The sequence below is a fragment of the Haliotis rufescens genome, unplaced genomic scaffold (assembly GCF_023055435.1).
Source record: "Haliotis rufescens isolate VD_foot unplaced genomic scaffold, xgHalRufe1.0.p SCAF_2, whole genome shotgun sequence".
Classification (NCBI taxonomy): Eukaryota; Metazoa; Mollusca; class Gastropoda; order Lepetellida; family Haliotidae; genus Haliotis; species Haliotis rufescens.
This window is the reverse complement of record NW_025963890.1, coordinates 74,018,064-74,090,152: the sequence shown is the minus strand read 5'-3', so window position 1 is coordinate 74,090,152 and position 72,089 is coordinate 74,018,064. Positions and strand designations below refer to the sequence as shown.

Below are 72,089 nucleotides of genomic sequence, written 5' to 3'. Positions count from 1 at the left end.
ATGGGGAACACTAGATATCAAACAATAGTTATCATTGTGTATAAATCCAAGAATACTACCTCTATCAAATCATTATGTATAAATTTCTGTTTTGGCAATCATCACACTATGAAGTCTTAAGATTTTTCAACAGATGTCCTCTTCACTGCCATAATATATAATAGTCATGAGGTCACCCTTAGTTGCATCTAGGGGAGGAGAGGGTTTCCCTTAAGACTATTAGATATGTATTGCAGTGAAGAGGGCGTAAGATCGAAAGATTTTATTGTGTGACGACAGTCAAAACAGGAATGTATGGCTAATGATGTAATAGCGGTAAGATATTCCAAAAAATTATTGGCTTCACACATTGCACCTATATGGCCTTCGGTGTGATGAGCGAACACTTTAACTACTAGGCTACCCCAACACCCCTATTTATGTAAGGCCGCCTCCGTGGTCTTGTGGTAGAGCGACCGTCCAGGGAGTGGAATGTCCGGGGTTCGAATCTCGGCCGCGTCATACTAAAAGACTTTAAAGGTGGTACTTGCTGTTACCCTGTCTGGCGCTCGGCATTAAGGGGGCTAAAACAAGGACTGGTCTGCTCGGAATCAGTATACTGTGTCTGAGTGGGGTATTCATGTTAAACTGCTACATGGTATCTCAGTGAGCTAGCACCAGAAAACGGCATCAGTCCGGACTAGTAAAAGCAGCCACACACACATACACATGCATGCACGTCGCTATATAAGTGCAATAATCTTGGACGCGACATTAAACCATATTTCACCTCACCACCTCACCTATTTATGTAAAGGTCAACAGCAAGGACAGTGCGTGGGAGTACTCACGTCATCATGGTCTGGGGAATGTTGGTGCGGACAAACGGAATGGCTCCTTGAGACTTCAACACCTGCAGCAAACATTCAGACTGTAACACCTTACATCAACATAGCAACTTACCGGCCAAAACAAATAACCGTGACAACTTAATATCATCAGTACCCGTGCATGTTCTGTCCTTTCGCCCAACCAAATGATGAGAATGTCAGCTTTATCATCCTTTAAAGCAACAGCATGAGTAGAAAATATGATTTTAAGAAAATCAAAAGTAAAGTAAACTCAGGACGACACTCATATGAATGTAATAATTTTTCGTCCCACCTTCATAGAAATTGAGAATAAATGCAAATATTATAAATGTCAGTCCTTCGGGATACAAATATGTATGGCTGTTTGAATCACAAAATTATCCAAATTTTAGATGCCATGTTACATACAACCGACATTTCTATTCTTATAAGATATCCACCCACATTTCAGAATGCCAATGGTTAATTTTCTTCACGCTAACAATCAAATCCCAATCTGTTATAGCTTAAGGCTTCACGGCATGTGCAGTGATTTGACATCAGTAATGTTCTTGGACATCTAGTGATTTGTGCCACTGGTCTGGCACCACTATGTTCATGTTTCGGACAACCAAGATTACTACTGCCAGTCCCCCGGACTCGAAACGGACAGACCCAAGTATATCTCTGCGTCACAGCTGTGTGAAAAGTACAATGTCTGACCTGAACAAGGGGTGCATCATGGTCCATGGGCTTGTCTATGAAGTACGACATCCCTGCTGTACAGTCGTATCCCTGTAGAAATATACCATACAATCATACATATACAACATGCATGGAATACTCATATCCCCCGCCAATACCACCATTTTCAAAGGCAAAGTTGTTGCCATGGAAACTTGAAAAATATTTTTTTCAAATATCCCAAACTATCAAAAAGCACCAGTTCACAAAATTTAGTAAAGATATCTTTCATGGATTTTGTGTTCTGCTCCGGAAATGATAGGACGAGAAGAATGCACCCATTCCCATATTCCCCTTCCACTTCGTGGTGGAGGATAATAAACCCCTGTTAATCTGGACCCTGTACAATGACTTTAAAGTTATACCTTGTACACCAATATGCTCCCTCTCTGCATGAAGATCTGACAACACCTTCACGTCACGTCAGGTGACCCCAAGCGACCTCTGACTGCCCCAAAATTCTAAAGGATGTTTTTTAGCCAATCAGCTCTCAGCTTTCTAAAGTGATTTTGCTTCTTTACCACCTTAATTCGGAAATCTTGATTTCAACACAAAAACACACAGACCACAGATATTCCTTTAATGGAGCCTCTTGTGGGTGTACATGCCATGGCGCTCAGAAACACAAGGTGTATAAAACATCAACAACAATATAATGGTGCAGCCTATGTTATTTACATCAGTATGGCGAATAAAAATACTACTAGTTTCACTTTATTTTCCACGTATTGTGGTTTGGGCAGTTGCTCCCGTTGGTCAAATCCATAAACCGAAACCGAAAGCGCCGCCTTACCTTGATATAGTACGCCTCCTTGATGCTGATGGGGATGCCGTGCAGCGGTCCTTTCTTGCTCCTCTGGCGGTCCAGCTTGGCAGCCTGGTCCTGCAGACAAACCTCCCTTGTTACATATGTACCCACTCCTCCACATGTTAATACATGACTACTGGCAGACACAGAAGAGTGAGTGAGTGAATGAGTTGGGTTTAACACCGCTTTTAACAGTATTCCAGTTATATCGCGGCGTGTCAGCTTAATGTGGGAGGAAAGCCCAAAGTGATGCAGGTCTCCGACGATGGTGCTGACAAACCTAGGAAAATAATCAGGGCGAAACGGGATTCAAACCCACAATCATAGGTTTCTGGCATGCCCAAGGGACGCAACTCTGCACAGCGAATCACGGAGCCTTAGACGATTTGGCCACCCGTGCCCCCCAATAAAATAAGTGTCAACTGACTCGTGGTGCACTGATGCACGTTGTGTCACATGTATTTTCAGATCAACCCGTAACCTGAAAGAACTCCTGGGGACACTGCAATGCATTTTTCTGAGTCCAACAGTAACGGTGTCACGGCAGGGATATATCTAGACCTGCTCAGAGGCTGATATTCGGTCTGTAGCAAATGTCACTGATAATTCTTTAATGGGAATAAAAAAATCTGATTTCATGTTAATACATGTAAGTAATAACTAATTTCATGGCTTGTACAGGTACCTGTATTTCACTGATAACAGGACCAATACATAGAAGGAGGTTTGAATAAAATCTCAAATGACAAGAAATTTAAGAAAACATGCTAAAAAGATCTCAATTTGAAACAAAATAACAAGTTCCTTTTTTTCTAATTTTCCTGCCTGGTGCTAAGTTAAGTTTAGAATCCAGGGTATATCCCTGTCTGATTCACTCACTGCATGTAGGAGTTACTTCCCTTCCCTTACAGTTTCATAGCGTGGTTTGGCTTTATCATTGTATTAAGTGCTACATACTTGATTTTTGGGGTGTTTAATGCTGCAGACAGCAATATTTCAACAATATCATGGCAGCCTGTAAATATTCGTCATTTTCATTGTTTGTTGTTTAACACCACACTCAGCAATATTCCAGCAATACAATGGTGGTCTGTAAATAATTGAGTCTGGACCAGACAATCCAGTGATGGACATCATGGACATCAATGTCATTCATCAACCAAGTCAGCGAGTCTGACCACCCGATCAAGTCTGAACCAGGCATGCCAGAGACTGCAAGCACCAGCAACAATTGACAATCGGGGGTATGATGTCACGCAGTCAGCGAGCCGGACCACCTGATCCTGTTAGTTGCCTCAAGTCTGTACCAGGCAAGCCAGAGACTGCAAGCACCAGCAACAATTGACAGTCGGGGATATGGTGTCACGCAGTCAGTGAATCTGACCATGTGAGACTCACGTGTCACTTTGTTTACAAGCATGGGATACTGTGGACCTATACATATCTAATCAAGGGATTTCTCTAGACCTGCTCAGGGCCCGACATTCGGCCCTAGTCCTGCAGCATATGTCAGTACAAATGCCCCATTTGAATCTTATTATCTTGCAGTAGTTGTCAAGAACTTTGTACCACTTGAATGTGATCATGTGACATACCTCAGCTTCCATCAGCGGCTCAACCACACAGTTCAGTTTCTCGTTCATCTCCATCGCCTGGACAAACAGCAGAAAAAACATCATGGCATTATCTTCCTTGACCAATCACAAAAAAATCCAACCTAATTAAAATCAGATACCTCTTTGCAGATCTGACACAGCCCTCTAAATCAATTTGAGGGAGATAAACTTTCTAATCACCATAGAGGCTTCAAATGAACTCTCAAATTGAAATTTCAATATTTGCAAAAGAAAAATGCCACAGAACACACATGTACTATCCAATGCGTGTAAAGACAACAGAATGTATGAAATAACCACCACAATATAATCTAAGCATGACAACAGCACTGCTTTATGTGTTCATAATTTTATTCATTTACAAGATAAGAAATCACATGAATTACAAACAGATTGTACCTTTGACTGGTAAGCTCGTAACACTTCGATACACTTGAGCTGCCCTGTCTGGAGCTGTGCCTGTAGTTTGGTCAATGACAGACTCAGTATTCGCTCCCGGTGTGGCACACTCAGCTGATCAAAGGCAAAACAAACAAAACTAAAGAATTATTTATGTGTCTTGAAAAACATTGCAAATCTCACTTTCTGAACAAGCTGTCTACTTAAATGATAGGGACAAAGACATATACATGCCTTTCCAAAAAATAGTTAGTCAATTTTCTTTGAAACTCAAGTTGACGCACTATTGGTAAACTAACTTGTCCAAACTGTCCTGGATGCTACTATTGTCCTACACTATGTACACACTGACATCAGAATTGTGAACAGAAGCAAATAACTGACATTGAAGAAAGAAAGTTTGGTTGTTAAATTCAAATCCTCAAAATCTTACACAGTACGTTACACAGATCTCAGATTTCTGTTCTTGTTAAAAATACAAAGTAGGGTGTCTTGGTTGATTTTCTTCAAATGACATTCTAATCTCCGTCTATGACAGGCTTCTGGGCATGTGCAGTGTCATGACGTCAGTGAACGTCTCGGACATCAAGTGAACTGTGCCCCAGGTCACCAGTCTGGGATCCCCAGTTCATGTCTTGAAGCGTCAGAAATTGGCACTAGTCCCATAGTCCTTGCCATATTACCCAAAAGTCAAGGTACAATAAGGACTACTAGAAATTTGCCATTTTTAAGGGTTTTGCTACATGTTATCATCATAAGTACTAGGAGACTACATCAGTTAGTTTTTATCACTGTGTTGGGCCCAAAATTTTTTCTCTTGCTTAGTTACTGATATTGTTTGTTGTTTTATTGTTTAACACTTCACTCTGCAATATTCCAGCTAAGCATCAGCAGGCTGTAAATAAATGAGACCAGACGGTCAAGTGATTGATATCATGAGCAGCAATCCACACCGTCGAGGTACATTGACATGCAGTCAACCAAGTCACCCAGCCATTCACCCACCTCCATGACAAGCACAGGTTGCTGGGGATCTATTCTAACCCAGAATCCCAATGAGACAAGATACATATTGACTGCATCACTATGAAACTGGAATAAGTTTCCATGACATGCCACAATGGCGTCCGTGACTATGATAGAATAATTACTTCCAAGTTTGTTTTTCTCTAATCATTCAACCATTCAGTAAAGTGTGTAACATTACTGTTACATTTAATGAGCTAACATCCTTGCAATATGACTCAAATAATGCCAACGCAATGTTAAATTTTACCTCACTCATTGTTTAGGTAACAACACTGTCAATATCCTAAATCATTTTCTCTCTCTCACCCCTTCTGTTCTTAATCTTTCCACCAAGTCCTGACATGATTTCCTAACTTCCTCCTGTTTCTGTTGGATGCAGCTGTGTAGTTTCTTGTTCCTAATGACCCGGTGTAGAAAATACAAGCTGAGACAGAAACTGGTGGCAAAACCCGCTACCTTCTGCCAGAACAGCGAGTCCCACTCGTCCAGGAACCAGGGGAGCTGCATCTTCATCCATCGAGCCTGGCAACCAAACACACCATAGCAACATAAACTACCATATTTCCTCTATTAGATGCCTGTATGTCTATTAAGCTGTTGACCCATTGCCTATTAAGAGGCCCAGCACCTATTCAGTTTATTGCTGGCACAGTGGAACTCAGTACCTTACCAAATCCTAAATTCTTCAGTCATACAAAGGTCACATTTGAAGGAAATGGTTATTATTAAGTGAATGGAGTAATTTTTACATGCAGTAAGTTAATGTTTTGTGGATCATTAATTTCGTCAAATGATGGACCCGGCCTCTATTTTTTGCCAGCGTGTATTGGTGGTCTGGGGTCTAATTGAGGAAATACGGTATATATACAGCATCAGATGGTGTTTTGTTCCACTAAGGCCACAATAAATGAATTATTGGATTATCCAAGTGTGAGGGAGGAGGCATTCAATTAGTTAAATATTTATTAAACAGTTCAAGGCATCTGTGTCCATGGACTGTTAATTAAAGTAATTGACATAAAGCCTGGATGTAATTGTTCATAATTATTTATGGTGTATCTCATTAACAATGAAAAGATAACTTGTAGTGGTTTTCTGCCTGCAGGTACATCGGGACAACAAAAGTAATACAGAGAGTCAACAATTATCTTCAAACTTCTTTGGCAGACAAAATGGGTCAAAAGGCGACTAACGGGATCGGGTGGTCAGGCCAGCTGACTTGGTTGATGCATGTCATCGATCCCAATTGCGTGGATTGATGTTCATGATATTAATCACCGGATTGTCTGGTCCAGACTTGATTATTTACAGACTGCCGTCATATAGCTGGAATATTGCTGAGTGCAGCAATTGGGATCGATGATATGCATCAACCAAGTCAGCGAGTCTGACCACCCGATCCCTCTTAGTCGCCTCTTACGACAAGCACAGTCGCTTTTTACAGCAAGCATGGGTTGCTGAAGACCTATTCTACCCCGGATCTTCACCATGCAATTGGGATACAATAACATGCATCAACCAAGTCAGCGAGCCTGAGCACCCAATCCTGTTCGGCACCTCTTACTACAGGCATTGTCACCTTTTACGGGAGGCATGGGTTGCTGAAGACCTAGTCTACCCTGAATCTTCACGGGCAAGATGTAATATTGAGTTCTGCATGATTGAAATATTCAAGGACAAATAGTGGAGACATGTTATCTAATGTTATTAACCATGTTTTAAAAAATGTCTATTGTATTTGATGATGTGACGTAATTATCTGAGAATATCAAAATTGTCATTCACAACTGACCAAACATGACAATTCGTCTTTTTTAAGTACCATATCTTAAATCCGGATCGATATTCAAAAGTGTATTTAATCACAGAAGGCCTATAAGCGTAGTTGTGCCAATATATATATATATATATATATATATATATACTAGGAATACTTACATCAAGATGTGTACACACACACACACACACACGCGCGCGCTGTCGCTACGTATACACAAACATACACACACTTAAGCCACCCCCCCCCTCACCACCACACACACACACACACACACAATATATTGACCCACTGACTATTGTCGTAAGGTGCTTATGATGAATTTATGCAATCACATTGGAATAATTTGTCGACATGATTACGAATACCATTTCCTTGTTGATATTCTATTATTGATTGTGCAGCAGTCCGGGGCTGTATAATTTAGGCGGGCTTCACATATATAGCGAAAGTCCAAAGGGCGAGTCATTGTACGCGAGGGTAATTGATGTGTGGGTGGCTTTGAGGTCTCACCACGGCATGCATCATGCTATAACTTACTACGTCATCGGGTATCCACAACATTGTAATACACAGCAGCACCAAATTGACGACAGCTAGCTGTAACCTTTGACCCGGGCTCAACTGGTTTCACTTCAGCTAAGCGCAGGCAGCTCGATGCGATTTGGGTTGTCTTCGGGCGACAACGGATTTGTTCGTTGACGGCTCTAACAACGACAACGTTGCGAACCGTGTGCGACGTTCCTTGGCAATTTGAATTTTGACATTGAAATATTTACTTTCAGTATGAGTATTCAACCGTGTATTTATTTTGATATAGTACACTTATCGTTTGAGAAAGAAACATCGCAATAATGAATCTTCAAATTTGTGACTGACATACTCTCTTTTACTCTCTGTGTATCGGGGAAAAAGAGCTGGCATACATGTGGCATATTCAGCGAAACCATTAAATACATTGCTGTAAAATATTGAGCTTATTTTCTGACTCTGCACGTGCCGTACAAGTCTTACGAAACAAGTGTGAGCTATAGTGTATTTCGAGAAGGAAATATTTCTTCCACGAGTCATGAAATCTTTGAACCAGTTGAATACACACGCTAGTGTAATAATCTCCATTTTATCAACACTTTCAAATGAACTGTTATGAAGAGGTAGTGCCTTCTACAGTTAAAGTAAAAGGGGCAGCATGATGTCAGCATAATGTCAGAAACGATGGGCAATGGCGTCTTTACACAAATAAAGGTGTTTGCATCACGTCATCAATGTAATAAAGCAGATATGAAAACATTCAGGTAAAATGGATATAATTATTAATAATTTTTTAATTTGACGTTTACATTATATATGGCTTTTCCATTGTACGAGAGGTCGGTCACATGACCGTGAAATTGACGTTCATAAGTGTATGAACGACACAATTTGACGTTCATACGTTTTTCCAATGGAAAAGCCGTATATCGTGTAAACGTCAAATAAAAAAATTATAACACATTAACATGAAACTGTTTTTAGTGTGGGTTGAGGGGGTATCCGGAATACCACATGAGAGTGCACTTTCTGGACGCGTGATACCGAGCTCTGTATCCGACACTCTCATGTTTCTTCATAACACGCACATGGTTTGCATAATCTTTTATGAATAAGACAGACCCATGAGGTAAAACTGACCGGACAAATATTTATTACAGGGGTGGGTGGGTCAGAGGGAATCGGGGAGGGTCACAAAATATTATAACAGGCTCCACGGGAGGGTCGTAAAAAACATACCGTATTCGACGTAATAAGCGCCCAGGGCGCTCTCAAAATTAGAAATAGGGTGCTCTTATTAGAATATAATTTTGGTGAGATTAAAGACGAGGTTGAAAGATTGTAAATTTTGTGGTTTATGCTGACAGCCTGAAATGAAATAAAAGAAGAATCTGTGTGTATTATACACGATAGATATATTTTCGAGAATTTAATTGCCCATAATCAAGGGTGCATATAACAAACGTGTGCGTATTATACACGAATAAATAAGTCTTTTGTACGTTGATCAATCGGAAAGGGTGCTAACTGGGATTGTTCACTAGCCAATATATTAGCAAATAACGCCTTGGGCGCTTATTAGAGCGGAGCGCTTATTACGTCGAATACGGTAATACACATATTCGGGGAGGGTCATGGAGAGTTTATTATAAAACATAAAGTGCTTTTGCATTATGTCTTTCCAGGGAGGGTCATGAATTAAATACACAAGGACATGGGGTGGGTCATCCAAAATATGACAAGCATTAGGACAGGGTCATTATTTTTTGCACATAAGATCCGGGGTAGGATAGGTCTTCAGCAACCCATACTTGCTGTAAAATGCGACTATGCTTGTCGTAAGAGGCGACTAACGGGATCAGGTGGTCAGGCTCGCTGACTTGGTGGATGCATGTCATCGATCTCAATTGCGTGGATCGATGCCAATGTTGTCAATCACTGGATTGTCTGGTCCAGACTTGATTACCTACACAGCGCCGTCATATAGCTGGAATATTGCGGCGTTAAACAACAAACAAAAACAAGAAAACATCAATGCATCCCCCACCTGTAATATTTGACCGGTCCCTAACGTTCATAATTTTGTTCTGCAGTTTTAAAACATGTTGTTGATGCACCTAACAAAACACGCACACAGATTAGACTTGCCGCGCGAAATGGCGAGATAAACTAGAGATGAAAAAAAACTAAACTGGTTATTAGATCTCTGTCCCCGTGCGACTTTGCCCTCTCAGCGTTCAAAATAAGGGGCGTTTGAATTGGCAAACAGTACGTACAGCAGATTAAACAACGAATATAATTTAAAGGGGCACTGATCTAACGCAATTCCCCGGGACTGGTTGTTGCCTTTGTTATTGTTTTTTCCCAGTGAGTACCCGGATGTATAGCAGAAATCTAGACTAGTTCGCGACCTCTGCTGCGCCATTCGTAAGCGCATTAGTCGCTTTTATGGGTAGTAATAAGGGCGTATGGTCACATTGATGAACAAAATGAAATACAGTTTTCGAGATAATAAGGAAATGTAGGTATCTTTGTGGGTAGCATCGGTAATGGTGACGAAGTTTTGATAAGTCACTTGCTTGGTAATTTTTCGATTTTCGTTTACACTATTTTGACTTGCAACACAAAGTACATATTTCACCTGAGCATTGCTTTTTTTATAGTGTGTATTTTTTTTTACTGTCAAATGTGTAACAAATCTATTAAACGTCTAAATATTCTGTTATTTAACAAAGTGACTGAAAAACATTTCCATCTGTATTATTATGATAACGAATTCCAAACATTTTGATGTTTAATGTCATCACCAAGAGACTGAAAATGTTACATTGAGAAAAGTACATTTCTATGTTGTTTGGCTTCTAATCCTACATAATAATCTGTTGTGATGTTTGTAGGCCCTTTTGATCGTCTTAATCAATCTGGACAGATCTTTTAGTCAAAATGACTGAAATATTTACACATTTTATAAATTGCCTGAGAGAATCACATTTTACAAATTGACGGTAATACATACACGCTTACAAAGGAAAAGATCTGTGAAAACAACGTCTATCGCGCATTGAAGAATTTCCCAACCAAGACGTAGAGAAACAAGGACGAATCGGTTCAAATGAAGGAAAACAAAATGCAAATATCATAATTACAACCTACCAAATTTATGTGTATAAATTTTAGGCAGCGTCCTTGTTCGAGGAATGTATCCGTGAATATCCACACAAAGGAACAATATCCCACTCGTCTGCAGATGTACAAAGAAACTTATTCGATGTCACGTGTCTCAGTAACAATCAAATATTTTAAAAGATATATGTCGTTTCGGGATATTATAACCCGTGTTCCTTTCTCAACTGATCACTTGGATTGTTTCAGGTGTTTTACATAGGTGTCAAGTCTCAATGGTCGGCTGAGAAAGACCACGTGACAACTATTTTCATAACGTTCACGGTTCCTAAAAAATCCATTGAGTGATAGATAACAATGATCAATCAATCAACGTATTATAAGTTAACCCTTTGAACAAAGTATGTTGTTTTTACATCGGCACTTCACGCCATGGTATGAGTGTATTCCCTTTGTTTTAGTAAACCTAGACATGTAAACACTCACTCTTGACATATCCACTGTGCAAGATAACAGTGATTAATCAATCAACTTATTTCTGTTAATCCTTTGATGACTAGGAACGTTCCGTTGATTTACAAAAAAATAAATCAACTGATCATTCATCTCTTGCTGGGCTGCCACGTGCATGTTACATAACACACATTTCACCTCACTTCAAACCTGGATTTAGATTGAATAATTACCCCAGACACAATAAATGCCAAATGGGAACCTTTGTCAGGTAATCTAAGTGGTGCTACCACTAACTGTACCTGTAATAAATTCATTAACTGAGCATCAAGTGAATGACGACAAATACACAAGTGAAGGGTTATGCGAGAAAACGTGGATGTCAACAAGGGAGTAGTAATCGTATTATCGACGCAAGCCGAAATCCGAAAATGCTTTCACTGGATACTTTTTTTAGTATAAAACTATAACCATCTGGGGTATTTCCAAATGACGACATCCGATGAGCTCCGCCGTTCTTTTTGTCTGCTTGTTTAGGCTGAAGAAATTAATTAACATGCGCCCTTTGTCGAAATCTGTATAGATCACAGTTAACCAATCAGTGTTTATGCAAAAATGCGTAAAACAAATATTGCCTCCAGCCTCCAAGTTTATTTAGCTGTCCTTGTAGACGGTAGCCCGGTCTCTCGTCACGCTCAGTTGCGTTGCGTATCATCCGGGTACTCACGGGGGAAAAAACAATAACAAAGGCAACAACCAGTCCGGGGAATTGCGTTAGATCAGTGCCCCTTTAATTACAACTTTACATACTTCAAGTTAGTAAAAAATATTAGAAGTCTGAATGACATTGTCAAATAACATGGTTAAGATAAGATATATATATATAACTGACGTGGCTCTGCAAACAGCTGTAGTGATCGGTCACGTGATCAACTTTCCCGCCAACACCGACAGGCAACAGATTAAGACAAGACACTGGATAACAACACAAACCAATTCCACATCGATCAACCATCATCCGCTTTAGGTCCGTGTTACAAAAATCCGACAGGCGACAGATTGCGACTGGACACTGGACAGCAAACCAAAACCCAATCCACATCGATCCACCATAATCCGCTCACGTTGAAAGGTAAGCACCTTTCCCCTATCATAACAACGGCGCTTATGATAGCTGTAGCCAAGGTTCGGGTAAAACTGAAGTTTACCAGGTGCAACTTGTATTGTCAATCGGGCAGGCTTGCCTCTTGGGTTGGTTGTGTTAGGGTGAGGGTAGGTTACCACCACCACCCCACCACTCCACCATTGTGTCATGACCCAAATAATGTAAATGACAATAAGCTTAGAAATTTGAAAAAAAACACACAGTTGCTAATTTTGTGTAAATAAAAAGCTCAGCCTCCATCTGTTTAAAAAAAAAAATCAGCCTGAATAAAATGTCTCCACGCTATATGGCCATCCTCATCAATACAGAGTATTTCCTGAGCAAAGCTATACACGTTGACAGAGAGACATGACCCCGAGACACAGTATGCCTGTAACCCTTATTTATTAATAATCTTTTCCAATCTTCCATTTCAAGAGGACATATGATGCAAGTCACTGCTGTGTATCCTTGGACAAGGTTGTTGACTCCACTTGTTCTGTTGTGATATGACTGAAACAGTTGTTGACTGTGATGTGAAATTCCCATAGAGCATCATTTGCCCTTAGTGGATTGGACAAAAATACAACATAAACACATATATAAAGAAAATTAGTTTATTGCAATAACCTAAACTGTCCCAAGGAGGTGACTGGTTTGTCGCTAAGTTACATTTGCTTGGTTTTAGAGTCCTGCTTTTTTTTATATCTTTTGGAATACTGCCTTGAGGTGATTCAAATGTTAAGAAAAACGTTTTAGAAAATATTATGCTGTCATCTACATATATTGATATGTAATTCAAATTCATTTCTGTCAGTGCCTCTGAAATGGTTTGCTGAAACGCCATAGGAGCATTGTTGAGGCCAAAATGGGAGGCGATTGCATTAAAAAATACCTTCGGTTGTAATGAAGGCCGACTTTTGTATCTTGATTTAGTGGTATTTGCGAAAAGCCAATAGCACAATCAAGGACACTAAAATAACAATGGCATGGCTATCCCTAGGACATCAACGCCATTTTCAAAACATGGTAGGGTCACAAGGGGAACAATATTGGCTTAGTAACTGCATTGAGGCAACTGTAATCTACAGCAAATCGGTAAGAGCTCTCACACGTTTTAACCATGACAATAGGAGAGTGGCATTTAGAAGAACTGGGCTAACTGATATTGGCTTCTAACAATTCTTGCAGCTGTCTGGAAAATTCTTTCTCTATGGCTGCGTTTTGACGACACTCTGTAAATAGCCAAGTCTGGACCAGACAATCCAGTGATTGATATCATGATCGTCGATCAATGCATTGGGATCGATGACATGCATCAACCAAGTCAGCGAGCCTGACCACCCGATACTGTTAGTCCCCTCTTACAACAAGCATAGTCCCCTCTTACAACAAGCATAGTCACCTTTTGTGGCTAGCATGGGTTGCTGAAGACTTATTCTGTCCTGGATCTTCACGGCTCCTTTGTGATTAAAGAAATGCATTTTACTGTATACTTGTACTTTCAATATTGTCACTATTTTAAAAATGCTTTTGAGGACAAAAGCTCCACGATGTTCAGGTGTATTGGTATTGAGAAGGTTTTGACATGAGTGAGTGAGGTTTTACGATGCTTTTAACAATATTTCATCAATATCACAGCAGAGGGTTTCACACATTGTACCCATGTTAGGAATGGAACCCGGGTCTTCGGCGTGACGAGCGAATGCTTTAACCACCTGGATACCCAACCGCACCGTTTTGACATGTTCATTTGATTAGTAGGTGTTGGGCAATAAACATTTCTATGGCAAAATTTCTCAGCTAATGATGTCTCCTTCTCCTCCTGTTCTTGGCCTTTCTCCTCGTGGGTCAAGTTTAGGCCTTCATGCTCTACCCTTCAATGTTTACAGTCTGGAGTTTGCAAAGGTTACTCTTCTTTTGGTGATATTGGGCAATCCCTCTTGAAGTGACTTTGTTTGCCACAATTGTAGCACTCTCTAGGCATAACCAGGACCAGCATAATAAAAATCCCTTTATATGGCTGTAATCCTTGGTCATCCCTACCACAAGTTGGTCGCTCCAGATATTTCGGATATCTAGCACCATGTCTGAAAGGAATCTGATCACTAGCTTGGTACTGGAGGTAATCAGGATCATATCCAGAGACAGCTTGCTGAGGCATACATGAGGTGAACAGAGCTCCAGCTCAACCTCAGGACATTTCCTACGAGCGGCACATCCTGCTCGAGGTCGTCCCTACACCAGCACTCGGAATACCAAGCTGACTAATAGTGTAATGCTAGCACATATATAGAAACAAACAACAATGGACAGACAAAGAGACAATGACATTGTTCTGGACATTGGACATATGGGCGTGATGAACCGACACAGTTCAGTGGATGATCAATTAAGGCAATAAATGTCATACTATAAATAACAGTAATTAACGGGAAGTGATATGGTAGCCCAGGTTGGCTGACAGTCAATATACAATGAAATGTTGGTGAGGACTAACAACGGGGATTAGCGTCTTATAAAAAATGGCAAGTAAGTTATGGAGACATATATACTGAACCAAATTAAAAACTTCACAATCCTAAAATTTTAACATTTTGACCAGTTATCATTGTGGGCCCTTATTGTGTATTTAAACAGTAATGGCCACGTATGTCTTCAGATAACACCCGTTTTTGTGCAGGTGAATCGATCAATATCATGTGCACAGCACTATAGTGGCAAAAGTGGTTTTTCACGTGCAACTGGTCACGTGGCCATAATACCGCACGTGTTTTCAGCAATATTGTTAGCAGTCATTAACAAAAAAAGAAAAACACAAGAAAACAATAGTCTTTACGGCCATTTGTCATGCCACGCCTTTCAAATGTGCAACATGAACGTGCAATTAAGTTATGGAGACATATACATGTCATGGCTACAGAGTAATTAGCCTTTGGAATCAAGTGTTCTTCAGACAACGGTTGTCCTAAATCAGTCGCTATGACATATACATGTACCTCAGGTTAGGATCATGTTCCGTGTCTGGAGTCTTGAATACCTCTTCCTTCAGATATTCCATTCCAGACATCTGGACATCAACTTTGCTTTGTCCTGCTCCACGAACATCCTCTTTTGGAGGATGTAGATGCTTGCTGCCCAACTCCGATTGTTGCATTGTCATTGTGCTATATGCACTTCAGATTATAGAATTATTCCTTGATTTGGGGGGTGTGGGGGTGGGGGGGTGGCGGTGGAGCAGTCACTCCCCCAGCTCCACCATCACAGACAATCTGTCCTTGGATGCTGAGCATTCACCACCCTCGCCAAAGTGATGAAGAGAGTGTGGGAGAACAGCAAGGAACTACTGCAAAATGGCACTTTCAAATACATCTGCAAGCGGGACTGCAAGATCTGGGGTAGAATAGGTCTTCAGCCATGCTTGCTGTGAAAGGCGACTATGCTTGTTGTAAGAGGCTACTATGCTTGTCGTAAGACTAACTTGATCGGGTGGTCAGACTGGCTAGCTTGGTTAATGCATGTCATCGTATCCCAATTGTGTGGATCGATACTCATGATGTCAATAACTGGATTGTCTGGTCCAGAACTGGTTATTTACATACCGCCGTCATATTGCTGGAATATTGCTGAGTGCGGCGTTAAACAACAAACAAAACGAACGAATCAAAATGCTAAACATAATATATAATTGCTTTTCACGACCCTTCCCTTGAGGCAATGCTTTTCGTCAATTCTTTACGGGTTTACTAACACTAGTCTTTACTCGTGAATAATCAACGATGCTCTCTTACTAAAAACAATATTATTTCTTACAGATGCAGACAATGCAGATGGAACATCTTGTGGAACAAATGATAGTTAAAGGAATAATTTGTCATCCCACAAGACCAAAGACTCAACTTCGGAAGTTCTTCGAGGAGGAAGTCAGTTTGAACCAGGACGAGATAGCTGAAATAGCTGAACATTTCAACAAACTGAGGAGTGATGTTGTATCATATCTCAACGAGTCAACTCCATGGACGTGGAAAACGTTTTCAGCGGGATCTTACTATGATGGAACCAAGGTACTTTTACATAGTAAGCTGCAGGGCAAAAGAGAGTATACACCCACGTTTGATGGTGGCTAAATATTACAAGGAATGGTAATTCGTTGACGATGCATTTGATACGGGTATCATAGTTGTGTTTTGGACCTTAAGTTTGCAGTGTTTCGGCGACTGTTTTCAGACTAGTAATGTTTTGATAAACGTTTGTATTTTTTTGGTCAAATCCAATTTTCAAGTGTATACTTTCTTTTGCCTGGCAGTTTTTCATCTTGCAGTCTTGCAACGGAGATTTGAAGGTGGCAAGTATTTGTCGAGATTCTGATATACACCTGGAAAGTACTTAGGGACCGGTCATTGGTTAGGGGGTGGAGGGGGTCATTATTTTCAGTACATTAGTGCAACATAAACCTCTGACACCTTGTGACGTAAGAAGAACAGAAATCTGACGTCATTTATTCCATTACATCCTCTAAAAAAGTCCCGATAGTGGCGGCGATACCTCAGTCTGCCAACAGAGGGCGCTGACACAACAGTGACTTTTTCAAGGCTTGACGGGAAAAGCTGAATATGAGATTGGCAATACCTAATACCTTTGATCCAAGATGTCAGCGGAGTGGAACTTCGAATAGGATACTGAAATAGGACAAATTATTGAAAACAAGGAAATGATTCATTCGAAGTTTGAAACAAGCAAAAAAAAAAACCAAACCGACAACCTAATACAAAAAGAAAGAATGCGACGTGAAATGCAAAAACCTGACTTGTAAATTGTAAATATACTTCAGACGAAGGGAGTATGAGTATGACCATTATTCACATGTAGTTGCAAACTGAAATTTATGTGCAGAATGAAATTAAGCATAAACATTTCAAAGGTTCGGTCAGTATTAAGTGATAGACAGACAGACATGTTTATTCAGTAAAAGGCCAATGGCCCAAAATACAGATATGTGAGCATGAAGTTACCCGCCCAACATCATCTAAAGATTTAAGCATTAAATAGCATTGGGAAGGTAATCTGTGGGGTTGAAGATGTAAGAGCCTGCACCAATATTTAATTACTTTAGTCATGTAAGTGAGTTGTAAAGGAAACCTCCCACATTCCCCTAAAACCATATTTGAGCAGGTTGATTTGTTACTTTTAAATAATGCTTACAAGAGGCAATTTGGACAGATTCGATTTTTTTACAATAGCAAGTACCCCAAATTTCAGAGCCATAGGTTAAGATGGGGGTGACCATAGAGTCAAAAACCTTAAACAGATCTGTACAAGTGATATTACCAATTTTCCTTTGAAAAGAGTTAATGGCTAAAATTGCTTTGGTGGCTTGGGATGCTAGAGTAGTTTGTGCCTTACTCCATACAAGCTTAGGTGTAAACATTGAGCCAAGATATCTATAGCTTGAAACAGTTTCAATATGTTCACCATTATAAAACCACTTTTCATAACTGCGAAGATGGCCACCTTGCCTAAATACAATTACTTTTGTTTTTTTAAAGTTAATTTGCATGCCTGTTTTATTACAAAATATTTCCAAAGCATTAATTTTCTTTTGAAGCTGGGCACAACTATCTGAGAGAGCAGAAACATCATCAGCAAAAAGAAGAGCACATAAATTATCTATATCAGGAGAAATATGAATACCTTTACCACCTAATTCCTCAAATACTGTGGACAAATTATTAATAAAAATTAAGAACATTTGTGGGCTTAAGACACAACCTTGGCGAGTACCTACATTACATGGAAACACTTGAGATAAACCTTTGGCTGATCTTACACAGGCTGATAAACCACTGTCCATGGAAACTAGGACATTATAAATGGGACCTGATATACCTACTTTCTTTAATGAATCTAACAGAACATCATGTTTTACAGTGTCGAAAGCTTTCAAAAAATAAATAAAGAGGCAGTCAAATCTTCCCTTCTTTTTGCCAGAATATTTTGTTGTAATAGCTTGTAATGTAAACATATGGTCAATAGTAGAATAGTCAGTTCTAAAACCAGCCTGAGCTTCACTGAGGATGTTATTGGTGTCACACCATAGCTGTAATCTGCTGTTTAGGATAGATGTGATAGATGTAAAAACCTTGCATAAAGTATCTATAAGAGATATTCCTCTGTAGTTGTCTGTATTTGATTTATCACCAGATTTATGTAATGGACAGATTATACTCTTACCCCATGAAGATGGGAAGGAACCAGTAGAGAATATTTGATTAAAAATCTTGGTGAGAATAGGTGCAAGAAGGTTACTGCAGGATTTAATAAATTCATTTGGTATGCCATCTGGACCTGGGGATTTGTTGTTAGGTAGCTTTTTTATGTGGGATAATACTTCTTGTTCAGAGATGGGATGGTTTAAACTATCGGGGGCAGAATCATCATAGAGTGGATACTGGGTGCTATTTTCAGTGGATAAAAGTGATCTAAAATGGTCAAACCATTGCTGGCATGAAATATTTTCAGAAATTGTGTTACCAAATTTGTTTTCTTTAATGATTTTCCAGAAAAGACTTGGGTCAGATCTAGCTGCGACTAATTTGTCCCTCTGAGTTTGTAGATACTGCTGTTTTTTGGAATTGAAACTTTTCTTAAACAAGCGTCTAAAATATCTAAAGCGGTCTAGATCAGCATTGTGGTCTCTATGGGCTCTGAGAGCAGCATACTTATCATGTTTCAAGTTTTCAAGATCTTGGTCCCACCATGGTGGCTGACATAATTTTAATGGTTTGCGGAATTGTGTATAAAGCTTTTTGGTATGGTCAGCAGCACATGAATAATATTAACTATATGAACTAGGGCACTCTCTACATTTGTATCAATCATATCACATAGTGCAGATTTAATATCATAAAAGCCAGCTTTAAAATTATCAAAGAAAGTGTTACCAGAGTCTCTACTCCAGACATACTTACCCGGTATACCATTTACATGGCTCAGTACTGACATCTTGCGGAAGATCATTTTGTGGCAATTTACAATCAGGTTCATATAAACAGTTAAAATCTAGATTAAGACTGCAGTATAATGGAAAGTGGCATGAATTATCTCTTGTACCAGTACCAAAGTCAGTTACATGGGCAATCAGGGATGATGAAGCTAACATATAATCAACAACACTTGCTCCATTGTGTGTTACACAAGTGAACTCTCCTCTCTGATCATTAAAGAGCCTGCCATTAAAGACGTGAAGATTAAAAGAACGACAAAGTTCTGCTAGCTTAACACCATAATTGTTGAAGGCATGACAATCCCTGGATTTTCGAGGCATATCAAACACATCTCCTGGATAATCTGAGGAGTCATATAAAAAATCTAGAGTATCATCTGGTATATAATCTGGGAAGTCTTTAATTCTAGCGTTCAAATCTCCCGCAATAAATATATGCTTATCAGGGTGATCAGAAGTGACTGTGAACAAATAATCTTCTAGGACTGACATGCCATCACAATCAAGGTTTTTGTAAATAGGGGATTCCTCAGGTGATAGATAAGGGAAAATAAGGATCAAATCTTTGTCCCATGACAAGATAGTCGAACGAAGTAACAAAACAACACAGTTTTCAAACGACTCATACAGTCTACTTACACATTTGGTTTTTACTAATATTTCTTTCACAAAAACAGTCACACCGCCACTGTATCGGCCCAACCGATGCAGTTTCTCACGAACACAGTTGAACGTACAATAGCCATGAAGAAAATCTGAGAAATCGTTGTAATTGCGCACAAATGATTCACACAAACCTATTATGTCAAAGGAAGCAAAATACCTTTTGAGTTCAAAGTCAGATGTGTACTTCAAAAGTCCTTCAATATTCCATGATAAAACAGAGAGTTCATGTTTGTTTACCATATTGTCACTTGGGCCTCGGCCTGGACATTAGCTGCTTGGAGTGGCCTCCCTCGGAGGGCTATTTTCGGAGCCACGTCGTGTAAACAAACTTCCACGTGGTGAGGTGTTAACAGCTTGTCCGAGCGTTAATGATGGAGGGCGTGTCGTCTTGTCGAAATTTGAGGGTTTACCACCGATTTGTGAAATGGATCCTTTTGAATGATCATAGATAAAAGTCGCCCCCTCAACTATGAGTTTGTTTTGTCTCATTTTAACATTTTTTCCGGAGTCCCTGGCTTGGGTATACCAGTGTGATAGCAGACGCCGCTCTTCCCGTACCTTCTTAGTGAAGTCTTCAGTGACCCTCACTCCCTCTCCACCTCGTAGATGGCTCTTATCCGACGATTTCATGAAATTAGCGATGATAGGGGATCCGGCTTTTCTAGGATTAAGACGATGGGCTCTAACAATCACTACCCTATCTATCTCGTCGTCGGACATGCCTAGTGAGTCATACATAAAGTCCTTGACTTTCCTCTCCGACTGCTCCCAGGTTTCCCGTTTCTCCGTCGATACCGTGAAAAATTAGATTATTCCTCCTACTACGGGATTCGAGATCCTCTATACGGTCTTCGAGTTTATTCACCTTGCGATGTAGTTCATCATTTTGAGAACTCAACTCGTCGTCTTGCTTGCGAAATTCGGCAGCCATGTTTTCGACTTTTGTATCGAGCGAGTCAAACTTCGTGTGCATCGATTTTATATCAGTCTCACGATCTAAACCGAGGGCTCCACCACTGTCCGCAGTGAGAGTTTGTTGAGTTGATTTCGAGCCTCTCGGCCCCGGGTTCACCTCCACAGATCCACACGTCACCAGTAGCACGCTGAGGAGTAAAAGTAGCCTCAAACACCTAGAAACTGCACTTTTCTCCATACTTAGTCCATGCAAACTTCTTTTTGCTTTATCGGGTTGAGAAAAGGTACCAATTTTAATTCGATATTTAGTTAATTCAATACCCATGGCGGAGCAGTTCAAAACACGACCTGCTCGTTTGCTCGCGCATGCGCCCTTCATCAACGAGTGGAAGTTGTTTATCGTACAATAAAACACTGCAGCATCCTCGTGGCTTATTCTCCCTACAATGTTTTATTGTACGATAAACAACTCCCACTCGTTGTTTATTTCCTATATGAGATAGCAACATTATGTACAGCCTCTTTAAGGTTGATGATAAAATGTACACGCTTTAAAAATATTTACCCATATATAGAATACTAAACGAGCTCCCTTGTAATACCAATTTTATGAAACGAGTGAATTGTTGTGGTATCTAATGAGCGAAGGTTTTTAGAATTTCACTGTCGTGTGTGAATAGGCTGACACCTACACGATCCACGGCATAATATCCAACTGAGTTTTACAGAATAATACTTCAGACACGTCAAACGTTGAAAGGAATTAATTTACTACCATACCACGGTCCACCTAATTTGTAGTATTTTGTTGCAAAATCCATCGGCGAAACAATGCCATGTGACGTCAGCCTAGCAACAAGGTTGCTGGGGTCATCGGGTGTGCATAAGCTCCCCTCAGTGATTTATCATCTCCTCACGCAATGTCGTTGAATAAGCCAAGGGATATTGAGAGCTTTCAATGTTTGTTGGTATTACACAATGTGTAATACAGCTGTATGTTTATTAAACGGGTGATCTCTTCACGGGCATGTAATAAATTTAAATAATGATGACTCATTATGAACCGACCTCGACAATGTCTGACAAGTCCATTTTATGCACAGGTGGGTATTTCCCGCATATTCTCACAATCCTCACGTCGATTACCTGTACCTTTTCTCCAAATACTGATTGTCATATCTCTCCCGGTATGGGATGAGATCGTTCGGTCATCGCGTTTATCTGCGTTGCCCAGCTACATCTATGGGGAACAACTCACTAGACACTCCCCTCTCAAAAATAACGTCGTCCAATGTACGACGTTATCAAGTTGCACGCGTATGTTTGAATCTCCAGATGAATCTCATCATAGAACAATGTTATATCGTGAAATAAACCACGCTTCGTTTTTCATTGTTATTTATCGCGTAGCTATTTTATATGTTTATAAATAAGGAACTGTAGAAGGGGTCAAATTATACGCAGTACTTGCAGAATTCATAGAATGCTAAGATATGTGTCGAGAGATGACACACGGCATGAAATGGAAATCCATAGGGTCATTGTAGAGCCTTTGACATTGTGACTTCATCGGTTACCATTACATCACAATCAAATGACACCTCTTATCTCAGCCTCTATGCTTGTTAACTGTACTTTTTACCGTGATGACTCTAGGCCCTGTTGTACAAAGTGATCTTAGCCCTACGGCTGTCATAAGCCTATGTTAAAGTATGGCAGTTACGATCACCTCCACGCTAAGATCCCTTTGTGCAACAGGGCCCTGGTTACTACTTTTTACAAACCGAATAAGTTGGAAGAATGATTTTGGACGTTTAGTAGCAGTTCAACCTCATCTCTTTTTATAACAAATATGTCAACACTTATCGATGAAAATTTAGAATCCCTCGACAAGCCTCGAAGTTATCAGGTTATAAATTTTATACAATTGTTTATTTATAAGACACTCTCGTGAAATTCTTCATGTAATTGTGTTCCAGACTGTATCAGCTACAAACACCTTTGAAATATATAGAGGATATTTCTATGTTCTTACCTAACCAAACTGCCAAATATCATGTGTAACTCATCCAGGGTCCTGACATAAACGTATATATTTTTAGTTCTGCAGTCACTTGTCCATTTTTTGGATTTATCATGTATTTTCTTGGTCATATCAATGATTATATTTTTAAAAGACTGAAACTTGTTCCGGCAGTATTATTTCACTTGAGTGAGATAACAATTTCATTTTTTCAGTCAAATACTGTAACAGTATTTCGTCACTAACCAATACCCAATACTTTCAGTATTCCTGAAACAAAATAAGAGCATGAATTTGCATTGTTCCTTAATACCATATTGTTATGTTCTACATGGGCAAACTGCGGTATATAATACCAGAGGTTATACTGCGTTCCAGGTTTCCAGACCAAATGAGATGGACTGCCAACTGATTCCATCCTTTGTTGACGCGGTAACGCCAGACTACGAACGTTGCCAGCCTAGCCACTGCAGGCTGAAGGTTAACAACGATGAAGAACACCACCTTCACAAATACTGTGATGAAGGCTTTATGAACATGGAAAAGTTCAGAAGATACATCTTTTGCAAGCTGGATAAATTTCAGAGCGGGCAAAGAATTAAAAGTAGTGTTTTCTTAATGAAATTCTTTCCTTGTTTGATAGCACTGTATATTAAGTAACTTTCTTTTAATATTGTCAATAATCTTAAACACCGGGGAGACTCCGGGTTAGAATATGCAATCTATGTTAGCCGTATGAAGCGACAAAATGGCTCCGTGATTTGGTTGATTGTGTGTCACTGATGTACATGGTGTTGTTGCTCAGAATAGCAATTGCTTGTTTGTCAGTAATAGATCAGAATCTTGCTGGATGCAGCAATGAACAACCAACAAATAAGAAAGGTTAAAAAAATTACTCTCCCCTATGGTGTGACAGGATCCAATGACCGAGGACCCGAATCCCATATTCATCCTGATAATGATTCTAGGATTGTCAGCATATGCTGGTGTGTTTCACCGAGAAAGACCTTCACCTAAGACCTGCATCACTTTCCTCCCACACCAGGCTGACCCCACAATGTATATCAAAAATACTGTTCATTTACAGAGGTTTCATTGTGACCATCCAATCCCCTTTCATTTCAGAGGATCTTACGTATGACAAAAGTCCATCGTACCGCGTCATCTACAAGACAACGGCTGACCTGCCAGACATTGAGATTGACTTTGTCGCAGCCATCCATGTTGACGAGTGGCCAGATTTCCCTCTGGCCAACAATTTACGAACGAAACTATCCAGGGATTTGCCCAGCGAGGTTGATCCAAAAGGGATCATGGATGAGGGCTTCAATACCGTGATGAAGCTTTGCAAGGGTATATATAACTACTGAATGGCAGTACATCTGTCAGCAAAATATGCCAAACCAGCGTATTTTGTGTGCTCAAATTCAAACCCGAATGTGGCACAAAAACAATCTCGATTCTGTGTTTAAGTTCAAAATATATATAACTACCAATGTATCAGCTGTTGAATGCAAATGACGTCACAGTATATTAACTTACAGGTGGTCATCGAGTCATACTAACAGGCTGGAAGACCTACGGTAACACATGGCCTAAATACGTCAGAATGGGATCCCCTTTCTACACACACTAGGGGCATAGCACCTTGAATAAACGCAGAACAGTTAATTGAGTGAACATTGTATAGTGTCTTATTGGTACAGAAAGCCAACACATACGCCATTTGTGAAACTGCTGTCTGTGGATAACTCTAAATGAGTACTAAAACATATGTAAAGTTTGCATTTGACGTGATTATATTGTTTACAGGGTACAAAGGCGTTCTGCCGTTTTTCTATGATATTTCAACGATTTGTTGTTTGTTTAAGCTGATGTTCCGGACAAGGCTCTCCAGTGGAAGATGAGCTTCACCTATGCAGAGAAAATGCTTTCGAAGCACGCAGACAAGAAATGCTGGAAGCCAGTTATAAGAATTATCAAGAGGGCAAAGGAGATCGCAAAAGGTGACAGTGATTTATCCGACACATCCAGCATATCAAAGCAGATCAAAAAAGCTGCTGAGTACACAAAAAGGCATTTCTTCCCTGACAGCGATGACAGATTGGGCCTGGGGACGTACCCGATACGCATGTTGATGTGGACCCTGATGTATGACAGAGAGTTAGGAAGAGGGTACACAGCCTGGCAGAACTCAGACACGCTTGAAGAACTGCATTTCAGTCTTAGACAATTTAGAAAGATGCTAGTTGGAAATCTACCGATTCCGAATCTGTTTATGCCCCTAATGGCCGATACCATGACAACTGCAAGACATGATGATAAACGTTTCATGTACATCATGACGTTGGTCATTGGCGTACTGTTTTCTGAACAACCAGATGATTAAAGGTACCTGTTGCATTGCATCTCCAGGTCTACCTATCCTGCTGCTACAAATGCAACATAAGAAACTTCAAGTTTGATATATTTGGAATCAGTATCATTTTTTTACTATTGCCATTTTCTGTGTTTTCTAAGTGTTAAAGAGAGGCTCAGGTCAGTTGGCACTCCTAGCTAATTTGTTTTATAGTCATTCAAAACGCACTTTATCAGGGTATGAAACTCCCAAAAAATTCAGCCAGACCACAGGACTGGCTAGCTGAAATACTTGCCAGCCCTGACCAAAACCTGCCTGCCCACTATAATCATATGTGTTCTGAAGCGTCCGGGAACAATTGTCCGGGAACAAGTTTCATGTTCCTGGACACAGTGGTTGACGCATTGGTACACAACAGCTTCGCGGAAAGTGTTAAAGTTGGCATGCAGCACGTGCTTCTTGCTGGATGAGCGCAAAATGCGCATGCTCTAGAAACAGTTTATTCCAGTTGGCTTCTGGCATTCATATGGGCAAGGAGTAAATGGATATCTCTCTCTAAGTTAGCAAATAGTGAATTAGAAAATTACAGAAATAGAATAGAATAGAATAGAAATAGTTGAGAGAGTTACCCATTTACATTGTTACCATACGGCAACTTCACTTTTAGTTTCAAATCCATTTCATTTGATCTTATCACATTTTCATTGTTTAGTTGATTACAAGGGGATTTCACGTTTAGTTGATTGCAAGGTAAGTTTTCATGTTTAGTTTAGTTCAGTCTTCCACTGCGAACCAATATGTTTCTCAGGATAATTTAATTAAAAATATGAAAACTGATTGCTTGTAGCATAAGCGCATCGCTAAATGTTAGGTTGTCTAAAAGCTAACGGGATTTCTTTTTGGTTATATTTTATCATTCTTCTTTACATGTGAATTAATGCTTATCATCGGGAAATATTTAGAATATTTTCACCTATGAAATATGACCCGACCGTCGGGCAGGGGGATTTGAAAATCTGGCAGCCCGAGTTGAAATCAACCCGTCTCGGACGGTTGGGCAGGCAGGTATTTCGAACGCTGACTTTATAATTCTTATTCTTTTGTGTTTAACAATCTAGCAGTTGATGAATACCGGTGTGAGAGAGTGGGATTTCCCCCCTAGCCTAAATTCCCCCCGGAAAAGGGGCTATATAGCCTAATTTCCCCCCCGGAAAAAGGGCTATATAGCTAAATTTCCCCCGGGGGAAAAATGACTACATAGCCATATTTCCGCTTTAGAGTCAGATTTCCCCCCTTAACACAAGGGGGAAGTATGGCTATATAGCAGAATTTCCCCTATATACCTCAGATTTTTCAATGCAGTTTTAAAAAACATAACCTACTGCACCATTTAACAAACATTGATCAAACAGCACTACCACTGTAGATAGTGAGTATGATTCAGAAACGGAACAGCAAATATGACAACTGAAGAGGAAAGAATATTCATTTACCTGACAAAGGACAAGTATCCCGAGAGTTTCGCTAAAACAGATAAGCGTAAATTGAGGTCAAAAGCCAAATCCTATAAAGATAAAAATGGAAAGCTATTGTGGATAAACAGGAAAAACGTAGAACGGGAAGTCATAATTCTGAAGGACCAGCATGGTGTTTTGCTCAGGGAGTTTCACGATATGGGTGGCCATTTGGGCAAAGAAAAAACATATGCCAAACTTGCAGCTGTGGTCTACTGAAAGTGCCTCTATAAAGATGTATCAGAGTACATATCGTCATGTGTGCAGTGTCAAAAGGCAGCTGTGAAGTTCAATAAAGAAGAAAATGAAGAACTCCACCCTATACCAGTTATTTCGCCATGGTACCATGTCGGTATTGATCTGATCACTATGCCAAGATCTAAATTGGGCAACGTTTACATTCTCACAATTGTGGATTACTTTTCAAAGTGGCCAGAATGTGTTGCAATCCCCGACAAGTCTGCTGCAACTGTTGCGAGGTATGAAGTGTGCTTACGGTTAGGCTTTTCGTCTGTGTATAGCAGCGACCAGGGTAGAGAATTTGTCAACGTGGTGGTTGGTGATCTTGTCAAGGTAGCTGGTGCTTCACAGCGCATTTCAACAGCCTATCGCCCGCAAACGAACGGTCTCGTTGAGAGGTTTAACCAGACTATCCAGAGAATGATCCTTAAAATCTGCAATCAACAACAAGATGATTGGGATATCCACCTTCAGGAACTACTATTTGCATACAGAACATCACCCCAGAAAAGCAGCAAGCTTACACCATTTGAAGTGATGTACGGTCGGAAGGCTGTGTCCTCGCTGACCGGAGAAATCAATGACAATATCCAGTTTGTGAATTCCGAGGCTGACATGAACAGGTGTGTTGAACATCTTGCTGATGTAAGGGAAAAGTTGAAGAAACGGTGCAAATCAAACATTCAGATGGCCCAAGTTGAACAGTGCAGCCAATTCAAGAAGAGAAGGACACATTCACCACGGCCCTTTGAAGTTGGAGCACAAGTTCTTCTGTTCAATGCCAGGAAGGCGTCAAGGAAAGGCTCTAAATTACAACAGACGTTGCGGTCCTCCAGACGCTTAATGGTGTTATTCTTGGACTAAAGTACAATGTGAAACTTCTGAAGCGTTTCATTGAAAGACCTGTTCAAGGACATACCGAACACGTTATTCCGACACAAGAAGAAGAAAGCAGCAAAGCTGTTTCGTGTTCGGAGGCTGGTGCAACAGTTGTTTGTGAAGACCAGGCATCTAATGCAGAGGAAATGTCAGATACTGACGAAGACCAGCCATCTCATGCAGATCACATGTCAGATACAGACAGTGTGAAGTATAACAAAACCAGTGATCTCCAATATTTCAATCCTGTCGATCATGAGTGGCAAACAGAAAAGGCAAAGGTTGTAGCGAAAAGACCACGGAGTGGAAAGAAACACCCAACATTTGTGTGTCTACCTGTCCTTGCCAAGCCCTCCAAGATTGAGCCAATGAGAGGCGATGGAAATTGCTATTTCCGAGCCATAAGCCAAGCCTTATTTGGTGTGCAGAAGTATCACCTCTCTGTTCGAAATGCAAACGTTACTTTGATGGTGGAACACCATGAGCAAATAAAGAAGCATTTTGGAGAAAGCTATCTGGAAAACAGTGGAATGGATATTGATGGCAAATGGGCCACAGAAGTTGAGATTCTTTCAACAGCAGCAATTCTCAACACCAACATTCAAATATGGTCCAAATCAGGCTCCTCGATGAAGTGGCTTTGTTACAAGTCTGAAACTCTTGGACAAGTATCAATGACAGAGAAGTGCATTTATCTGTGCAATAACAGTGGAGTACATTTTGACTATGTCACCTACACAGGACAATAAACATAATATTCATTTCAAAGCTGTGTTCATGTGTGAAAACAGACTCATTTTATCCAAACAATTTTTGGAAGTATCCACTTTACGTGTTTAAAATTTGACATTATCTGACATGTCCTATATTTTTGTTATCCTAATTATTATAATATTGTCTGATTGAGTTATTTTGTTTGTTAACTTCCATTACAAATGTGTTTTTTGACAGATGACAGTTGATTGCACTGTTTATAACCTTTCTTCATTTTTATTACATCACCTACACAGGACAGTGATATAACAAATATTTATTTCAAAGTTGAGTTCATGTGTGAATTTAGACTCATTTTATCAAAACCCTTATGGTACTATTAACTTTGATTTCTTAATATTGACGTTATCTACCAGATCCTATATTTTTGTTATCATTATTATTATATTGCCTAGTTTAGGTTATTTTGTTTGTTTAAATCCATTATGCCACTTTCACAAGGTCATTAGTATTCAGTAAAATGAATAAAATTCCTTTTACATAGTTATTCTGTTCACCAATGTTATGGTTTTGATGGTGCTGAAAATTTCACTGTCGCCTTTATCATGCTGAAGAGCAAGAGGTCCCAGGTTCGAACCCCGTTAGTGTTATTTAGAATATAGCTTTATTACCCCGAGGTGAATTCGGATTATATTTGAAGTGAAAAGAGTATACATACACTCATTACGAACAATACAATTTCAGACCAACACATATATCTGCACTCATACATAGCACTCCATGCAAACTTACATAACACTCCATGCATACAAACATACACACAGAACATACATGCATAACATAAAGCAACAAAATATGCACTATTAAAGAAGATATATTATGAATTAACACTAGCACATAAGAATTAAACAATGATTAAGAGACAGGTTTGACTTGGTTCATCATTTAAAAATAAAATACTAACGGGAACAAATGAAGATTTGGCTCTATTTGATTTAAAACAAGGTACACTATATCTCTTCCAGATGGTAAAACGCCATAACAAGGGTATAAAAAGTGATTTGGTTGGTCTAAAATTCTATTTGCAAGCTGTAAAACACGTTGATTGTAAAGAGAGTCCAGACTGTTGAATTTGCATCCTGAGATTTTGCTAGCCACTGTAGTTATTTTAGTTATTTAACCTAAGGGCTGACATTAGTACAGGTCCTAAAAGTGTTGTCGCAAGCATAGCCTGCAGTTCACAACCCTGTGCGCTAAACAGCATCCGCTCATCAGCTGGTAAATGAACAGAGGACGGAAACAGTACTCACGTATATATCTTCCACTGAAACACGAGTTGAAAAACTTGCGGGGTCACCTTTGGCAAGTAATCTTGTTCATGCATGCCTCTGTCCACAAACAGTAAATGGGTACCAAGGAGTTAATGTGGTAATGTGAATGGGTAATCTAGCGCCTGACAGGCAGCTTTGGTTGCATATTTCACATGTAGCTGGGAAGTTCTGGAATGCAAAATATACGGACCTCAGATCGGGGCAAGAAATGCCATGAGCACGCACAGATATATGCGCTTTATACGTTGTAAATTTACTTTATAATATACTTGGCAGTGAGAGACTGAGGATTCTCGATGACAGAAAAGTGATATGGCACTGCAACCATGATAAGGAGAACGACTGCCGTTCAAGTTTACAGTGCAGACCTGATAGAAATCAACTAGCAAAGTGTGTTTCAATTAGCAATGTGACGTATTGTTACTGAAGACAGTTGGAAGATTTTAGCTTCGCTGATTTACCTCAAATACACAACAAAATAAAAAAAACAACACATACCCTACTAAATAAATATATAATAAATAAAACAATTCATTTCGTCAGTGACAAAAGGCTGATCTGATCTGTCGAGTGACAGATCCGCCATATCTCACTGTCGATATGAACTATCCTCTATTTATTAAAATTAAGAATGTATGGCGCAAAAAAACACAAGATTTTAATCATGGTTTCTCTTGTAAATTACTCAATCAGCCAACTGTACATCTAGGTACTTTTGATAATAGACATATATTTAATTAGGGGGAAAATCTCACTCCAAAGCAGAAAATTGGCTATATAGTGTATTTTCCGGGTGGCAAATATGGCCATATATTGTGCTTTCCGTGGGAAGTATGGCTATATAGCCAGTTTTCCGGGGGAAATTTGGCTATATAGCCCTTTTTCCGGGGGGAAATTTGGCTATATAGCCCTTTTTCCGGGGGAAATTAGGCTAGGGGGGAAATCCCACTCTCTGACACCGGTACCCCACTGGTAATCCAGGATAAGTTGAACCAACTCACAAAACGCACTTGGCACAAGCAGGCTGCGCACAGAATTTGGGCAACATATTTTGTTTGTTACAGGTAGAGTGGGTGTACACATGTTATGCACGTGCAGGTCATGATGGTGAAATAGACTACGCTCCCGTAGACACACGTATTGCTCATGAGACTTTCAAGAGAACCGTGTGACAATTCCATACCAGAATTCTCTAAAAGTCATTAGAAAGAGGGGCGATCGGTTAAAGCGTTCGCTCGTCACGCCGAAGACCCGGGTACAATGTGTGAAGCCCCCTTCTGGTGTCCCCCGACGTGATATTGCTGGAATATTGCTAAAAGCGGCGTAAAACAATACTCACTCACTCACGTTTGATAGAAGTTAATTACAAACAAATAAACCTGTCGGAACTAGGTTATCATGCCCAAATCCTACGTTCTCAGCCTGGAGAATTGGCCTATAATGTCATAAGTTACATGGAGAAAGAATGTACAAAGAAAGTTCAAGTATTTTATAAAGCCATCATTGCCACTGGTCTGTCTGCGTTTACGCTAAAGCGCATCAGGATGTGAAGATTGATGCCATGACAATCCAAATTACTCAATGTCAATCCAGCCAGCAATACAGTGAAAGCCTGATAAGGGACCTAGAAACAATCACTACTTTACAGGTTACCTAGCTAACAAACTATGACTTGCGTGCCTTGTTTAAATCATGTACCTCACGTTCTGTATGCATTGTTGGTTGGTTCGTTGTTTGACGCCGCACTCGGCAATATTTCAGCTACATGACGGCGGTCTGTAAATAATCGAGTCTGGACCAGACAATCCAGTGATTGATATCATGAGCATCGATCCACGCAATCAGGATCGATGACATGCTTCAACCAAGTCTGCGAGCCTGACCACCCGATCCCGTTTACGGCAAGCATGGGTTGCTGAAGACCTATTCTACCCCGGATCTTCACGGGTGTATGCATTGTTACACACTGCACTGATAGGAGACACAAATAATAACTAAAATAATAGTGATGAGGCTTACAATCTTTACTTCAATCTAATTCTAAATAAACATTAATATGCTTTATCCTCTCTTCTCCAGAACACACCTATGATGTTTATTATCACGTTACGCTCATTAGCGAGATGGACTCCATGTCATCTCATTGTCGACTACAGATTAACAGGGCAGTTAGTGTAGGGTAGGGATCAGCACTCCCAGCATCTTCCCGAGGCAAGCGTGTCCACTAGCCTATATCTATGCCGTGGAAACAAGACTTTGATAAAAAGGCTAGTGGACCCTCTTGCCTGTTCATTACTTAACTGTGTACAGACTGTAGTGATGGTTTGGTCAGCAGTGTGTTTACAACCACACTGACTGCTATTCTACTTATCAGGTCACATTTACTATGTAGCAGGTCTCTGAAGACCAAGGACGTATATCTAGACAAAAGGTTTTCTACTTTAATCGTTCTACTTATCAGACAAAAAATAATGATAATTATATAGTGACAATGTCAGGACCAAAGGAAAGTATCTACATAAGAGTTTTTTCGGCTAAAAAGGTTTCTACACAGTGAGAATTCACTGTATTACATTGACAGTATACTGAAACCTCATTGTCAATAACATAGGATTAATTAAAGAGTATGTCACTGAGTCAATTAGCACTACGTTAAGGTCTCAGCCTTCACAATCATTTGATGCATGACATGACAATATTCATTATTGCTCTCTGTGGTATTCCATTCTTACAGCAAATGAATTCCCTTCGTTGTCACGATACTTCTCAACTGTTGTTTTTAACATTGCAAATTTGCTGTCACCGTTTTCAGTCATTGGTACCTCACATCAGCACGTACTATCATGTGCATTTGAACTCGCCACTAGAACTTGTTAGCCGAGACAGAACACACACATTTCCATCCTACTACTTGTAGCAGACTACATGTACCTGCTACCCCTTTCTTCACAATGGTACGAGCGAGTGGGTGGACCTCATACATAGTCATACGGGGTTAATTGTCAGGTCACAACTCAACTTATCCTGAATCACCAGTACTTACACAGTGTCTCAGATTGAGACAAGCCACTGCCATCAACTTATCCTGAATCACCAGTACTTACACAGTGTCTCAGATTGAGACAAGCCACTGCCATCAAGGCCAACACAGAAAATAGTTACCAGATCCCCCTTCAACTCTAGACCGTAGATTTCATTCTACTATGCTCAAATGTCCATTAAGTTAAACTTTCACAAGTCCGATGCCATCCTCGATTATCCAGCTATGATAATGTTTTCATTTTATTGTGATGGAATAGATACGATATGCTTGGTAATTGAGGATGGACAGATGCCAGAAAAACAGTCCAGCTTCAATTCGTAAGTCAATATTGAAAAAAACCGCCTCCGTGGTCTGGTGGTAGAGCGTCTGCCCGGAGAGCGGAAGGTCCGGGGTTCGATCCCCGGCCGATCCCCAAAAGACGATAATAGATGGTACTTGTTGTTACCCTGTCTGGCCCTCGGCATTAGGGGCTAAAACAAGGACTGGTCGGCTCGGGGTCAGTATACTGTGTCTGAGTGGGGTATTCATGTTAAACTGTATCTCAGTGTGCTATCACTATAAATCGGCATTAGTCTAGACTAGTGGACGCAGGCACGCACACACACATCCCTATATAATCGCAATAATCTTGGACGCGACGTTAAACCCCATTTCACCTCATCTCACCAATATTGAAATTGTTAATTTTTCGAAGTATTTATTTCAAATTGTTAAATCTTTGTTGGTTGTGATTAGTAACTGATGCTTTGTGTAGTGTTTTAACCCTGGCAAATGTACAGTCGTATGGACAATTCAGTGGGTTGCTGAAAGCCGATTCTTCTTAATTGTGATATTTTGATATAATTCTGTATTTATGTTTCTATATTTATACAGCTTATCATTCCATCTTTTTGTTATATTTATATATATCTGAAATAAACTCTGTGAAAGAAGCTCTACTTAATTTGTTGGAGTGAAATAAGCTTAACATTTATTCACCAAAGTCATCTGGACGTTTGTGAACATGAAATATACATGTGACACAAGACAATCATGATACCAGGCACAGGTACCAAACTTAGGGTACCTGAAGCACATCAGGAGACGACATGTCCCCCCTGGTCTGGTGCAATTCGGAAATGGAGTTCGGCTACTTATACCCCACTTTTGGTTCATTGGCATTGGATACATTCAGTTCAGTGAAGAAAAAACTAATGCTGTTCAGTATTTTTACAGTTCACTACTACACTGATCTGTATGGAAAATTTCGTCAAGTTATCGAGTTCTGTTCCGGAAACATGTACTACCATCACAGTTAAGTCCAACTTGTCCTCATGAAAACATGAAAAAAACAGTCATCTATATTTTCATCCTGCTCCTGGTACCAGTCCTCCACTGATGTGTTATATACACATATTCAGTCACATATGTGATATTAAAAAGCTTTCAATGAAAATGTTGATATTTTCTTCCTCAAAGAAATAATGCAGTCACCACATAAATTCAACCCTCGGACCTTGTGAGAAACTGCTGTCATGTCTGCACTGGTAGCTCTCTGTGTATAGGGGCGGTCGGGTAGCCTAGTGGTTAGAGCGTTCGATCGTCTCCCCGAAGACCCAGGTTCGATTACCGACATGGGTACAATGTGTGAAGCCAATTTCTGGTGTACCCTGCTGTGATATTGCTGTAATATTGCTAAAAGCTGCATAAAACCATACTCACTCACACTCACTCACTCTGTGTATATCAATAATCACAACAAATAACTTCTTTTGTTTGTAAACACAATTTAAATATTTGTAAATTCTGTTTAAGATGTACAAATCATAAAAAAAGTAACTCGCGTACACATGAACAATAAACAAAACAACCGTCACTATATGTGGTAAAATACATTCATAAATCTGCACATCATGTGCCTTTAAAAATAACCATGGTAACAGTCATGTTTATAATTTGTAAAAGATGTATTTACAAATTATGTCTGAACGAAGACAAATCAATATCATTTATCACACAAAATATTTAAAGTTATCCAAAGTATACTATGTCCATTCTATTCTGTCATAAACCTCCAGAGACGTCATCGTATTGTACTCCAGTTCGGTTAAACCCCATAAACAGGGATGATATAATATTCCCAGGAATTTATATATCACCCTAGGGATTTATATTATATTCAAGGCATATTTGCTGTATAATACATAATAATATCCCAGGTATTTTATTAATACAACTTCCGTTTAGATTGTAACTTAGAACGTTTCTGGATAGAAATTTATTTTGCATTTGAATACAATGTAATGAACTTTAAAATCAAATGACAAACATTTTCTTTATATTCCCGAGGATCGAACACACAACCTTCATATCTGTAGTAACCAGTTACAACCAGAGCTTTGTTTTAAGTCCGTTTTGAAACTAAATAGACGTCTATTAATTTCAAAATCATGTGCAAGAGAAGTTCTTAGTTATTGATGGACAGATGGACAGATGGAGATGGAGACATGAGATCCCAGAGGAAGTTGAGGTGGTGAATGTTTCAGGGTACTCAGTATGGAGATACAATACAATGCTAACAATGGACAATCAAGGATGCATACACACTGGACAGATTTTCACCTTCTTGAGTACTTGACACAAGCACTTCATCTGTTCACACATTTATCTTAAATCAAAGAGTATTCATGACATTAATGATTGTGTTTTTGCATAAGCATAAAATTATCACAACTTGGTGTTTGCCTCTGGGTTAATGTGTCGGTGAACAAAGTAGAATGGCAGGATGTATTACACATTTACACATCAAACCTTCAATATCATTTCCCAGCATCACTGACTCGGGCTTAGTTTTCTGGTTATTGTGTAAGCAAGAACATTGCCAGAAATTGAGCAAGCATTAAGGTCCATAAAGCTCCTAGAGCATGATGTACAACGGAACATTTTACCAAACCTGTCTCCAGGGCAACTGATCAAGGGAGATTACTCTTAAACTTTTCAAAACACAAAGGGAGGTAATTCAAACATCATCTCCATTTAACCTGAATAAGGTTGGATGTGTTTATGATTCATCACCACAGTGTAATCCATACATGGTTACAAAATTACTGATGTGATCACAGATATTGCCTCACACACATAACATTTTAATTTTACAAATTTTGCAAATGAATAACGCACAAATTTTTATGCAGCTATGTTCCATGCTTTCAACACTTTAACAATGGCACACCAAGAATGCAAATCCAAGGTCACCAAGCCACTGATCTGATGTTAGAGTAACCTGCCCTTGCCTGGCAACAAAAGTCCTCATGGATATCTCACATAAAAGTTGGAAAATAACATGAGGGAAAGAAGATATTTATATTTTTGTCCTAGCAACACAAAAAATATTCATTTCTTGTTAAATGAACAATGAAATGACAGCATGAAATAACATGAACATATGTTTTCATTAAAAAGTATTATTTTCTTTTAAAAAAGTATTATTTTCTAGCTTCATACAGGCAAGTGGGCAAGTTGTACTTCTATGACGGGTGAATGTGTTCAGGCTGGTCCTGTATGAGGGAATATACTTTCCTCTGGACACACATTTCACAGCCCAAGTCGCCCAAACGTAGGTGCATGTCTAAAGGGCTCAGCGAACACATGTGTCCAGCCAAGGCGATTGATAGTGTTCTCACGGTTAATAACTTGGATATCTTCCAAAATATTATTAAAAAACAATACTGTTTCATACTTTAGGTGATGAGGTTCTTTGAAATATTGGACCAGGACCCACTTGCACAAAGCGATCTTAGCGCTAAGATGATTGTAACTCCCATACTTTAACATAGGCTTAGATAATCTTAGCGCTAAGATGGCTTTGTGTAAGTGGGTCCTGGCTGGTATGTTTAAATAGATTAGAGCACATGGACACCCACCCACTCACACACACACACTCACCATCTCACCATGTCATCAATTACACATCTAGATGACGTACAAAACATCCTAAGCGCTAGATCACCTTAGCGCTAAGATTGCTTTGTACAACGGCACCCAGGTCCTTATAACCTCTACAAAACATTACTGCACACATATAGGTTCTGGCTTGCTACACTGATTGTTCCTGCACTATGTGCTGAGTCCTCGCTCGACGTCCCGCATCACCCTCAGCACCTGCTCCTCGTGGTACGGCAGACACACACACTGCACACTCACGGGCAGACCCTGGCTGCCCTTAGAACCCTGCAAGAAGAAAAGCACATTCTACATCATGAAATGAGCAGGTTGTGCTGCAGTCAGATTGGTTGAAAAGAATAAGATTGGATCAGAAATCTGGAAATCTTCTGTATATAAATACTGTTCTTGAAATTAACTTTATATCTCTCAAGATCAATTTGAAATGCGTAGAATGAAAGATTATCTGTCCCTTGTGACTTAATGTTGGTAGTCTTATACTTCATGCATGGGCAAATCCAGCATTTTTAAAAGGGAGGGGTCCAAAATATCAAAATCCTCTCTCAGTGGTTGGGGGGTTCTCTACAACATACTACATTTGGTTTTGGTTTTCAAAGGGGTGTGTGTGGGGGTAGGCTGGCCCCGGGCCCCGGACCCCTGCCCCCCCCCCCCCCTCTGGATCCACCTGTGTCATGAGTTTGTATCCTCTACAGTCCTGCACCACCCGTGAAGACATACAGTCGTACTGCAGTGTCGTTGCTATTAGTACACAGCGAATCAAGCCACAGACCAGTTCAAGCCGGAGGGAAACCAGCTCCAACCAATGAGCGCTCAGTTTACACAGCACAAACAGCTCTATTTCTCATACAATGAGTGCCGCAGCCTTGCGGCCATCTGTTCCACACATTGCTTCAGTATCAAGCAACAGGCAGGTTCTCACACTATTCGGGGCAGTCAGGGAGGCTAGTGGTCAAAGCGTTTGTTCATTGTGCCGAAGACCTGGGTTCGATTCCCGACATGGGTACAAAGTGTGAAGCCCATTTCTGGTGTCCCCCGCCATGTTATTGCTGGAATATTGCTAAAAGCAGTGTAAAATCAAACTCACTCACTCACTCACTCTCACACTATTCCTGCACAGAATAGGGTCCCTAAAAAAAACCTCACTCAATCACTCTCACACTATTCATGCACAGAACAGGGTCCCTAAAAAAACAACTCACTCACTCACTCTCACACTATTCATGCATGGCCTCATACCAAATTTCAGTCAGACTGACTGACAACTTGGCAAAGTTACCACACCTGATAAAATGTTGCCAGTCCAAAATCTTCTAGACTAACAAACTTTCAAAACTGATCTTGGACTGTAGGACAGGTGGGTATTTTAAACACTGATGTAAGGTTCATTAAAAATAATTCCACAAGGCACCCTCATGTCTCCTGGAGCTAAAAGAGGAAGGGTAAAGGCTGAGAGAGTGTTTGTTTGTTTGTTGTTTAATGCCACACTCCGCAATATTCAAGCTTTTTGACAGTGGTCTGGAAATAATCGAGTCTGAACTAGACATTCCAGTGATTGATGTCATGAGCATCGACCCACGCAGTTGGAATATGATGACATGCATCAACCAAGTCAGCGAGCCTGACCACCCGATCCCATTAGTCGCCTCTTAAGACAGGCATAGTCGCCTTTTACAACAAGCATGGGTTGCTGAAGACCTATTCTACCACTGGTAGAGTGAGTTTAACGTCTCTTAACAGTATTCCAGTGATGTCTGTGAAAGAGAACCTATTCACAGGTGATGGAGTGTATTCAAACCCATGAAGTACTGATGGGCTAACATGCCTGTATTAATTTCTAATACTGTAACAGATGACAGAGCACATACTTCTACGCAGGGACTCAGTCTTGCTACTCATCATGTACCAGTGAGTGAGTGAGTAAGTTGGGTTTTACGCCGTTTTTAACAACACTGCACAGCGAATCGCGGCGCCTTAGACAACTAGACCACCCATGCCCCCCATCATGTACCATGACGCTTCATGTGAGGGATGAAGACTCGCCTGTTTGGTAAGCTTTTCCAGCAGCGTAGTCGCTGGGTACACCTCTGGATCTGCCACTTCCTGTACGTCTGCTTCGGTCACCGTGGTAACAGGAACGGAGCCAGCGGAGTATCTCAGCACATTGTAGAGCGCACAGTAGGAACCGCCAGCTTCAACAAACACAGGACAAACATCACCTCAACATGTTAAAGACACAGACACCAATTAATTCATTGATTTGTCCCAGATTGGAGAAGCTATTTAACACATGACGACGGGACCCACCTGTCAGTCTCCCTGCACTTTTGAGAACTACAGCTGGACATGGATAGACAGGGCAGATGACAGCATCCAAGTCCTGTTTGTTCCAGTGCTCCAGAAACTCCTTCCTGTATTTCTGTAACCATGGTAAAAACCAGATTGATCCACAAATTCATAAAAAGAAATGCAATAAGGTCTACTACATTGTCAGTCCATGGCCCCTACACTACTCAACCATACATGTATCAATTTGAAAAACTTCACAGAAAGACTTGAATTTATAGAGTGAATGATTATCAGGATGATTACTCTGTGCCCTGGTCTACACTCAACCCCACACATCTCCAGTCCAGTTTCCTCCTTACCACCCTCAATCCTGCACAACAGCAGTCTAAACATAAACTCAATCCACCCTCTATCCATAACCCTGCTTAAACCCAGACCACCCTCCATCATTGTCCCTTATTGATCCTCAACCCATACAGCCCTACCCCTATCTATAACTCTACCCCAGCTGACATCCAACCATCCTACCCCGACTCAATCCGTATCTGCCATCAATCCATCTAACCCAACTCAATCACCATCTGACATCAAACTCATCTCACCCAACTCAATCACCATCTGACAACTCATCTCACCCAACTCAATCACCATCTGACATCAAACCATCTCACCCAACTCAATCACCATCTGACATCAACTCATCTCACCCAACTCAATCACCATCTGACAACTCATCTCACCCAACTCAATCACCATCTGACAACTCATCTCACCCAACTCAATCACCATCTGACAACTCATCTCACCCAACTCAATCACCATCTGACATCAAACTCATCTCACCCAACTCAATCACCATCTGACATCAAACCATCTCACCCAACTCAATCACCATCTGACAACCCATCTCACCCAACTCAATCACCATCTGACAACTCATCTCACCCAACTCAATCACCATCTGACAACTCATCTCACCCAACTCAATCACCATCTGTCATCAAACCCTCTCACCCAACTCAATCACCATCTGACATCAACTCATCTCACCCAACTCAATCACCATCTGACAACTCATCTCACCCAACTCAATCACCATCTGACAACTCATCTCACCCAACTCAATCACCATCTGACAACTCATCTCACCCAACTCAATCACCATCTGACAACCTATCTCACCCAACTCAATCACCATCTGACAACTCATCTCACCCAACTCAATCACCATCTGACAACTCATCTCACCCAACTCAATCACCATCTGACATAAACTCATCTCACCCAACTCAATCACCATCTGACATCAACTCATCTCACCCAACTCAATCACCATCTGACATCAAACCCTCTCAACCAACTCAATCACCATCTGTCAACCCATCTCACCCAACTCAATCACCATCTGACAACCCATCTCACCCAACTCAATCACCATCTGACAACCCATCTCACCCAACTCAATCACCATCTGACATCAAACCCTCTCACCCAACTCAATCACCATCTGACATCAAACCATCTAACCCAACTCAATCACCATCTGACATCAAACCCTCTCACCCAACTCAATCACCATCTGACATCAAACCATCTCACCCAACTCAATCACCATCTGACATCAACTCATCTCACCCAACTCAATCACCATCTGACAACTCATCTCACCCAACTCAATCACCATCTGACAACTCATCTCACCCAACTCAATCACCATCTGACAACTCATCTCACCCAACTCAATCACCATCTGACATCAAACCCTCTCACCCAACTCAATCACCATCTGACATCAAACCATCTCACCCAACTCAATCACCATCTGACAACCCATCTCACCCAACTCAATCACCATCTGACATCAAACCATCTCGCTCAACTCAATCACCATCTGTCATCAAACCATCTCACCCAACTCAATCACCATCTGACATCAAACCCTCTCACCCAACTCAATCACTATCTGACATAAACTGATCTCACCCAACTCAATCACCATCTGTCATCAAACCATCTCACCCAACTCAATCACCATCTGACATCAAACCATCTCACCCACCTCAATCACCATCTGACATCAAACCCTCTCACCCAACTCAATCACCATCTGACAAACCATCTCACCCACCTCAATCACCATCTGACATCAAACCATCTCACCCACCTCAATCACCATCTGACATCAATCCAAATCTGACCTGAATTCTGTCAGCCACTTTGAACCAGTCATACACCGACCTGAAACATTTTCAAATATTATTTTTGTTATTTGTATTTCAATCATTGTAAACATTAAACATTATCAAACTATTCCTATTATAATTTATTATTCAAACTTGTAAAGACAACAATGAACAAGGCACCTACTTTACTCCTGTGAATTTCTGGAAGGATTTCCCCAGCACTGGGTCCTGAAAGGACAACATCTGTGATCAAAAATGGTGGTGAAAACAAACAGATTGAATACAACTCAGTGGTATCCCCACTTAGATATACTACACTGTGATATCCTCCACTTACATATACTACACTGTGATATCCCCACTTAGATATACTACACTGTGATATCCTCCACTTACATATACTGCACTGTGATATTCCCACTTAGATATACTACACTGTGATATCCTCCACTTACATATACTACACTGTGATATCCCCCACTTGGGAATACTACACTGTGATATCCTCCACTTAGAAATACTACATTCTGATATCCACTCTAAGGAATACTACACTGTGATATCCTCCACTTAGATATACTACACTGTGATATCCTCCACTTAGATATACTACACTGTGATATCCTCCACTTAGATATACTACATTGTGATATCCTCCACTTAGATATACTACACTGTGATATCCCCCACTTAAGAATACTACACTGTGATATCCTCCACTAAGGAATACTACACTGTGATATCCCCCACTTGGGAATACTACACTGTGATATCCTCCACTTAGAAATACTACACTGTGATATCCTCCACTTAGATATACTACATTGTGATATCCTCCACTTAGATATACTACACTGTGATATCCCCCACTAAGGAATACTACACTGTGATATCCTCCACTTAGAAATACTACACTGTGATATCCTCCACTTAGATATACTACTCTGTGATATCCCCCACTTAGATATACTACACTGTGATATCCCCACTTAGATATACTACATTGTGATATCCTCCACTTAGATATACTACATTGTGATATCCCCACTTAGATATACTACACTGTGATATCCTCCACTTAGATATACTACATTGTGATATCCTCCACTTAGATATACTACACTGTGATATCCTCCACTTAGATATACTACATTGTGATATCCTCCACTTACATATACTACATTGTGATATCCCCCACTTAAGAATACTACACTGTGATATCCTCCACTAAGGAATACTACACTGTGATATCCCCCACTTGGGAATACTACACTGTGATATCCTCCACTTAGAAATACTACATTCTGATATCCACTCTAAGGAATACTACACTGTGATATCCTCCACTTAGATATACTACACTGTGATATCCTCCACTTACATATACTACACTCTGATATCCTCCACTTAAGAATACTACACTGTGATATCCCCCACTTGGGAATACTACACTGTGATATCCCCCACTTGGGAATACTACATTCTGATATCCACTCTAAGGAATACTACACTGTGATATCCTCCACTTAGATATACTACACTGTGATATCCTCCACTTACATATACTACACTGTGATATCCCCCACTTAAGAATACTACACTGTGATATCCCCCACTAAGGAATACTACACTGTGATATCCCCCACTTGGGAATACTACACTGTGATATCCCCCACTTGGGAATACTACACTGTGATATCCTCCACTTAGAAATACTACATTCTGATATCCACTCTAAGGAATACTACACTGTGATATCCTCGACTTGGGAATACTACACTGTGATATCCCCCACTTGGGAATTCTACACTGTGATATCCTCCACTTAGAAATACTACATTCTGATATCCACTCTAAGGAATGCTACACTGTGATATCCTCGACTTGGGAATACTACACTGTGATATCCCCCACTTAAGAATACTACACTGTGATATCCCCCACTAAGGAATACTACACTGTGATATCCCCCACTTGGGAATACTACACTGTGATATCCCCCACTTGGGAATACTACACTGTGATATCCTCCACTTAGAAATACTACATTCTGATATCCACTCTAAGGAATACTACACTGTGATATCCTCGACTTGGGAATACTACACTGTGATATCCCCCACTTGGGAATTCTACACTGTGATATCCTCCACTTAGAAATACTACATTCTGATATCCACTCTAAGGAATGCTACACTGTGATATCCTCCACTTGGGAATACTACACTGTGATATCACCCACTTAGGAATTCTACACTGTGATATCCTCCACTTGGGAATACTACACTGTGATATCCCCCACTTGGGAATTCTACACCGTGATATCTCCCACTTAAGAATACTACACTGATATCCCAACTAAAAAATACTACAATGTGATATTACTCACTTAGGAATTCTACACTGTGATATCCTCCACTTGGGAATACTTCACTGTGATATCCCCCACTTGGGAATTCTACACTGTGATATCTCCCACTTAAGAATACTACACTGATATCCCAACTAAAAAATACTACACTGTGATATTACTCACTTAGGAATACTACACTGTATCCCCACTTAAGAATACTAAACTGTGATATCCCCACTTAGAAATACTACACTGTGATATCCCCACTTAGGAATACTACACCGTGATATTACTCACTTAGGAATACTACACTGTGATATCCCCACTTAAAAATACTACACTGTAATATTACTCACTTAGGATTACTACACTGTGATATTACTTACTTAGGAATACTACTCTGTGATACTACCCACTTAGGAATACTACTCTGTGATGTCTCCCACTAAGGAATACTACACCGTGATATCCCCCACTTAGGAATACTACACTGATATCCCCACTTAGAAATACTACACTGTGATATCCCCACTTAGAAATACTTCACCGTGATATCCCCCACTTAGGAATACTACACTGTGATATCCCCACTTAGGAATACTACACTGTGATGTCTCCCACTTAGGAATACTACACTGTGATGTCTCCCACTTAGGAATACTACACTGTGATATCCCCCACTTAGGAATACTACACTGTGATATCCCCCACTTAGGAATACTACACTGTGGTGTCGCCCACTTAAGAATACTAAACCGTGATAGTACTCACTAAGGAATACTACTCTGTGCTATCCCCCACTTAGGAATACTACACCGTGATAGTACTCACTAAGGAATACTACTCTGTGCTATCCCCCATTCCTAGTACTACACTGGGATATCACCCACTTAGGAATATTACACTAAGACTCAGGTTCGATTCCCGACATTCCCGACTGGTCCTCCCCGCCGTGATATTGCTGGAATATTGCTAAAACCAGCGTAAAACCATACTCACTATTTCACTCACATAGGAACATGGCTATGATATCCCCAACATGATATCCCAGACTTGGGAATGGGACTCACCAGGGGTAGGAGGGCTCTGGATATCAGGGACACCACCCACTTGGGGAGAGCACAGGCCACATACACCAGCTTCAGACTTTGATCTACGTAATCCCTGACCCTGAAACAGCACAACATCATCACAGGATCCTGCACCAACATCTGTCCTGTTTCCTCAACATATTTCAACAACAATTTTAATTTCTTTCATAGATGAAACAACCACACATGAAAACCACGCTTAAGTTAATTGCCCAACAGATTTGTCCACAGCAACATCAACATGTTGGGAATACAGGGACAGCATTGATGTTGGAATTGATGTAGTGCCTGCCAGGTGACCTCATTTGCATATTTATCAGATCAAGCTACGATGTTTATCGCATCATTAACAAACGCCATTACCAAATTCACCATAAAAAGCAACACAGGCAATTTATAATTTACAAAAGTGGAGGTTTGGTGGAGGCGAGACTACTTACAGATCGGTCTAGATGATGTTCATGGGTGGGTGCTTTTTGGAGCAGGGCACCTTATACAGTGAATATGGTAAATAAATAAACATGTTTATTGGCTAATGCTGTAGAGGTTTTTACTTGGTGCAAGACATAATGTCAGTAGAAATGTGTTTTATGAATCCAGATCTCCATTAAAAAAGTACATGCTAATTGATATACCGGTACACTGAATGTTGGCTAACTGTATACATGTACTCACATCCTCTCCCTGACTGACTGACACCGGTCTCCTGTCATCGGTCCCACGAACAGCGACGGGAAAACCCACGATGTCCGGGGAGGTGAGAAGCTCACAACCTGGTGACACACACAGAGTGAGTGAGTGAATAGTCATCTGTCACTGTCTACACAATGGCACTGCTTGAGTGAGTGAGTCCCCCCACCCCCCCCACCACCACACACACACACACACTTTTGAAAAACAAATGTAGTATGTTGTAAGCAGAAAAATTATCTGAGAGATGATTTTGACATTTTAGACCCCTCCCTTTCAATAGCACTGGATCTGCCCTTGAACACACACCCCATTCACTGCTAAGCCAACAATCAGTCCCCAAACAGTAAATACTAGAAGTTGTAGCAGGATCACGAGGGGTACATGGAGTTTTATGCATCCCACAAGCCAGAGGGCCACAAATGACTTTTTCTGTCTCTCAGAAATGCACGTGCAGCCTGTAGTGCTCGTGGCGGGGTACAAGAGATTTATGCCTTATTGAGAAATTTATTACCCTCCAAGGCGGGTTACACAGTATTTAGATCACGTTGACCAATCAGATCTCATCATTCTGACATGGAGGTATGATACTGCACCTTGTGCCCCATCTTCTCCAGGGCCGTCTTGGCGACATGGACAGCTCTGATGGTGGCAGGGACTGGGCGTATGTTGCCGTCCCACGTGTAGAAGCCGATCTTCAGGGGCCGTGTGCTCTCATACATCTGTCACAGACACAGGGCATAAGGTCAGATGGATGAGGAAGGAGAAGGCAGTTATTTGGGGAGGATGAGCATAACAGTGTTTATTACCTACGAGGGAAAAGATATCAGGGTTAATAAAAATCACATGTGCCCTAGGGTCATGTCCCGTCACGAGACAACAGTTTCCGTCATCTGGACAGTGTTGTTGACGTCATTCGAATCTTATTGTGACTTGAGGTTGTAATGACGTAACACTAGAAAGGACGTCATAGCTAAACACACGATATATAGAGGATTCTATATTCGAGTTCATGTCCTGCTATGTTTACAACACTCGTGCCTAAATTCTGTTATTCCCCGAGCGAAAGCGATTATGATATGAACACAAATATAATATCCTCTTTATATCATGTGTTTTTAAACTACAAGGGATTCTTTTTTGGTCAACCTGAAGTGATGATTATTGCAAAGATATCACAATATTCTGGGCGACTTGTCCCTGTTTCAGCAGCTTTTCAAGTCAAGCATCGAACAGTCAGATTTTCATGTGTTTGTTTTGGTCATTACATTTCTGAGTCCCGTGATGGGATTTGAACCACAGACCTACTACATACTCCCATGTCAACAGAAGGCACATTGTGGGCCGCATAGAAGTGTACTGAGACTGATTTTGCTCAAGGTGGAGGCCTTAAATTTTTCCCATGAAGGGCTTCAACCCACATCTGCTGACCCAGGTAGGTGAACCCTGTCAGTAAACTGACTATAGGTAAGGTTGCCATGTGTGGGACGACTGCTTCATTGTCATCTGAAGGATTTTTCATGAAAACACTGTATGTAAAATTACAATGAATATCGGAGGTCATAAATTGTGGCTTTTATGGAAAGAATCCACGGTCATAGTTACCTCTTTCCTGAAAGGAATTGGAACAACTTGGGGGTCAAGGGCGAACATCTCGGGGGCCATGAGAGCCTCTGTGAATCTGACCAGACCCTCCACATCCTGTGCCATGGGACCAACCACACCCTGAACTGTGGACAAGTAGGATAAAACAATAGCCTAATTTATACATAGGGGATGCTCACACCCTCAATTGTGGACAGGGAAGATGAAACAATAGCCTTTATACATAGGGGATGCTCACACCCTCAACAGTGGACAGGGAGGATAAAGCAACAGCCTTTATACATAGGGGATGCTTACACCTTGAACAGTGGACAGGGAAGATAAAGCAACAGCCTTTATACATAGGGGATGCTTACACCTTGAACAGTGGACAGGGGGGATAAAGCAACAGCCTTTATACATAGAGGATGCTCACACTTTGAACTGTGGACAGAGAGGATAAAACAATAGCCTTTATACATAGGGGATGCTCACACCCTCAACAGTGGACAGGGAGGATAAAGCAACAGCCTTTATACATAGGGGATGCTTACACCTTGAACAGTGGACAGGGGGATAAAACAATAGCCTTTATACATAGGGGATGCTCACCCATCGTTTAGTGTCCCGGGTACCTTTCTGTATTCTGATTTTGGCTAGGGTATATTTCTGTGTACAGAAACGTACTGGGGTACATAGATTTAGCACCGTGCCGACAATGACAACTTCAGCTCAACTTCCTGCCTGTAGCACAACAACATCAGGGGTCGATTTAACTGGTGGCCCATTGGCCCGTGGCCAGTTAAACTTTCGAAGTGCTGCTGAAGTGTAAAGTAGGTGGCCCGTCTGACTAGTCAAAATTTCACCACTTCTATGTGCATATTTAATATCGTCATGTAATTTTGATGAGAATATGTTTAGGAGGATGAGATACGTATTGATCATCTCAGTAGAATGAAAACCAGCTGCCATTTTATAACATTGTTTACAACAACTACAGTATTATTTGCTCATAAATCACCATGAAATTAAGCCAGTGGAAGCCAAGTGCACGAAAATGTGTATTTAGGGGTGAGGAGTTCTTAAATTTCTTGAGCCCCCTAGGTAACTCAGTCGGGGATAGCCGCTTCGGTGACTCCATCACCTAGTCGTGATCTAGTCACTTTGATGATGGGCCAGTAACTTTTGAAAGGAGAAAGCCCTGCTGGCTACATAAAAATTGTTGTTAAATCTACCCCTGGCTATGGTCATGTTTGGTGTAACACTCACCCAGAGTCTGTCCAGGATTCACAGTGAAGTGGCCTTCAGCACTGAAAACAAACACACAGTGGTCAGTGACCAGTACTGGACATTGCATCCACGGATATATTCCTTGTGTGACAGGAGGGACACTGTTCAGTAAACCTGTCCTTAATTATTCTTCCCAGCTCCTCACCATTGTCAACAGATTATCTCTTTGTAGATTATGTATTGCAATCAAAAAGCATATTGCCTCTTCAAACTGTCAAAATGTATCTAATTAAATTTGGCCGACTTGGAAACGGACGATCACCTTCAGGAACATCCTTCAAAATAAAACAATCAATAATTGTAATAAAAAATGTATAAATAATCAGTAATCTGGAAACTTGTTAATCTGGACAATTAAGCTAAGATTGCACCATCCAGATTAAAAAGGTTCTTAATCTGGAATCCAATAATCCAGAATAGCCATTTTCTGGGTGATTTTTTTACAAATGTCTACATACATTCATAAAAAAGATAATGTATCGACTTATTTATATTTGTTAATCTGGACGACTTCTATGGAAACTGATCTGCCAAGATTAACAAGGTTTCATTACAAGAACAAGTGTTACAGTAGGTCTTCCAGCCTTTGGGTCTTCCAGCCTTTGGGTCTTCCAGCCTTTGGGTGTCACTGGATGGCTTTCTTGAAATAGCTGCATAGCAGTTTGTCACCATTACAAGAGGGGAGGTGAAATGGGGTCTAATGTGTTCAAGATTATTCCACTTATATAGCCATGTGCATTCATGTGTGTTTGTGTGTGAGTGCATGTGCGTGTGTGTGTTTGTGTGTACTAGTCAGGACTAATGCCAGTTTTACAATGTTAGCTCACTGAGATACCATGCCACAGTTACACATGGACACCCCACTCAAACACAGTATCCTGACTCCAAACCGACCAGTCCTTGTCTTATACCCTTAATGCCAAGTGTCAGGCAGGGTAACAACAAGTACCACCTTTTAATGTCTTTTGGTATGAAGCAGCCAGGGATCAAACCCCCAACCTTTCACTCTCTGGGCAGATGCTCTATCCACAAAACCACAGAAGTGGTCTATAATCATAAGAACATATAATAGAAGAACATACCTGAGTCTCCCCCTGGTGGGCTTGAGGGCGCACACGCCACACATCTGGGCTGGTACTCTCACGCTGCCCCCAATATCTGTCCCCAGCCCACAGATTGAGCCCCCAGCCCCAAGAATGGCTCCTTCACCCCCCGACGACCCACTGGGGCTCCTTGTGGGATCTTTAGGGTGTGTTGTCACTCCATATATGGGATTGGAACAACCATAACTGAAAATCAGAATTTTTTAAAGATGCTTCAGGAAAACTTTCATCATCAACATATCAGAAAATCTTTAGTTTACACATATAAATGAGTCCAACTTGTAATGGATGTGTGAGTGAAGATGTATGACATTTTCAGCAACATTTAATGGGGAGACACCGTTCCCAATCGGACATGTCCGGCGCATATGACCGTTTCCGGACCCCTGGTGACTTGTAGAATTCAGTTGTAGTGGTATGAGACAACTGACAAAAAAACTTACCTATGTTGAGATGACGCAGTAAGGACATAAGGAGAACATGATGCACAATAAATTCACTTTGATAGCTTTACTCAATCTATACTTATATCCATTTTCCTAGTTTAGGTTGAGGGGCACGTAAACCAAGAATGAAATAAAAATTCTAATCACTTAACAAGGTCCTAGCATATCACAGTACAATACATGAACATAGTGTTCTAGATCACACCTACCTGTACATGGTTTGGGGCACATTTGTCCTCATGAAGGGAATAGCACCTTGTCGTTTCAGCACCTGCCACACATAGAACATTGTATTACAGAGTGTATAGAGCTGTCACAAGTAGAACATTGTATTACAGAGTGTACAGAGCTGTCACAAGTAGAACATTGTATTACAGAGTGTACAGAGCTGTCACAAGTAGAACATTGTATTATGGAGTGTATAGAGCTGTCACATGTAGAACATTGTATTACAGAGTGTACAGAGCTGTCACAAGTAGAACATTGTATTATGAAGTGTACAGAGCTGTCACATGTAGAACATTGTATTACAGAGTGTACAGAGCTGTCACAAGTAGAACATTGTATTATGAAGTGTACAGAGCTGTCACAAGTAGAACATTGTATTACAGAGTGTACAGAGCTGTCACAAGTAGAACATTGTATTATGGAGTGTATAGAGCTGTCACATGTAGAACATTGTATTATGGAGTGTACAGAGATGTCACAAGTAGAGCGTTAGATTATGGAGTGTATAGAGCTGTCACAAGTAGAATATTGTATTACAGAGTGTATAGAGCTGTCACAAGTAGAACATTGTATTATGGAGTGTATAGAGCTGTCACAAGTAGAATATTGTATTACAGAGTGTATAGAGCTGTCACAAGTAGAACATTGGATTATGGAGTGTATAGAGCTGTCACAAGTAGAACATTGTATAACTGAGCGTATAGAGCTGTCACAAGTAGAACATTGTATAACTGAGTGTATAGAGCTGTCACAAGTAGAACATTGCATAACTGAGTGTATAGAACTATAATATGTAGTATATGTATATATGTACTATAACATTGTATTACTGACCATATAGAACCATCAAATGTAGAACATTGTATTAAGGAGTGTATAGAGCTGTCACAAGTAGAACATTGTATTACGTAGTGTATAGAACTATTACATGTAGAACAATGTACTATTGATGAAATATGGGGTAACTAAACGTGACCTGTCTGAAGTGTGTGGTGCAGACATTACCTGGATAACCACAGCATCTTGAGTTGCTGGCTTGTCGATGTAGTATTCCATTCCACCAGTGCAGTCATAACCCTGCAGTGGCAAGATGGGTGGAAAGGGTGTAAAGCAATTACCGGTAACATTAACACAAGTTCATAACATATAAACTCTTTTATGAGAAGTGCTGGCCTGTTTGTTAGTCATTAATGACTAGGCACTTAATGCCACTCCTTATTCGGCACATCCAGCAGTGACATACATTACCACATTGGTTTAAAGGCATTACTGTCACCTTGTCACTTCTGTCGCACATTTCATGGGATAACAACATGGGCACCATCTTTCAAAGAATGCCACAATCCATTCCTGAAACTATCTCAATTAGGCACATCTGGAGGTGACGCGCTTTACTACTAGAGGCAACGTGCTTGAGTACTAGAGGTGACGCGCTTTAGTACTAGAGGTGACGTGCTTTACTACTAGAGATGACGCGCTTTACTATTGGAGGTGACACGCTTTACTACTAGGATGATGCGCTTTACTACTAGAGGTGATGTGCTTTAGTACTAGAGGTGACATGCTTTAGTACTAGAGGTGATGTGCTTTACTAGTGGGGATGGCCTACTTTACTACAAGAGGTGACACGCTTTAGTACTAAAGGTGATGTGCTTTACTAGTGGGGATGGACTACTTTACAACAAGAGGTGATAGCTTTAGTACTTGAGGTGATGTGCTTTACTAGTGGGAATGGCCTACTTTACTACAAGAGGTGACACGCTTTAGTACTAGAGGTGATGTGCTTTACTGCTAGAGGTGATACGCGCTATACTACTAGAGGTGAGCTTAAGGTAGTATGGAGCATAAATATTGTCACAGCATTTTATTTCACACCATAACACAAAAGCATGAATGGAACTGTTGCCTCAACTTGAACCAGGAATTCCATTATCATATGCAGCATCTAGTCATGGTCCACTAACCTTAATTTCAATGTTTTCCTTGATGCTGACTGGAATACCATGAAGTGGTCCCTTGGGGTCAGTCTTGGAGTCACATAACTCTGCCCATTCCTGCAGAGAGAGTTATATCCCTTAGTTCAAGGACAGTGATGTACATTAGCCTAGACATTTCCTGGGGGGTAACTAAAAATACTGTCAGCATATATACTGAGGACACAATGATACACATGGCTAAAGTGGCACAATGATACACATGGCTAATGTTGACAATGATATGCATGGCTAATGTTGATACAATGTTACACAATGATACACATGGCTAATACTGACAATGATACACATGGCTGAAGTGACACAATGTTAGACAATGATACACATGGCTAATATTGACAATGATAACATGGCTAATGTTGACAATGATACACTTGGTTGATGTTGCCACAATGTTACACAATGATACACATAGCTAATATTGACAATGATAACATGGCTAATGTTGACAATGATACACTTGGTTGATGTTGCCACAATGTTACACAATGATACACATGGCTAATATTGACAATGATAACATGGCTAATATTGATACAATGTTACACAATGATACACATGACTAATACTGACAATGATACACATGGCTAAAAGTGACACAATGTAAGACAATGATACACACAGCTAATATTGACAATGATAAACATGGCTAATGTTGACAATGATACACTTGGTACTGTTGACACAATGCTACACAATGATACACATGGTACTGTTGACACAATGTTACACAATGATACACATGGTACTGTTGACACAATGTTACACATGGTACTGTTGACACAATGTTATACAATGATACACAGCGGTGCAGTCTTACCTCAGCTTCTAGGATTGGTTCCACCACACAGTTGCACTTCTCATCAACTTCTAGAGCCTGTAAAGATAACACATGGGTATTTGTGTGAAGATCTCACATAATGTGACTCTGAGAACCTGTGTGGCCCTTCAGCATGTCCCCTTTCCTTCATTGACCCTTTGCAACCTTACACTGATGCTGAGATAGTTAGATATCATAGCAAACAAAATTATTACAATATTATGAAGTAGTATCTTAAAAGCAAAATAATGGTCAGTTTACTTCATAATCCTTCCCCACACTCTGTAATTTTTATTATTTTCATTATTTTTATTAGAAGCCTCGCACACTACATCCTTTACTCAAATGACAGGTCCCAAACAAAGAAAATTTTAATCCATTATTGCAACATACTATCACAACATCCTTGTGATGTGGCTCTCTGTACATACCCGAGACTGGTAAGCTCGGAGCACATCTATGGCTTTCAGGTCCCCTGTTTGGAGCTTGTGTTGGAGGTCTGTCAGTGAAAGGCCCAAGATGTACTCTCTTGTGGTCAGGCTCAGCTGGAGTGAGTGAGTGAGTTTGTTTTAATGGTGTTTTGGTTTTAACACAACCTGTCCGGTTTGTTTGTTTGTTTGATTGTTGTATAACGTCACTCAGCAATATTCCAGCTATATGACTGCAGTCTGTAAATAATCGAGTCTGGACCAGACAATCCAGTGATTGACATCATGAGCATCAATCCATCATGAGGATCGATGATGTGCATCAACCGTCAGTCACCTCTTATGACAAGCATAGTCGCCTTTTACAGCAAGCATGGGTGCTGATGACCCATTCTATCCCGGGTCTTCACGGATGTCCTCGTGGTTAAAGTGTTTGCTCGTCACGCCGAAGACCCGGGTTCGATTCCCAACATGGGTACAATGTGTGAAGCCCATTTCTGGTGACCCCCACCAAGATATTGCTAAAAGCGGAGTAAAACCATACTCACTCACAGAGTGGAACAACTACCCTATATTCATACTGGGACTTGAGTAAGCGAACTTTATGTTGGAGGAGAGTCCAAAACTTGTTTTGATTGTCTGTGTTTAGGCCTGGGTAAGCTCACAGCCATGTAAAGGCTGATGTTGCGTATTTGTAGTTTGACTATTTGTCTCTTCAAGCTAGATCAAAACAAAGTGGTCAGTTCCCAGGTCGGGATTGGTTGTGAACCAATGTGGCATATCTGCAATATTTGAAACTTTAATTGTATATGCCATGTCAGCAATAAGTACATTGGATTATGTGCACAATTCAATTGATCTTGTTGGGATATGAGTGAATATTTCAGCACGAAGTAAGTTTTTTTAATTGTGATCTCTGATACTTGCTCTTGATTTTTGTGTAAAATGTGATGTTTGATTAGACTGCCAGAATTAAATTCTTTTTAAATTGCTGTGTGATCTGTAATTGTTATGTATGCTCCACTCATAACAGACCAAGAACAAAGAACAGATCGTGTAAAGTTCTGCAGGACGTAGCTTTGTACAGCAAATTGTGGAATGTTGAGTGTCGACCATTGTTCAGAACATCTACAGACCCGTGAAGATCAGGGGTAGAATAGGTCTTCAGCAACCCATGCTTGCCGTAAAAGGCGACTATGCTCGTCGTGAGAGGCGACTAACGGGATAGGGTGGTCAGACTCGCTGACTTGGTTCATGCATGTCATCGATCCCACTAACGTGGATCGATGCTCATGATATCAATCACTGGTTTGTCTGGTCCAGACTCGATTATTTACAGACCGCCGTCATATAGCTGGAATATTGCTGAGTGCGGCGTTAAACAACAAACAAACAGAACATCTACAGAGATACAAAAAATTAAAAGAGGATTTTTGACAGCATTTGGGGGGGATTATTCTTTTCATAACACAAATCCCAGGCCCCCACCACCCAAACATCAGATTTGAGCACACTGGAAATCCTTTGCCACCAAAACATAATCCACTGCATTCAGTCCCAAAACAGAATCTTCACCTTTGATTTAATCTTTGATCTCACCCATACATGGGTAAGATTAAACAAGGTTTAATGTTGCGTGAAGATTATTGCATTGACATAGTGAGTGAGTATGGTTTTACGCCGCTTTTAGCAATATTTCAGCAAAATCACGGCGGGGGACACCAGAAATTTGGCTTCACACATTGTACCCATGTCGGGAATTGAACCCGGGTCTTCGGCGTGACGAGCGAACGCTTTAACCACTAGGCTACCTGACCACCCCGCATTTACATAGTGATGTATATGGTTGCTTGTACTAGTCTGGACTAATGCCAATCTTATAGTGGCGGCCCACTGATGTACCATGCCACAGTTTAACATGAATACCCCACTCAGACACAGTATACGGACTCCAAGCTGACCAGTCCTTGTTTTAGCCCTTAATGCTATTCGCCAGGCAGGGTAACAAGTACCATCCTTTAACATATTTTGGTATGACGCAGCCGGGGATCGAACCGACAACCTTACTCCCACCTTTCTGACATTCTACCCACTAAACCACAGAGACGGTTGACTTCCTGGAATATACATGTTGGTGATACCAGCCTCTGATCAAGGCGGTCCAACCCATACAGAAATATGGTTTGAATGTGAGCAAAAGAATGAACCCTTGTTACCTGTGCCCAGTCCAAGATATCTCTGAGGGGAGCATGTCAAAACTCTACATGATCAAAGACGTAGCTCTAAGATAGTTCAAGTAAGGGATCACACTATGGTCCTATATCTTACTGGGTATTCGTATAGCTGCTGTCGTAATGTGTTCATTGAAGCTTGTAACTGGTCTCTCTTCTTGGAAAGCTTCTGGTCAAACGCATGCTTCCTCCATGCCGCTCGGGCGACCCATGCAGCCACGCAACACCCCACAATGGCGGGCGCGGAGTGTCGTAGCGACTCTATGCTGGGGAATTCCGGTAGGAGGCTTGTCTCCCTCAGTTTCTGCAACATCTGTAATGATTGTTTTATCGTGAGTTGTTTTAATTGCTATTGTTTGGTTTATAGATCTACCAAACCATCTTCCCGAAGCAAAGGCGTTAACTGACTGTAAAAGTCCATCTTCCCGAGGCAAGGGAGTTAACTGACTGGAAAAGTCCATCTTCCCGAGGCAAGGGAGTTAACTGACTGTAGAAGTCAATCTTCCCGAGGCAAGGGAGTTAACTGACTGTAAAAGTCCATCTTCCCGAGGCAAGGGAGTTAACTGACTGTAAAAGTCCTTCTTCCCGAGGCAAAGACGTTAACTGACTGTAAAAGTCCATCTTACCGAGGCAAAGACATTAACTCACTGTAAAAGTCCAGTTACCACCATTGCCGACCTAGGCTCGAATTTGCAGGCTTTATCATTACACCACAAGTGGCTAATACTGTCCCTTTTATGTCATTTCTATTGACCAATCAGATTCAATCTCTAATGTCACTTGCATTTGCTCCAAACAAAATAGCAGCACCCACCCAGTCAAGATCTAAACACAATCTCATTAAAATCAGATCTTAGTTCTCACTACTGCTAAACAAAGATCTGAGGACATCCCATTACGGGTCACGTCAGACCGACCTTGCACGAACTTTGACCGACCAATGGAATGACCAATCAGAAGGCAGCTTTCTCGTGCTTTACGGCACTATTTTCAAATTGGCAACAACGCTTCGAAACATATTTTGACAAATTCTCGATTAAAAATTTGAAACCCGAACAAAAGAACATTCTGGAATCGCTAATAGATGGTCTAGATTGTATGGATTCAGTCGTTAAACTGGTAACTATCGTTCGGAATACCCCGTGTTAAAGTTTTCGAGGATGCATGATCAGAAATCACATTCCGACTGTCTCTTTCATGATCTGGTAAGCGACGCTCTGATTGGTCGGATGAAAGGTCGTTCTGACGTGACCTCTCCTGGGATGTCCTCAGATCTTTGTTTAGCGGTAGCGAGAACTAAGAACCGATTTTAATGAGATTGGATCTAAACAATATTCAAGATCTATATTGTTATAAAACGGGTCTTACCCCACGAAGTGCATCAAATCACTTGAGCACCTTGATTAAAAACATGAAAAGATCTGCAAAATATCTGTCGATACCCAGTGTACAGTAAACATGCTTTCCAAATCCTGCAGTCAACCGAAGTCTGCATGTTGAAATCCATGTTGTTTACGAACCGGATGTCTAGTTCGTTACGCGATTTTGACTGGACTACGCATAGACTCATTAGTCCACCCAAAATGTAGTTCCTGCATTCCAGTCTAGTTCAGTAAGGGTGGAATATAGACAGTTTACTCCCTTGCCTAGGGAATATGCCACCAAACATGAAAATCAGGAAAGTGGAGAAAAATATACATTCCAGCTTAACAGGGTTTTTTTTACTGCCAAGCCTGATAATCAGACTTAAGAAAGATAATAACCACAAACTGTTTCCTTGCCTGACACAGGCTCAAAGTGTGAGAAATATCCATGAACACTATGGCTTCCAAGTACTCAGGGCAGTTTGTTGCTTTGTTCTTATGTAAACACTACACATTTCCCCGAAACTGACAAATAAACATACAATTTGATAATTGATTATGTCACATCAACCAACCCTAACATTGACAAAAATAAACAAATCGGAAGGGCTAAGTGTATTTTATTTTTACCCAAAAAAATATGTAAAGCAACTGATACAAGAAACAAGAAAGCCTGAATAACATAACATTGAATAAGATTATTAATTCAATTTGATTATAATCAATAACTGGTTGTATGGTAAAAACTGATTAACCAACAATTGAGGAAATAGGAACATACAAAACATTTTTAAAATATGTAATAAAAATTGTAAAAATATGTAAAAATACAAGAAGTAAACAAAGTAATCTGTAAAAACATTTGAAGCAGTAAATTATTGTCTGTTAGAGCGTTAACATGAATGTCTTGAACAGGAGTGTACATTTAATCATCACCCAGCAATTAAATCAACTACATTAGCATGTCTTGGAAAGGTTCCCCCCCATCTGTCAGACAGGCCATCTGTCATACACCTTGTTATTGCCCATCGTCATACAGTTGAGTAGGGGAGCACTCACCTTAAGCTGTAATGGTATGACCCAACACTCTGAGTTAAGGTCTTTGTTACAACAACAATGTTAAAGTCATAAAGGGTGAGTTGTTGTGAGCTGGTTATCTTGTGAGAAGAGGGTATTAAAATGATCAAAGTCACTGTAAGTTCTTTTACTAACAAATAATTAATATGTTGTTTTCATAAATACTTTGCCCTTTGAGGTTAATAAATGTAATTCATGTAATCCTATGAAAGGAGACTAGAGATGTTTCTTGTTATTCATGGTTCATATTTATAATATTATGATGAATAAACCATACTAATTTATTAATTACTTTTCTGCTTTACAATTTGTTTTCTTACAATCTGCAAATGAAATAGCACAAGATCATTCATAATTATAATCCTGGTGTTCCCTATAATTCAAACTTAAACATAAACACAGTTAATGATCTGTGTGGAACAGTCCATATTGATAGGTAGAAGGCAGTGGATTAGTGGTCCAGTCATGCATATCCTATGTTGTTATAAGCTGTATGACACATGGCCTGTATGACTGATGGGAGGTATACCCTTGGAAAGGCAATTAGAAGTGATACACAAGAGGAAGAGAATTTATGGATGCCTACTTCTTTATTATGAGGACCATTACGTTTCGGAGTATATACTTACTCTTTCACCAGGTGAATAAATTCCATGAGGCAGAAATCATATATATGTACCTGTCAGTGTATAACAACCTGGTGAAGGATTAAGTATATACTCCTAAATGTAGTGATTCTCATAATAAAGACATTGACATCCATACATTAACCTGATCATAGGCAGCCTATTGAACACTATCAAGTGGAGACAAATACCTACTTTTCAAACCGACATCAATTGGTGGCTGCCAAACAGGAAATTCAAATCAAGTCCGATTAAATCCAATCCTGCATTCAATTTCTGATAAACCTTTCTTTTCACCAACACAGGCTGACTATATTAAATAAATGTGATAAATTTACTACTGACAATCCCCTTGCTTAATAATTATAACCAGATACATTTCAAATTGCTTTTCCACTATGAACAGCTGCCTAATGCCACACAAACTATTGTACTTATTTTTCAGGAGTTTGTTTGTCAAATATCTGGATCAAATACATAAAATAGCTACACGATAAATTGCAAAGAATAATGAAGTACAAAGCTGGATTTATTTCACAATAAAATATTATTCAATCGTGACGTCATTTCTGGAGATTCGAATATGCACTCACCACTTGATGACATCATATAATGGATGACTTTATTTTTTAGAGGGAAGTGTCTAGTAAGTTGTTCCCAATAGATGTAGCTGAGCTATGCAGATAAACGCAGTGGCTGAACGGTAACATAAAAATGTGGGAAAGATATGACAATCCGTATTGGGAGAAAAGTTATAGGTAATCGATGTGACGATTGTGAGAATATGCAGGAAATATCCACCTGTGCACAAAATGGACTTGTCACACATTGCTGAGGTCAAATTCTATTCAGTGAGCCATCATTATTTGAATACAGTAAACATTTTTAAAGCTTGTACATTTTATTTTCATCCTTAAAAAGAGGAGTACATAAGGTTGATATCTCATATAAAAATAAACAACACCTGGTATATTTATCGTACATTAAAACACTGCTACACCCCCACACACCCCGCCTCAATGTCTATTCTCCCTGCAGTGTTTCAGTGGATGATAAACAGCTCCCACTCATCGTTTACTTCTTGAATACAAATGCACAACCCATTCCATGCCTGTTAGAGAGATCATTCAAGGTAGTAGACATTTTGTACCAACAATTTGAAAAAGTTTGTCTTCAAGTACATCTTCCAAAGGCAAGGGTGTTAACTGAAAACAAAAGTTCAGTTTCCTACCTTGCCACCTAGCGGCACCAGTGTCCAATACAAGTTATGTCCCTTTAATATACCTTCTATTGACCAATCAGATTCCACCTCTCATATCACTTGCATTTGCTGCCAACAAAATGCTGGCGACCAGTCAAGACGATCTGATCGATACTCAAGATCTATATTGTAATTAAACGGGTCTTACCTCGTGAAGTGCATCAAATCATTTGAGCACCTTGATTAAAAACCTTAAAAGATTTGGAAAATATCTGTGGACGCCCAGTTGACGGTAGGCATGTTTTGCAAATCCTGCAGACAATTGATATCTGCATGTTGAAATCCATGTTGTTTCTGAACCGGTTGTCTAGTTTGTTGCGCAATTTTGATTGGACTATGGATAGACTCGTTAGTCCAGCCAATATGTAAACATAATTCCAGCCTAGTTCAGCAAGGGTGGAAACTTGGCTTTTATAGTCAGTTAACTCCCTTGCCTCAGGAAGATGCTTCAAGTATGGATATAGATATTTATATCCATTTCATGATCACAAGTCAACTAATTGCATCATATTATGACATCATTTTGAACAGTGTCAAAAACTATATTTGTTGTAGGTTTGTTTGTTGTATAATGCTGCACTCAGCAATAGTCCAGCTATAACACAACAGTCTATAAATACTCAAGTCTGGACCAGAACATTTTTATCCAACCTGTAAATAATGACGTTTGAGCCAGATAAACTGGTGGCTGATATTATGAGCAACCTCACACATTGCTGGGGGATGACACGCCAAGTCAGCTCACCTGACCACCCAATCCAATGTTATGACCTTTACAGTGCTGGAAACCTATTCTAACCCTGGTCCCATTAAGGTAAAAATATCATTTAGCTTTGGACAAGTCGCAACTGGTCTTGACAGAAGTATATTTCATTCCTCAAATTGGAATTCAAACTGAAATCAAGCCAAAACACATGAACACCATAGCATCATTATCATCTGTGGGTAAACTAGGGCTGGGACGGGTAACTTGGGTACTCGGGTCGGGTGGGTCCTGAGTAGGACCCGGCAACTCACAGGACTGCCCGGACCTGTGGTTAGTCACATGAGACATTCTTTAATGACAAAAACTCACTATAGCACAGTGGTTAAACTACAAGTCGTTAATGTTCGCATTTGTTTCTGACGATGCACACATTCCTTTTGACTTGTATATGTTCGAGTAAAGATAAAGCTTCAGTCAACTTCAGTGTAAACATGATCTGATTGTTTGATACATGTATCTAAATCATTTTGGCCAGGGCTGCGGTAAAACAAGTCCCAAACAGACATTTTGTTCCCAATTCTTGAGATCTGCAGTGGGTACCCGGGTAGGGTCCGGTAATAGGGTGTCAGGTACCTCAGTAGTAAATTTTGACTCATCCCAGCCCTAGGAGAAACCCTAGTGTACAAATGTATATGGCATACAGTAAACTACGGTTGCAAAAAACTAAAAGGGACCATTAAATTTAGTTCGTTATAACTGTGGTTCATTATCAGCACATTTACAGCATATATACAGCCAATGGATGGGACCAAGAAACAGTTTGTTTAATCTGTCAGTTCGTTATAAGCGTGTTCGTTATAAACGCAGTTTACTGTACTCAAGTTTCCTGACTGATCATGAAACTAGGGCAAGAAAATGAGTGGTAGCCAAAAAAAATGCACTATTTAAATGAGTTTTGGTAACTAAAGAATGTTGGCATGTTGGGATTTTACCACCAATAAAGCTAGATGTGTAAGACTGTTAAACAAATCACTTTTGTTGAAAAATATTGCTTCTTAAATCTGCAAAACTTGAAGGTTTTTTTCTACTTCCTATGCTCTAGCTGCCTCAGGTATCTTTCTATCTGGATCTGTCAACATGACATTATTTAAATTAGGCCTTCTATGGAACGCTGCCATTTATACACATAATATGAGTGAGTATGTATGATTCACAAGAGACCAACAAGAGGTCTACAAGTAATATAGATCTATGAGTATACTATACATTCGATCAGCTGCTTATGCCATTTTTTCAATACAATTTTGCGACACACGTCAAAACAATTTCTGAAAAAAACCAGAAAACTAAATCCTTGCAGATGACATAAAACTGTACTCTGATAGCAGCAGGAACTCGGAACAGGCGTCGGTGGCACTGGGGACTGTAAACAATGTCCGCTCACGTTTATACCAACTAGATCTACCCTTTGACCTGCAGTCGAACTGGCACACAACTGCTGTCATTCGTGCCACTGCAAGAGTTACCTCCCTTGTTCACAAAACGTTTATCAAAGATTTATTCGAAAACTAAGTAGTTAATCACCTTGAAAACCATAGAAACTTTCCTGGTAGGATATGTTATCATAAAATGTTCGAATGCGTTTAAGTAGAGTTTTTACGCTTCTGTACTGGAAATATTGGAAGCGTACATATAAGTATCATGTGATCCTATGTATCAAAATGGCGGCCCCCAATGTAGGCATGAACTCGCTTCCGGATAACATCATACTAGAAATATTGGCTTATCTTCCTGTCAAATATCGCTGCATCTCCGGCAGGTGAGCAAACATATTTGCCTCCTACCGACAATATATATGAGGATAAGAACGCATTTCCGAACTGAAATAAAATAATGAATGTAAGCAATAATTAGTGTCATTTAGCATGTTTAGATGTACAGGACCTGATGTAGGCCTACATTTCATCTCTATGAAAGTATTGAAACTGAAACAATTGTCTCCATGTTATCAGAATTAATCATTAATAATTTGATCTGCATGATGTTTGGCAAACGAAGTAGTTTTTCAAAGATTGTCTTTGACTGCAATTTCATTTTTCCTGCATCTATCTAACCAGTTTGATGTGTACAGCCAAATTATAGCTAATCGCTTCATCCAATGATTTGATCGTGTTGACCAATTCCTTGTGGTTGGCAGCTTACTTTAGGTAAACCAATGACAAGAAACAGGTGCAAAGCCATTGCAATAATTAGCTCCAGCTGTGGCTCACTCTCCACAGATTTCTCATGCCTATTTGATCCTCGTAGACCAATAGTTAAAGGGGCACTGATCTAACGCAATTCCCCGGGACTGGTTGTTGCCTTTGTTATTGTTTTTTCCCAGTGAATACCCGGATGTATACCAGAAATCTAGACTAGTTCGCGACCTCAGCTGCGCCATTCGTAAGCGCATTAGTCACTTTTATGGGTAGTAATAAGGGCGTGTGGTCACATTGATCAACAAAATGAAATAGTTTTCGAGATAATAAGGAAATGTAGGTATCTTTGTGGGTAGCATCGGTAATGGTGACGAAGTTTTGATAAGTCACTTGCTTGGTAATTTTGCGATTTTCGTTTACACTATTTTGACTTGCAACACAAAGTACATATTTCACCTGAGCATTGCTTTTTTTATAGTGTGTATTTTTTTTTACTGTCAAATGTGTAACAAATTTATTAAACGTCTAAATATTCAGTTATTTTACAAAGTGACTGAAAAACATTTCCATCTGTATTATTATGATAACGAATTCCAAACATTTTGATGTTTAATGTCATCACCAAGAGACTGAAAATGTAACGTTGAAAAGTACATTTCAAAGTTGTTTGGCTTTTAATCCTACATAATAATCTGTTGTGATGTTTGTAGGCCCTTTTGATCGTCTTGATCAATCTGGACAGATTTTTTGGTCAAAATGACTGAAATATTTACACATTTTATAAATTGCCTGAGAGAATCACATTTTACAAATTGACGGTAATATATACACGCTTACATAGGAAAAGACCTGTGAAAACAACGTCTATCGCGCATTGAAGAATTTCCCAACCAAGACGTAGAGTGACAAGAACGAATCGGTTCAAATGAAGGAAAACAAAATGCAGATATCATAATTACAACCTACCAAATTTATGTGTATAAGTTTTAGGCAGCTTCCTTGTTCGAGGAATGTATCCGTTAAAATCCACACAAAGGAACAATATCCCACTCGTCTGCAGCTGTACAAAGAAACTTATTCGATGTCACGTGTCTCAGTAACAATCAAATATTTTAAAAGATATATATCGTTTCAGGATATTATAACCCGTGTTCGTTTCTCAACTGATCGCTTGGATTGTTTCAGGTGTTTTACATAGGTGTCAAGTCTCAATGGTCGGCTGAGAAAGCCCACGTGACAACTATTTTCATAGCATCCACGGTTCCTAAAAATTCCATTGAGTGATAGATAACAATGATCAATCAATCAACGTATTATCAGTTAACCCTTTGAACAAAGTATGTTGTTTTTACATCGGCACTTCGCGCCATGATATGAGTGTATTCCCTTTGTTTTAGTAAACCTAGACATGTAAACACTCACTCTTGACATATCCACTGTGCAAGATAACAGTGATTAATCAATCAACGTATTTTCTGTTAATCCTTTGATGACTAGGAACGATCCGTTGATTTACAAAAAAAGTAAATCAACTGATCATTCATCTCTTGCTGGGCTGCCACGTGCATATTACATAACACACATTTCACCTCACTTCAAACCTGGATTTAGATTGAATAATTACCCCAGACACAATAAATGCCAAATGGGAACCTTTGTCAGGTAATATAAGTGGTGCTACCACTAATTGTACCTGTAATAAATTCATTAACTGAGCATCAAGTGAATGACGACAAATACACAAGTGTAGGGTTATACGAGAAAACGTGGATGACAACAAGGGAGTAGTAATCGTATTATCGACGCAATCCGAAATCCGAAAATGCTTTCACTGCATGGATACTGTTTTTAGTATTAAACTATAACCATCTGGGGTATTTCCAAATGACGACATCCGATGAGCTCCCTTGTTCTTTTTGTCTGTTTGTTTAGGCTGAAGAAATGAATTAACATGCGCCCTTTGTCGAAATCTTTATAGATCACAGTTAACCAATCAGTGTTCAAAAATGCGTAAAACAAATATTGCCTCCAGCCTCCAAGTTTATTTAGCTGTCCTTGCAGACGGTACCCCAGTCTCTGGTCACGCTCAGTTGCGTTGCGTATCATCCGGGTACTCACGGGGGAAAAACAATAACAAAGGCAACAACCAGTCCGTTAGATCAGTGCCCCTTTAAGTTAGGTTTTGGGAAGGTTAGCTCAAATTGCTAGGTTTTCCTTTATCGCCCTTGCAACAGAATCCCATTTAAATAATATCAATACCTCATTAGGATCATTAGTGTAAGCATGGTTATGTACCCCTATCCTATCTATCCTAAAGGAATGTTGGCACAACGTCGCAATTCAGTGTGCGGAGTTGCCTCCCTTAGGTTGTGCCAGAAACATACGATCTGGATTCGAATCCCAGATTTGTACATAGGTTTTTAGGTTTGTGAGCAACATACCTGTGGTTGTGGGTTTCACGAAAGTGGTAAATATCTAAGTAGGATCTGACATCTTCGCTATCCTATTAGCCACTTGCATCATTTCGTGCTGTCCCCTTGCAACAAGCTGACACGCCGTGATATAACTGGAATACTGTTCAAACCGGTGTGAAACCCAACTCACTCACTTTCTCACTTAGGGATAGGTGTGTGCCAAGGTTCGGGTTTGCTTTGTCACTTCTCTAAAATAAACTTAGTCCAATGTAATCTGAGGTGAATCCATTCCTTTTGTTATCAAGTGGTGAGTTTGCAAAAAAAAGTGGACTCCTATGCACACAAAGCAGACAAGCACTACATGAGCCAAGTCTTGCTGCAAGCTGGTTACACGGCTTAAATGTGAGTTCAATGCAGTCCTTCCTATATCTGCTATGACATGTTTGTTTGTTTGTTGTTTAACACTGCACGCAGCAATATTCCAGCTATATAACGGCGGTCGGTAGATAATCAAGTCTGGACCAGACTATCCAGTAATCAATTGGTAATTGATATCATGAACATCAATCAACGCAATGACATGCACCAACCAAGTCAGCAAGCCTGACCACCCGATCCTGTTAGTCGCTTCTTACGACAAGCATAGTCACCTCTTACAGCAAGCATGGGTTGCTGAAAACCTATTTTAAATCGGTCTATAACATGTTGTACATTTTAGTAAAAATGGACAAATTCCAACCATAGAAGCTAGCAAGGATGTTATTACAAAATTGTCAAGTTGCACAATTAGATTACAAAATTATGAGAAAAACACTATACTATGAATTATGTGTCAGTAAAGTGAAAGTGACTTGTGGCAACTCCTGTTGATGACACCTGCTCTAGGAATATGCTCCACAGTAAGCTGGGGTGTGTATCACCATCACAATAGACATATTCACAAGGGACATCCAAACTGTATTATTTTAACATTTGATGCATTGATACAGTAGTCAGGAGTAATTCTTGTTTTCTAGTTCATGGAACTGTAAGATTAATTGCCAGTGTATAAAACCTGTGTTGTATGTCATTAGTGTTTGCTTCCGATAGGACCCCTGCACTGTAACAGCTGTTTGAATGATGTTGAGGTATGATAATTAGATATGAATCATAAACATGATAATATGAATTATCATGTATATCAGAAACGCATCTGATCATGTTAATGTAATCATAAATATTACTCAGCATTTTCCACTGGGTCAATTATCTGGTGAACTCATCGTTCAGGTGGGTGGTGTAGGTGGTGAGAGTTTTATTTATCATCCAAAACTGGCTCCCACAGGAGATATCGCTTGGGTGAGATCAAGCGATATCTACACTGTAGATATCGCTGCAATGAAATTGCATCACAATGATTTGTAGACCATTGTGTTGTCATTGGTTACCATGACGTCACGATCAAATGACATCACTAATGGTTCTGCTACTGAAGCTGTAAGTAGTATTTTTTACACTTAAGACACTTCTTATTACTGTCTATATACTGAAAAAGTTGAAAGAATGATGTTGGATGATAAATAAAATCTCACCCTCGTGTCTTTTGATATCAAATTTATCAACACTCGTTGATAAAAGAGGAAAAAGTCCTCGGCAAGCATCGGTGTTTTCCCTCTTTTATTAACTTATGTTGATATATTTGATATCAAAAGACACTCAGGTGAGAATCTTTATATATTTGAACATTAATTACAGGCTGCTCTTTTATTATACAGGGTCATGAAGAAATGTGACATGTATGGGGTGGGGTTCATGTAAAAATGTTGCGTTAAATGGAGTGGGGTCAATCAAAACAATATGCCACACCGACCCCCACCGCATAATAAATTACCTTTAGTGAATGGGATGTTGTGAAAATAAGGCATCAACTTGGTGAGACTTGACAAATTGACAAAAATCTTGAAAGAAATGAAACTGTATTTTCAGAGTGTGTAGAAGATGGCGCCGTATTGTTCAAGACAACTCCCTGTGGCGCCATGTTGATCTGCTGCCGTATGTTCTCAGCCTCAACAAGCTGTGGAAGGTGATGCGGGCTCACTTCTCCGAATGTCTCCTGACAATGAAGCTGGGGGGCTTCTGTGACCCAAGTAAGTGCCGGTTACCATAATAGCCCCCAAATTCAGCATTCCTGCTTGTTGACACCAACTGACCCAAAGAATTAACCTGACCATAATCTCTATCCTGACTGCTAATGTTTGGGGTTTTTTTTTTGCATGAAAAGTTTGATCTCTCTTTCTGCCTTTCTGTAATTTCTTTCCATTCTAAAATTGCACTTTTTGATGTTACCAGTTCTCACAACAAGCATTGCTATTCATTATCGGGTAATTCTTTTTAATCATTATTATGTGTTTATGTCATTGTTATCGTTTTTTTAAAAATTAGTAGTTTTTGGGAATCGAAATAAGAAATATAATTAAATTTTGCCACCTAATCAGGTTTTTTTTATTTGGACTAGTTTCATATGTTCCGAGGTTTTTTCATGCCTTTGCATGTGTTTGTGATGGATGTCACCAGTGGGGCAGGATATGCTCTCCTCAGGATATGCTCATGGTATCATCACTATTTGATGGTGATTCATAACTACATGCTCATGATACAGTCGGAACCGTACTATGGACCCTGCTTTCAGCAGAGATTCCTTGTGGCTATGGAAAGGGTTGTGTCGCTTTTACTGTAAAAGTGACTGTGACTGTGGGCAATCCTATGACACAACGGCACCAGAACATATATTTCAAATATATATAGTAAAGCTGCAACTTAGATAACATGATATTGGAATAAATTATTCCTGATAAAATAATAGTTTCAGAAACAATTCACCCGATCATTGTACAGACATTCTTTAAAGTTATGTTATTGGGTAATTTTTAACCGAATCACCGGCAGATTAAAAAAAAGGTGTGCACAGCTGGCTGCTACTTCCGGCTTAGTTTACGAGACTATACAAACGGTAGTCTGAATCTGCTTATAACACAATGCCTAGCAGAACAGGAAGTACAATTTAATCGGTAAATTATCATGTCTCGTGATGTTTTATCCCTCATTTTGAATTTGTATTGGCAAAGTTTAATTTCTTGATCTGTTCGTTTCCCTGAATTTGCTTAATGGATAGATGTAATGTTTTTCTGCGGAAGACAAACACGTTTTTATTGCAAATGTAGGGATTGTGTATGTGCTGAAGACATGCTTCATTTAGATTCGATTTATAGACGGGATATATAAATTAGCATTGATTTTGAAGGCTTGTACAGGGGGTCGCCTTATACATGGGGTCGCTTTATAGACGGTGATGTACGGTATATATATATATTTATGACAGTATCACATTGAAGAGTGGTTGAGTGAGTTCAGTTTAATGCCACTTCTGTGGGAGAAACGTCCGAAGTGATGCAGGGCTTAGACATTTACCACTTTGTTGAAACCCACGAGCACGGGTATGGTGCTGACAAACCTAGAAACATAATCGTGGCTAGAAGGATTCGAAACCACAGTCATAGGTTTCTGGCATGCCCAAGGGGTGCAACTCTGCAAAGATAATGGCATCGCCTCACAAGACTTGTCCATCCGTGCTCCCTGTACATGGCAGAACACAATGGAAGATTTTCGAAGTGTTTCTATGACCAAATATGTATGTTGAAATGTTTAAGGTGGAAATATTTTATTGGAGATGAAGAAAGCACAGGTTCATAACCATGATAACTATTGACATCCTTGATCTTTCAGAATCCACCAAATGGAAGAAGCATTCCTTATCTGATGCAATGCTACTGGATCTGCAAGAGAGATGTCCTAAAATGGTGTCCTTGACCTTGGTGAAATGCAACACAGACAATCTAAACTGCAAAAACCTGCCACGCTCCTTGAAACATCTGACAATGAACCAGTGTTCATGGACACCACGCTGGCTAAACACATCAACTGACCTTGACCTTACAGAACTTGACCTCACAAAATGTTCTCGCGTTGACAGGTTTGATCTAATTGACATCGCAGAGAAGTTCCCCAATTTGAAACATCTTGTCCTGAATCATTGCTACCGTGCAACGGATCCAGGTTTTGAGAAGATTGTTACCACGCTCACAGACCTTACCCATCTGGAGCTGTCTGATACAGCTTGCTCAGATCTCACCATCCACCACATGTGCCGCAATCTACCTCATCTGGAGCATCTAAACCTGTCAAAATGTGGGCAGATGAGCCAGTCGAGTCTCGGGACGATAGCCGGGGCTCTGAAGGAGCTGCAGAGTCTGAATCTCTCCTATTGCAGTCAGATCAATCTGGAGGGCCTGACCCAGCTGGCTGCAGCTCCTACTCTTCGTAACCTCATCCTTGAAGGTTGCAACCTTACTGAAGCAGACATAAAATCACTTAGAGAACGTCTAGGAGAAAAAGTAGACCTTGTTATACCCTCTGTCAATTCTAGTTAATGAATGAGTGAGTGAGTGAGTATGGTTTTACACAGCCTTGGCTTATCATCCCCGCATGGTACATCTTCTGGTGTCCCCTTGCCATGGTATGTCTGGAATATTGCTAAAGTGCTCACCCAACTTAAGCAAGCTCTTGTGAATTTAATGTAGTTGAACAAAGTTCCGCTTTTAGTGCAGTTTTGTAGTACCAGGAGCAAACACAAGGTCACATTGATGCAGCAGTGTGTTTATATTAGTCAAAGTGGTTGTCAGACACAGCAGTGGATGGAGAACTGGGACATTGACTCATTGTCATCTAAAATGTCGAAAAGATTATTTTTTTCAAATTTGGGATTCATATGTTCTGTGGTCTTAATAACATTCACTCACTCATTCTAAATTGTCACATAAAGGATACTGTTGTTAACAATCTTTTTCAAGGCAGAGCAGGGTAGTGTGGTTTATCTTGATCACCCCTGGTTTACAATGGCCTTTACTGGTTTACACTGGTTCACACTGGCCTTTGCTGGTTTACACTGACCTACACTGGTTTTCACTGGTTCACTTTGGTTTAAACCTTTCACTCACTCTCAGTCATTCAGTCATGTGAAGCATGCAGGTCTACACTGGTCCATACTGGTCTACACTGGTCTACACTAGTCTACACTAGTCTACACTGGTCTATACTGGTCATATTGATAGATATAATAGCTCCTCCTGGCTCCAATACAGTCCATGTTTGTTATTGAGATTCAGTGGCAATGTAAGGGACGGGGCCTAGGGTATCCATTTATCTGGAATTCTACTTAACCTCAGGATATTGCAACCATTTCCTCATATGATCACATCCCACCAGCCAAAACAAGGAACAAGGAAAACAAAGACTGCACACCTGTGACCCACCCATATGATTAGATGTTCAGGGTAAGCAGTCTGCAGAACCAGACATTTTGTGTTCATGTGAAGAAAGAAAAAAAGATATTTCAAGAAGCTTACCAATTACTGGGAGTGATGCGAGTTGTAGAAATGCCATATATCTTTTCACTGTATGGACCATAGAAGTAGATTGTGTGTTAGAAATTATTAATAATACATGTAGTCTTGCTGAACCCTTTTAAATGAATGAAATAATTTTGTAAATTAAGAAAGAGTGCCTATATTCAATGTATTCTCTGTGATATCTATTGAATTCTATGTTAATGTTATTACTTTTATTATTGTTTCTATTATTATACTCATTATGTAATGAAATATGGCATAGGTGTCAACCTGATTTTTCAGGTATCTATTCGGATTTATGTCCTTGTTTAAAGCCAGTGAAAATGTTGAATGTGATCACAATCAGGGGACTGTTCTACTAAGGGGTCCTAGTGCTATGACTGTCAGAAGTCTGTATTAAAATTATTGCACTTCTGCTGATTTCATGGTGCTATCCCATCAAGATACCATACAACAGTATATCATGGATACCCCAGCATACTGACTCTGGGCCAAACAGTTATTGTTTTATTCACTTAATGCCGAGCACCAGGAAGGGCAACAAGAATTACCATTTTTTTACCTCTTTAGGTATGACGCTACCAGGGCATTGAATCACCAACCTTCCGCTCTCAGAAGTACAAGTGGCTCATTCACCACACATCTACTCATCAACCAATCATCATTGTCGTACACAGTCCTGTTTGTTTGTTTGTTTGTTTGCTTAGAATTTTACTTCTTCTTGTGTAGAAATGGAGAGAATATGACAGTTTGTTTGGTCGTCGTTTATACATATGATAATAAAAGGCAGCTTCTATGTAATGTAGTGACCAAAATATTAAAATGAAATTTACCGACACAATAATTATATATGATAATGTTTTTGTTTTGAAATAAAATTCCTTAAATTATCTCAGTTTTGTTTTTACTTCATGACTTTGATGACTATGTACAGACATTCAACAAAGATGAAATATTTTGGCAACCATGTGAGCCTTCCGATGTCAAGACTGCACTAGGATTGCAGCAGAACATTCGAACAGAAGAATCATGACATTTGACCAATGATAGTTGGTGATAGGTGGAAATGGGGTTTAACAAGATTTGTGCACTTATGCTGTTTTTATAGTGCTATCCCACTGTACCATATGGCAGTTAACATGGACACCACTCCGACACAGAAAACTGAATAGAGCTGACCAGTCATTGT

General features: G+C 40.1%; 5 protein-coding genes across 8 annotated transcripts in view; 3 read left to right on the top strand and 2 right to left on the bottom strand.

The window, feature by feature from the left end:
- LOC124133249 (vitamin D3 hydroxylase-associated protein-like) overlaps positions 1-7,899 on the bottom strand; it is a 26,402-nt gene extending 18,503 nt beyond the window's left edge. Inside the window, exons 1-7 of one of the 2 annotated variants that reach the window (XM_046497582.2) lie at positions 7,744-7,899; positions 5,733-5,948; positions 4,398-4,511; positions 3,978-4,034; positions 2,368-2,457; positions 1,554-1,625; positions 831-892 (exon numbers count right to left, since the gene is read on the bottom strand). In XM_046497582.2, coding sequence (XP_046353538.2) covers positions 831-892; positions 1,554-1,625; positions 2,368-2,457; positions 3,978-4,034; positions 4,398-4,511; positions 5,733-5,948; positions 7,744-7,767 — 635 coding nt within the window. In that variant the 5' untranslated portion in view covers positions 7,768-7,899. Of the gene's footprint in view, positions 1-830; positions 893-1,553; positions 1,626-2,367; positions 2,458-3,977; positions 4,035-4,397; positions 4,512-5,732; positions 5,949-7,571; positions 7,591-7,743 lie in introns of those variants that run through there. The other variant, XM_048400546.1, reaches the window with a different exon arrangement.
- A 4,057-nt stretch (positions 7,900-11,956) lies between these two features.
- Positions 11,957-26,339, top strand: LOC124133252 (cyclic GMP-AMP synthase-like). Its single transcript, XM_046497584.2, has 5 exons — positions 11,957-12,442; positions 16,270-16,518; positions 23,440-23,665; positions 24,187-24,414; positions 24,933-26,339. Exons 2-5 carry the CDS (start codon positions 16,270-16,272, stop codon positions 25,448-25,450), a joined length of 1,221 nt encoding a protein of 406 aa, XP_046353540.2. The 5' UTR covers positions 11,957-12,442; the 3' UTR covers positions 25,451-26,339.
- Positions 26,340-27,993: 1,654 nt separating this feature from the next.
- LOC125382141 (OVARIAN TUMOR DOMAIN-containing deubiquitinating enzyme 7-like) lies at positions 27,994-29,310 on the top strand. Its single transcript, XM_048400548.1, has one exon. The coding sequence runs from the start codon at positions 28,200-28,202 to the stop codon at positions 28,800-28,802; it is 603 nt and encodes a 200-aa protein (XP_048256505.1). The 5' UTR covers positions 27,994-28,199; the 3' UTR covers positions 28,803-29,310.
- A 5,580-nt stretch (positions 29,311-34,890) lies between these two features.
- On the bottom strand, positions 34,891-62,345 carry LOC124133251 (fatty-acid amide hydrolase 1-like). Of its 2 annotated transcripts, XM_046497583.2 has the most exons (18): positions 62,222-62,345; positions 55,908-56,123; positions 53,583-53,696; positions 53,152-53,208; positions 52,302-52,391; positions 51,343-51,414; positions 50,319-50,380; positions 49,643-49,849; positions 48,540-48,580; positions 47,292-47,416; positions 46,283-46,408; positions 45,672-45,769; positions 44,976-45,075; positions 41,737-41,780; positions 41,568-41,607; positions 39,388-39,499; positions 39,124-39,272; positions 34,891-37,350 (listed from the first exon to the last, which is right to left on the bottom strand). In XM_046497583.2, the coding sequence occupies exons 2-18, from the start codon at positions 56,121-56,123 to the stop codon at positions 37,237-37,239; spliced, it is 1,767 nt and encodes a 588-aa protein (XP_046353539.2). In that variant the 5' UTR covers positions 62,222-62,345; the 3' UTR covers positions 34,891-37,236. The 2 variants fall into 2 exon arrangements, with proteins under 2 accessions (XP_046353539.2, XP_048256504.1); XM_048400547.1 differs by lacking the exons at positions 34,891-37,350; positions 39,124-39,272 and having other exon boundaries at positions 41,534-41,607.
- A 136-nt stretch (positions 62,346-62,481) lies between these two features.
- LOC124133253 (F-box/LRR-repeat protein 12-like) lies at positions 62,482-71,790 on the top strand. Of its 2 annotated transcripts, XR_006860901.2 has the most exons (4): positions 62,482-62,663; positions 67,422-67,582; positions 69,219-70,825; positions 71,471-71,790. XR_006860901.2 is itself a non-coding variant. In XM_046497585.2 (3 exons), the coding sequence occupies exons 1-3, from the start codon at positions 62,482-62,484 to the stop codon at positions 69,920-69,922; spliced, it is 1,047 nt and encodes a 348-aa protein (XP_046353541.2). In that variant the 3' UTR covers positions 69,923-71,790. The 2 variants fall into 2 exon arrangements, 1 of the variants encoding a protein (XP_046353541.2); XM_046497585.2 differs by having other exon boundaries at positions 69,219-71,790.
- Positions 71,791-72,089: the final 299 nt, after the last annotated feature.

Bases quoted from the DNA above. Each gene is read 5' to 3' on its own strand.
- LOC124133253 (XM_046497585.2), top strand. From the start codon at position 62,482: ATGCGTTTAAGTAGAGTTTTTACGCTTCTGTACTGGAAATATTGGAAG. The intron at 62,664-67,421 runs GTGAGCAAACAT...CTGTATTTTCAG, and splicing joins TATCGCTGCATCTCCGGCAG to AGTGTGTAGAAGATGGCGCC. The intron at 67,583-69,218 runs GTAAGTGCCGGT...TTGATCTTTCAG, and splicing joins GGGGGGCTTCTGTGACCCAA to AATCCACCAAATGGAAGAAG.
- LOC124133251 (XM_046497583.2), bottom strand. From the start codon at position 56,123: ATGTTGCAGAAACTGAGGGAGACAAGCCTCCTACCGGAATTCCCCAGC. The intron at 53,209-53,582 runs GTATGTACAGAG...TTATCTTTACAG, and splicing joins TCCGAGCTTACCAGTCTCGG to GCTCTAGAAGTTGATGAGAA. The intron at 39,273-39,387 runs GTGGGTCCCGTC...TGTTTGTTGAAG, and splicing joins AAGTGCAGGGAGACTGACAG to CTGGCGGTTCCTACTGTGCG.
- LOC124133252 (XM_046497584.2), top strand. From the start codon at position 16,270: ATGCAGACAATGCAGATGGAACATCTTGTGGAACAAATGATAGTTAAA. The intron at 16,519-23,439 runs GTACTTTTACAT...ACTGCGTTCCAG, and splicing joins CTTACTATGATGGAACCAAG to GTTTCCAGACCAAATGAGAT. The intron at 23,666-24,186 runs GTAGTGTTTTCT...CTTTCATTTCAG, and splicing joins GAGCGGGCAAAGAATTAAAA to AGGATCTTACGTATGACAAA.
- LOC125382141 (XM_048400548.1), top strand. From the start codon at position 28,200: ATGTCAGATACTGACGAAGACCAGCCATCTCATGCAGATCACATGTCA.